The sequence below is a fragment of the Humulus lupulus genome, chromosome 8 (assembly GCF_963169125.1).
Source record: "Humulus lupulus chromosome 8, drHumLupu1.1, whole genome shotgun sequence".
Taxonomy (NCBI): domain Eukaryota; kingdom Viridiplantae; phylum Streptophyta; class Magnoliopsida; order Rosales; family Cannabaceae; genus Humulus; species Humulus lupulus.
Window position 1 is genome coordinate 71,887,416 of NC_084800.1, and position 70,647 is coordinate 71,958,062.

The window sequence follows — 70,647 nt, forward strand, 5'->3', positions numbered from 1 at the left end:
TGACAACCAAATCTCATTTTTGCATTTTCATCAGTTTGAACGTTTAGAACACTTCAGGTAACTCCCAAATCTTCTATTGAATTCCTTAAACACTCAATTTAACATTGGTAACAACCAAGGGGTTGGTGTAATTTGAAATTCAAAGGGTGTCTCAAAACTCTATAAATAGAGACAATTTGATCACTTGTGAATAAGATTTTCCCATCAATTTTAGCACTTGGCTGGAAAAAAATAAGGTTTGATAATTCCAGAAAGCTATTTCCTAAACTTTGAGAGTCCCTTAGGGCTAAGAGAATATGGGGAAATAAGCTTTGGGACAAATGTTTCAAGCATTATTAAAGTCTAGTGATCCCCACTACTCTTCACTTTGGTAGTGTGAGTGAGAGTTTGTTTTCTTCTCTCATCTTTATCTCTATTGTGTTCATTCGTATAATATTTTCTTGTGTTGTATTCATTCTTCTTCTATATACCTTGTCATCTATTGCCATATTTATGGGCATGTTTGACATGACTTTGGAAGAGTTTTTGAAGGCTTAAAGTTACTTTTAAGCGTGTTTGGATGAAATATAGAAAGAGATTTTTGAATTTAGAAGGGCTTTTAAGAGAAGCAGTGACTCACCAGCTTCTTCATGAATGACTTTTAAAAAACACAGGAAGATATTTTCTTGTTTTAATGAATCTTTCATAATACCTATTTTACCCCTATTTTTTAAAAAAGAAAATAAATAAATTACATCTATATCCTAAATTGTGCAGATAACAGTTATAGAATACGATTCTTTTTTTCTTAAAAAGTATTTGTTGACGCGGTTCTTCGCCAACAGGTAATTAAGAGAATAAGAGAAAGGGATTAGTGCTAAAGGTGAACCGAAACAGATATATGATCTTAGAGGATAAAGGAGGTGACTCAAGACACGTTTTTTAAGTGGTTCAAAGGCTAAAATCCTTCTACTCCACTAGTCAATATTATTGATGTATACTGAGTATTTGATTACAGAGTATTTCTTACAAGAGATTATTTTTCCAACCCCTATCAACTCCCAGGGTCTCCATATTTATAGGAGAAGGCACCTGGAAGTTGGTAAGAAGGTCATCCCGTGACCTTCTTACTTGCCGTATCAATACTGTGACATTCATGATTAATTCCTAAACCTGACACATAAGTGTGGTCAAATCGATAGGTAAGGAGGTAATGGGTCGCACGGCCCAACCCATTCGTGGGTGTCTGAACACGCACGTTCCTGCTGCATGTCCGAGAAGTCAGGGGGATATCAGACACGTGATGCCTGATATATGCACGTTTACCTTGCGTGTGTTGGCTCCACAAAGGGTCATAGCCTCCATATCAAGCTCATACCACGAGCTTCATACTTACCTCAGTCTTCGGCCTTCGGAATCCCTACCCCAGCCTTGGGCGGTGAAGGCGAGCTCTTGGGGCTTCCTCGAGCTAAGAAGGCACGACATTACGACAGAAGCTCCGGCCCCTGGGGATGATCATGAGGTAATCATGGTTAGGCCGCAGCTCGGCTTGCTAATCAGCCCGTGAGAAAATCAGGGCATACATCTGCCCCCCAAGCTCCTGCTCGCGGTATATGACGTCGTATATAAGACCACAGTAAGGGCTTTTAGACTTCCCCATGAACTCATCGTATTCCACTTTTTACGCAGGCGCCTGATACGTGGAACATCGTGGGTGGTGACGGTACGTCTTACGAGAACCGCATTTAATGGCCTAGCCTATGCCCAGCCGTCGTTTCATATTTCGAGTGGAAGGCCTCGAATCCCTCATCAGGGCTATCCAACGGCCCTCTACACGTGATCCTTTACGCATATAAAAAGGGGTGGCCACCCTACGCATGGGCCACCCTTTCATTCGAAATTTTCTCAAACTTCTCTTCTTCTTCTCTCTTCATTTCAGAAGAACAAACCCTCTACTCTGTTACTGCCACTTTCAGCGTTCAAGAAGCTTAGGCGCACGGATTTCTTCAAAGTTTTGGAAGCCAATACGCCGATGAAGCTTTTACCAAGGCGACACCTCCATCCACCTCCCAGCCATACACTGTAAGTTTCCTGATCATGTGCGTTTTGAAAATACATGCCACTGTAGCATAGATAAAAATTTTACTGTAGCCGCATGCGAGGGTTTACTGGGTTTTGTGGATATGGAGGGGGAAAACCCTTTTAGGTTAGGGTATATTTGCTATAGGAAATCATTTAAGAGTATGGGTTTCAGGATGCTTTCTCTGGGGAAAATTTTCTGGGTAGGAGTTTTGGGAACTTTGGGTGCAAAACCGGGTAGCTTAGGGAACACGCCTCACATGCAGTTTTGCAATTTTCTGCCTACTGAAACTTTCCCCCCAAGGCAAATTCTATCATGGCCCTCCTGACACACGAATCCCGAGTAATCGGGGATCTGTTGGGAGCATAGGCACATGTTCATCGAACCGCGTGGTCCCACTCTCCACGGGCTGGGCTTACCTCAGCTCGTGCAAATAATAATTGCTTTTTCCTCATGCTTGGGTCGCCTTTTCTGAAATATTTTCTTTTGTTCGTTAGGCGACCAGATGGCTCCAAAGAGGAATCTCCCACAGAAGAACGTCAGCAGCTCGGCCTCCCAGCAGGACAGGGGAAAGGCGGCGATGCCTAGCTCCCCGATCCCCCGCTTCGGGCCGGCAGTGGAGATGGAGGTCGAGGTGGTTCCTGATGCATTCTTTCAGGCGAAGAGGATCGTCTCAAAGATCACCGATCAGGCAAAGATTAACAAAATCTTCCTTTCCCACAACATCGCCCTGGGAAAAGCATCCGTGGTGGCTCGACCTGCCTCAGAGGGCGAGCAGAGCTGTGCGCCGCTCGACGAGTCGTTCGCGGCCTGGAGCGGTGAACATTTTAAGGCAGGGGCTTTCCTCCCACTGGATCAGTATTTTGTTGATTTCCTTAACTACGTGGGGTTGGCCCCATTTCAGCTCCCCCCCCCCCCCCAACTCCTACCGTCTGCTGGCAGGGTTGAGGTATTTGTTCCAAAAGCACGAGTGGGAGGTCCCCACTCCTGCAGACATTTTATATTTCTTCTGCCTCAAAGCCAGCCCGGACCAGCAGGGGTGAGGCGATGGGTTTTACTACCTAACCCGGTTTCCCAATACGGCGGCGGTCATCGAGCTGCCCAACCACCCTAATGACTTTAAGGACCAGTTCTTCATGTCAATTGGGTTCCAGAATTGCGAGCACCACTACTTCAATCGTCCTCGTAAGTCTTCTCCAACCTTAGCTCGTACTTTAAGTGTCATTTTAGCTCCTCCCGTACCCCGTTCTGACTCAGACTAATCTTGCAGCCATCTTCGCGAGGACAGAGAAATCTGTGACCCTCGGGGCCCAATATGAAACGCTGGCGGGCTTGCCCCTCAGTGAGAAGGATTATCACGTGCTCGTGACGGACGAGAGGATGGTGGCCTGCAAGCTGATTTTCCCAAATCAGACCCTGAACCTAAAGAGGCCCCGGGGGCTGCCCCCAGCTCGTGACACCAGACCTATCAACGTGGAGGAGGTCGCGGTAGATGAAGGTGAGGAGGACGAGGGCGAAGAAGTTCTGATCGTGAGGAACAGGAAGAGGACCTTGGAAGTCGCCTAGAGGATGGGCGAGGAGAGGATCCAATCCGGAGCAGCCGCGGGTCCTTCTGGCCAAGGTAACCCTTACATGTTTAGGAATTTAGATAGGGCCACTGTAGACCCCCGGTTGGATAGGTTCAATCCTAGGCAGCTTGTCCATCGTCACTGAAGCGATTCGGACCTGAACACAATCCTGCTTCATTGTGTCGACCGGCTCGTGCTGGATCACCAAGAAAGCCGGCCTAGGGGTACCGTAGTAGTAGATAACACCCTAGCCTTTAGGTCGATCCTATTCGAGGAGTATGGGACCAACCTCCGCACATGGCCATCACTCCGGAGGGGTATCTTAGCTCCGGGGCTTAGGCAGTATGTAGGAGAATCTAGCCCTGAGTCAGACCCGGACCCAGAACTTGCGCCAGTTCGGGAAGTAATCGTCTTAGGTTCTTCTTTCAGCTCGGGGGGTAGGGCTCCCATAGTATTCGCGTACTTTTTACCTTTAACCCTTTGTCTTTGTCTCTGTATGGTTGCTAACTTGTACTAACCATGTTTTTGTTTTGACAGAAGAGATGTCTCAGCCCGAGGAGAGCCTGCGAGGCGCAGTCTTCAGGGGGAACCCCTCAGCCGAGCCAAGACTGAAAAGGCTCCGGGCGTCCAAGAGCACCGCTGGGGTCTCCACCAAGTCTCCGGCAAAGGAGAAGGAGAAAACCCCGGCAGCCCAGGTCGCAGGAGCGATTCTTCCTGCTGCAAGAGCAAGCCAAATGCCTCCACCACCTCCGCGAGCTCCAGCCGCCACCCAGGACACAGGAACGGAGCTCGAGACTTCGGCGTGGTGGCCTCCGATGTACGCATCCCAGTCAATCCCCAGGATCTGGAGAAGATCCCAGAGGCCTTCCGAGGAACGGTGTATGAGTCGGCGAACTACGCCGTCAGCCATATATACAAGTTCATAGAGAAGGAACTCCGGGCCATTGAGACAATGAGCCCGGTTGGCGTAATGGAGTCTTCAATGGGCATGACCCTAACGGTAAGCTGCCCTGTTCTTTTAAAGCTTTTACCATTATACTTTGCCCTATTTTTCCTCTGAGGCAATTTATCTTTCATTTCTCGCAGGGCGTCATCGCTCTTCACCGGAGCATCGTCAGGGCCAAAACTCAGCTCTAGGATATGAGGACCGAGCACCAGGCCTCTCTTCAAGCGGCTAAGGCGACTAAAGATGCCTTGGCGACCTCGAAGGCCGAGTTGGAGAAGACCCGCTCGAAGGTCCAAGAGTTCGAGACCTCCCTTGCCACCTCGCGGACAGACCTCGATGCCGCGAAGACTGAGATCCAGGCCGCCCTGGAGGCCGAACGGACCACTTTGGATCAGTCCATGGAAGATCTATTCTATCACTGTTGGGTCTACAATCCGGAGGCTGGCTTTTCCTTCATGTCACCGAGTCTCTGGGCGCGCTTGCTGGTGAAGTTCCAAGCTCGCCTTGACAAAGAGGCGCCTTCGGAGACTGGGGAAGGCTCTGGCGTGGCGGAGCAGGGTGAGACAGCGACCTCCCAGGGACCACCTGATGGAGCTTAGGGCGTTTTTTCTCTTTTGCCCTTGAATATTTTTAAGTATTTTTTATGTAACCTTTGCATGAGGTGTTTTCACCTCGAGACAATTTGCTTTGACGTTTTTAATTTACGCTTTTTCTTGCCTTTTCGCACTTCGGTTACAATTTTTTGAAAAACTTAGTTTATGATGATCTTTTTTTTTTCTCATGTCTTGAACTCTTTGGGAAGAATTACGATCCATTGGTTTAAATCAGCCTCTAAGTTTTATGACCCGGTTAAAACCAAGAACTTAATTTGAAAACTTAGTTCGTGTTAACTTTTATCCATATCTCGAGCTCTTTAAGAAGAACAACGATCAATAGATTTAAATCAACTTCTAAGTTTTATGACCCGGTTAAAACTAGGAACTTAATTTGAAAACTTAGTTCGTGTTAACTTTTATCCATATCTCGAGCTCTTTAAGAAGAACAACAATCAATTGATTTAAATCAACTTCTAAGTTTTATGACCCGGTTAAAACCAAGAACTTAATTTGAAAACTTAGTTCGTGTTAACTTTTATCCATAACTCGAGCTCTTTAAGAAGAACAACGATCAATAGATTTAAATCAACTTCTAAGTTTTATGACTTAATTGATAAGAATTAACATCTAAGTCGTTAAGGAGACCTGGTTATATCCAGGTACCATATGCCCCCCAAGTAACTGGGAAAGGGTCTTTCGTGGTTACTTTAAGATTACACTTGAAAATATGCGTAAAAAGCTGATTTTCATTAATACATAAAAAGTGGCCTTCCAGGCCTTACAAGTGGATCATTGATAATATCTCTTTAAGTGGATGGCGTTCCACGTCCGCGGGACCGCCCCTCCATCAAGTCGAGCTAATTTATAAGTTCCCTCCTTGATAACTTCGATGACCTGGTGTGGTCTTTCCCAGTTTGGTCCCAAAACTCCATCTTTGGGATCTTTACCGGCGAGGAAAACTCTCCTCAGGACCAAGCCTCCCATGCTAAAGGCGCATTTTTTGACCTTGGTGTTGAAGTAGCGGGTGATTTTCTGCTGATAATGGGCGAGCTGGAGTTGCGAATCCTCTCGCCTTTCCTCAACCAGATCGAGGGAATGGCACAGGAGCTCATGGTTTTGATCTTGGTCGTAAGACTGGACTCTATGCGAAAGAACCTTTATCTCCACGGGGAGGACTGCCTCACTCCCAAAGGTTAGGGAAAAGGGAGTATGACCCGTAGGAGTCCGATGCGAGGTCCGGTATGCCCATAGGACCTGGGGGAGCTGTTATGGCCAGACCCCCTTCGCTTCATCTAATTTTTTCTTGAGGCTCGCCTTTAGGGTCTTGTTGACAGCTTCGACCTGGCCATTAGCCTGAGGATAGGCCACGGAGGAGAAACTTTTGATGATTCCGTATCTTTCACAGAATTCGGTGAACAGGTCGCTGTCGAACTGAGTACCGTTATCGGAGACAATCTTCTTGGGCAGGCCGAAGCGACAGATGATGCTTTTAACCACGAAGTCAAGCACCTTTTTGGACGTTATCGTTGCCAACGGCTCTGCCTCCGCCCATTTAGTAAAGTAGTCGATGGCTACCACGGCGTAACGGACCCCGCCTTTTCCAGTGGGGAGGGCGCCAACCAAGTCTATCCCCCAAACGACAAACGGCCATGGGGACGAGATCATCTTCAGCTCGACTGGAGGAGCTCGAGCAATGGCAGCGAATCGCTGGCACTTGTCGCACTTTTTCACGTACAAGATCGAGTCTTTTGATAGAGTTGGCCAGTAATACCCTTGCCTGAGAACCTTTAGGGCCAAGCTCTGCCCCCCGGTGTGGTCTCTGCAGAATCCTTTGTGAACTTCCTGCAGGATGGCCTTCGCTTCACTTGGAAGAACGCACCGGAGGAGAGGTAGGGAGTGCCCACGTCAGTACAACACCCCATCGACTATCGTATATCTAGAAGCTTGATACAGGATCCGCCGTGCATCGTTATGTCCTTCAGGCAGCTTGCCCTCGACGAGATATTCAAGAATGGGGGTCATCCAGGTCGGCCTGACGTCGACCATCTCGACCTCAGCCCGGTCTCCTTCTATACTTGGTTTTTCCAAGAATTCTATTGGCACCAACCCCAAGGTCTTCGTCTTTCCCGAGGTGGCGAGCTTGGCAAGAGCATCTGCATTAGCGTTCTGTTCCCGGGGTATCTGTTCGATCGATCCTCGCTCAAATGCGGACAGCTCAGCTTTTACCTTTGCCAGATAGGCGACCATCTTGGTTCCCCGCGCCTGATACTCGCCCAGAACCTGGTTTACCACGAGCTGGGAGTCACTGAAGCACTGGACGGAGCTCGCCTTTAACTCCTTGGCTATCCTCAGCCCGGCCAACAAAGCTTCGTACTCTGCCTCGTTGTTGGAGGCCTTGAACCCGAACCTTAGCGCCGAGTGGAATCTATGTCCCTCGGGGGATATCAGAATGATTCCGGCCCTGGAGCCGTTCTCGTTGGATGAACCATCCACAAAGATCCTCCACAACGATTGGGGCGAGGTGACCTGGGGTGAGCCCTCTGCTGGATTCTCCTGGAATCCCGTGCATTTTGCCACAAAATCGGTGAGGGCCTGACTTTTTATAGTAGTTCGTGGAGTGTAGAAAATCTCGAACTGACTAAGTTCGACCGCCCATTTTAACAAACGTCCCGATGCTTCAGTTTTTTGCAAAACCTGCCTTAGAGGCTGATCGGTCATGACGTGTACTGAGTGAGATTGGAAGTACGACCTGAGCTTTTGCGAGGCTGTGATTAGGCAGAATGCCAATTTTTCCATCAGTGGGTATCGTGATTCTGCCCCGAGAAGTCTCTTGCTGATGTAGTAGACTGGCTTCTGAACTTGGTCCTCTTCTCGTACCAGTACGGCACTAGCTGCATCCTCAGTGACAGCCAAGTAGAGAAAAAGAGGCTCTCCTGCCTTGGGTTTGGATAGCACGGGCGGTTCAGCCAGATGTGCCTTCAGGTCGAGGAATGCGCTTTCGCATTCTACTGTCCATTCAAACTTTTTGTTTCCTCGGAGCAGGTTGTAGAAGGGCAAACACTTATCGGTTGACTTGGAAATAAACCGGTTGAGTGCTGCCACTCTTCCTGTTAAGCCTTGGACATCTTTCCGCGACCTGGGCGAAGGAAGCTCGAGCAGTGACCGGATCTTACCGGGGTTTGCCTCGATTCCTCGGGTATTGACTATGAACCCCAGGAATTTCCCTGACGCGACTCCAAAGGTGCATTTCTGGGGATTGAGCCTCATTCCATATTCGCGTAGTATTTTAAAACATTCTTCCAGGTCGGAAACATGGTTATCGGCAGTCTTTGACTTGACTAGCATGTCATCAACGTACACTTCCATGTTCTTTCCGATCTGGTCCGCGAACATTCTATTTACTAGTCTTTGGTAGGTAGCTCCGGCGTTCTTCAGACCGAACGGCATGACCTTATAGCAATAGACATTAGTTGGGGTCATGAAGCTGGTGTGTTCCTGGTCCGCCGGATTCATCACGATCTGATTGTAGCCTGAGTACACGTCCATAAAGGACATGAGCTCGTGCCCCGCCGTGGCATCCACCAGCTGGTCAATCCTTGGCAATGGAAAACAATCCTTGGGGCAGGCTTTATTCAGGTCGGAGAAGTCGATGCAGGTCCGCCACTTCCCATTGGGCTTTGGAACTAGCACGGGGTTGGCGACCCAGATTGGAAACTTGGCTTCACGGATAAAGCCACATTTTTTTAGCCGGGCTACTTCTTCTTCTAAGGCTTCAGCCCGGGTTGTTCCTAAACATCTTTGCTTCTGAGATTTGGCAGGAATGCTTTTATCCAGATGAAGTGTGTGCATGATGACACTCGGGCTAATCCCCACCATGTCCTCGTGCGACCATGCGAATATGTCCAAGTTATCCCGCAGAAACGTAGTCAGCTCCGCCTTCCTCTTGCTACAGAGATTTTTCCCGAGCTTGACCATCCGTGATGGATTTTGTGGATCAAGGTTCACCTCTTCGAGCTCCTCAATAGCTTGGAGCTCGGATCTATCTTCACCTACTCGGGGGTCAATATCCTCATTTAAAGCGACATTTCCCCCTTTGGTGCTTTGAGGTTTTTCAATCTCAGGATCCGCCAAGGGTTCCTGAGATTCCTCTTCACTCTGAATGGCCATAGCCAGCTGTCCGGGTTTAGATTTTCCCTTCATGGAAATGTTGTAGCATTCCCTGGCAGCGAGCTGATCACCATGGATAGTGCAGGTTCCTGTCGAAGTAGGGAACTTCATGACGAGGTGTCGAACGGAAGTGATAGCCTCGAAAGTTATGAGCGTAGGTCGGCCCAAAATGGCGTTGTAGGCAGCGGGGCAGTCTATGACCACGAACTCGAGTAGTTTGGAGACTGTCCGAGATTCTTCCCCTAGGGTGATCACCAGCTCGATCGTCCCTATCGCCGCTGATCCTTCTCCCGAAAAACCATATAGCATCATGGAGGTTGCCTTTAGCTCGGCGACGGTCAAACCCATCTTCTCTAAGGTGGATCGGAATAGGAGGTTCACCGAGCTCCCGTTGTCTATTAGTACCCTTCTCACTCTTCGGTTGGCAAGCTGGACTGCTATAACCAAGGGATCATTATGAGGGAAATGGACACGGCCTGCATCTTCCTCCGTAAAAATGATTGGTTGCCTCTCCAATCGCTGCTGCTTTGACTGGCGCTGCTCCGGGACGAACTCCACTCCGTTGTGAGCCTTTAGTTCATTCACGTATCTCTTCTGGGCGCCTCTGCTCGTGCCAACCATGTGCGGTCCTCCAGAGATGGTGAATATCTCTCCTCCGATCATGGGAGGAGGGACATCCTGATATACCCGAGACCCGGGCTGACTGGTTGGGGCTTCTGGAGCAGGTCGGCTCGTCGGAACCCGATTCCGTGAGTATTGAGCCAAGGGGCCGGCTCGGATGAGAGTCTCGATCTCATCTTTTAGATGCCTACAATCGTCGGTATTGTGGCCGACGTCGTTATGAAAACGGAAAAATTTGGAAGTGTCTCTCTTTCCCTTGTGGTGCTTCAATGGCTCCGGCCTCTTCCAGGGGACCCGAGTAGAGTTGGCCAAGAAGATACTCTCCCTGGACTGGGTGAGCTCGGTATACGTCGCGAAAACGGGCTTAAACTTGTCTACGGACTTATTCTTCTTTTGGCCGTGCTGACTGTTTTCGCCATTTCCCTTTCTTTTGCCTCCACCGGGCTGGTTGTTCTGTGTGACATCTGGGGTCGCTGCCACGACCTCCGTCCCCACTCCAGCGGGCAGATCGGGAACTTGGCTGGTTCCCGCAGCTGAGGCTTCGACTTCTTCCAAGTTTATCCATTCTTGGGCCCTATTAAGGAATTCGTTGACCAAGCTGACTCCCTTCTTTTGTATATCCTTCCAGAGATCTCCTCCGACAAGGATTCCGGTTCTCATGGCCATGAGCTTGGAGCTATCATCCGTGTCCCTAGCTCGAGCAGCGACGTTCGCGAACCTGCTCAGGTAGGCCTTCAGCGTCTCACCGGGCTGCTGTCTCACGTTAGCTAGGGAGTCGGCCTGGACACGGGCGGCCTGGGAGGCGCGGAATGCCCTTTTGAAGTCAGCTGAGAAGGTCTTCCAAGAGCTTATTGACTGTCTTTTACTTTGCTTGAACCACTGCCTGGCAGGTCCAGTCAGGGTGGAAGGGAAGATTAAGCATCGCAGCTCCGGGCCAATGTTATGGGCCATCATTAGGGTGTTGAACATCCCTAAATGGTCTGATGGGTCTCCGTCCCCATTGAATTTTGATAAGTGGGGCATACGGAAACCAGATGGGTATGCCGTTGATGCTATATTGGGGGCAAAGAGTTCCATCTCGTCCCCTGAATCATATTTGTCTTTTTCTTTTTCAGACAGGAGCTTCCTCATCAGCTCCTCCATCTGAGTCAAGCACTCGAGGGTTTGGTCCTGATGTCCTTGGTTATTTCGGGGCTATTGAACAGCCCCGGATCCACTGTACATACTAGGTGGGTTATTGCCCCTCCTGTCTTGAGATAGGTTATTTGGGACATTCCCTCCGTTACGTACTTCGGACAGAACCTCCCCTGAATGAGCCTGGCCACCATCTCCAGCTCGGTCCTCTCTATGAGAGTTGAGGCGATCTCGAAGATCGCCTCCCTGGGTGGTTTGGTGACTTTGTACCGAACTTAACCGCTGACACAGGTCTCCCCCAGAGAGATCACTCCGGCGACTGCCGGTCCAGTGGCTCCTGCTGGATAGGCTTGGGGCCCACCTTCGGTGGTGATGATTTGAGCTTTCTCCTGGCGCCCTGCTACGCCGGGAAGGCCCAGCTGATGGCGGGTTTCTCCTACTACCCTCATAGGCCGGGACGTCTCGGACGGGCCGAGGAGGAGACGGATATCTGATTGGAGAAGGAGGATGCCTGACTGGGGAGGCGATCCTAGTTCCGTCTGGACGGATCAAGTTTGGTGGGGGCCTTTCGGCCCTGCCAACCTGCTGGTTCTGCGCCGAGCGATTTGGATGAGGCGCAGGATGGTCGTCGGGGACAGGCTGGCGTCGCGGACCCTCCCCGGATCTCCTTCGGGAATTTCCTCGAGCTCCCCTGGGCGTCCTCGAGGATGGCTGAGAGCTAGGAGTTGACGTCCTGACCGAACGGTTGTATTGCTGTTGTCCGGTCCTAGGCATTTCCTCGAAGTTTGCCTCTCGATGGTGTGATGAAAGGGTGGAGTTGGCTGCCGGAAGTCTATCCGAACGGCTATGCCTGAACCGGTTACCCCGGCGAGACTTAGGAGCCTCGCCTTGCCTCTCTCCGACGTTAACGTCGGTTGTGAGAAGGGGTAGTCGAGCCAGGATATCCTGGATTTGCTGGCTAGCTGTTGCTAACTGGCTCCTCAGTTGAGCGTTCTCCATTTCCACCGCAGTATAATAACATGGGTTCGGATTAGGTGGCCGAGGTGCCGAACTACCGGTATCATCTTGGCCCGCCGGCTGCTTTCCTGGCCGTTGCTGAACTTGAGGAACTTGTTCATCAAGGATGGTAGTATGATGAGCCTTCTACCCATCATGCTGTTCTGTTTCGTTGCCGTGCCTGGACCGTGTAGTCACCATAGTTGGATGTTTGCAGCAGCACTAATCGAACTTGCTCTCAATGAAAGCACCAAACTGTTGACGCGGTTCTTCGCCAACAGGTAATTAAGAGAAGAAGAGAAAGGGATTAGTGCTAAAGGTGAACCGAAACAGATATATGATCTTAGAGGATAAAGGAGGTGACTCAAGACACGTTTTTTAAGTGGTTCAAAGGCTAAAATCCTTCTACTCCACTAGTCAATATTATTGATGTATACTGAGTATTTGATTACAGAGTATTTCTTACAAGAGATTATTTTTCCAACCTCTATCAACTCCTAGGGTCTCCATATTTATAGGAGAAGGCACCTGGAAGTTGGTAAGAAGGTCATCCCGTGACCTTCTTACTTGCCGTATCAATACTGTGACATTCATGATTAATTCATAAACCTGACACATAAGTGTGGTCAAATCGATAGGTAAGGAGGTAATGGGCCGCACGGCCCAACCCAGTCATGGGTGTCTGAACACGCACGCACCTGCTGCGTATCCGAGAAGTCAGGGGGATATCAGACACGTGATGCCTGATATATGCACGTTTACCTTGCGTGTGTTGGCTCCACAAAGGGTCATAGCCTCCATATCAAGCTCGTACCATGAGCTTCATACTTAGCTCGGTCTTCGGCCTTCGGAATCCCTGCCCCGGCCTTGGGCGGTGAAGGCAAGCTCTTGGGGCTTCCTCGAGCTAAGAAGGCACGACATTACGACATAAGCTCCGGCCCCTGGGGATGATCATGAGGTAATCATGGTTAGGCTGCAGCTCGGCTTGCTAATCAGCCCGTGGGAAAATCAGGGCGTACAGTATTCTATCTAATTTTTCTAAAAATAACTATGTACGATTTTTCTTAGTTTTTATTTTTATTGTTATTGTTTTATATATAGAATCTCTTCTCTAACTACATTTAGATTTTTATATTTGAATACTCAATTTAAAATTTAGATTTTTATGATTTATTTATTTATTAAATAATATTAGTTCATATATGTATGCAATTAGATTTTTTTCTTCAAAAGAACGATTAATTTTCAAATGAGTTTGATTTTGCTTAGAATTATAATCTTCTCATTTTGTGCTTAGAGTTGTAATCTTGAGTTTTCATCCATTGTTATAATATTTTGTAACAAAGATGACCATAATGATACTCACATTGCCAAACATATACCATCTTTTATGTTTCTTACAAAAAAAATCTTATGTGACAAAAATACCCTTAGAAACATTAGGGTTTTCACACTTACCATATTCTTCCCTTACCATCTCATCTCTTCCAATGTCATATTTTCACTTTCCCATCTCTTATACCATCATGCAAAAATCTATATCTCAATTAGTTTCAAAGAAAGATTTGTATTAACATTCATAAACCCACACTCATGGTTCATTTTTTTTTCTTCAAAAATTCACAAACTTGAAGAAGCAAGGAAATCTTGAAGTAATTGATAATGAGTAAGTGTAATTGCTATTTATAGGTTATAGGTGTGTTTGTTATATTATTTAAAATTAATATAATGTTATATTAAATAATAAAGAGATAAGTGTGACAAAATGAGTTTGTCATATTTTGTAACATATTTTGGGAGTTACAAATAAATGTGACAAATGTGTTTGTCCAAATTTGTAATATGATTTTGGGAGTTACACATCTTACAAATCAGTAACCATTTGTAACTTCCAAAAGATCATCTATTAATGTGTAAAATAAGAGTTACACGTTTCTAAATTGAATTCCATGAGCTATTATATTGAATAGCTATTGGAGATGTGATTTTGATTGCCATTAAGTGCATGGACGTTATAAAATCAAAAGGAAATGAGTTGGGACATTCTTGTGGCAAAATACAAAATTGGGAGGTTACAAAGTGCCTTAGGCCGCGTCCTAGAATGTCCCAGGCTGCGGCCTAGGATGCTGACAACTAAATCTCATTTTGCACCTTCATCAATTTGACCATGTGGAACACTTCTAGTTGTTGTGATTGGTTAAATACATGGTGAAATTATTTAGGCACGAAGAGGTGTAAAAACAATAACGATTTTATAAAAGTCAACATGCAAAAGTTGACTTTTGGTATAGACATTTATAAATCATATTTTGGGTCCAAAATATTTATTTGGAGTATATGAGAGTACCCAAGAAGTTTGGGAGCATTTGTGGATATTTTGACTCAAGCTTGATTGGTCTCCCTTTCTCTTTTGTTATAATGGAAACTATTGCAAAGATGAAATCTTGCTCCCACTATTCAAAAGGAAGACCGAGAAGACGAATGAATCCAAACCAGACAAAGTTTGGAGTATTATTATAGAGGCATCGGCGATGTGTCGCCTCCCTGGCCCTTGACAAACGGACTAGGCGACACATTGTTTGGGTTGTTCGTACGTGTCCGTAAACATTTACGTGTTTTAGCTCAAAATCTTAAATTTAAATGCTCTAATCTCATTGGTTGAGTCTAACGATGGTCCTATTCTATTTAAAGAGTTGATATGAGTTAATTGGTGAATTGATCACCCATCTCTCTCTCTCTCTCTCTCTCTCTCTCTCTCTAAAAGAAGAACTCTTCCTCTCTCTCTAACTTTTAAGATTACTAGTTTTCTCCAAGGTTTTCATCAAGAAAGCTTAGTTTGTACGGAGACCCAATACTTGTGTGTCACAACATGTTTTATCCTATTTTTGTTTTATTAATCAAATTACTCACTATTTTAACTTTTATTTTATTTTAAAAAAACATATTTTTTTTATTAAGTTTAAATCATATTCTCTAATTTTAATTTTTTAAGATTGAAATTTTTAATGATTTTTAATATTAATTTAATTAAAAATCAATATATAATAAATGTTTATATTTTTAATAGTTTTTTGTAATATATTTTAAAATATTTAAATGAGTTTTTTTTAAAAATAAAATTAAAAATTCTTTACATGGACTAATCAAAAGCTAGCATGTAGACACCTACATGGCAATTAATGGATGGGTACCTATGACAGCCAAGAAATTGTAACGTAAAGTATTTTATCCGTCCAAAAATCGACTTAGGTATTAAAGTACAATTTTGTGTAAAACTAAGTTATTTCACCATAAATTACTCATATAATAATTTATATGTGTTTTTTTTAACTATTCTAGGCTAAAAAACTTGCAAAAAAAAATATTTTTTGTTGAAATGACAAACTTTCGGGTAAATTTTGCTATTTAGTATTAAGTATGATCATAAAATTGGGTTCTTATTTTAGTTCGTTAGTATGTGATTCACTTGTAACTAATCACCAGCTTTGTAACTAATTGTTGAATTACTGAACTAAGTGCCTATTTAAGGCCTGGTTTTCTTTTCTTTGCATATACTTCTTTATTCAATAAAATAGACAATTTTTCTCTGTCATGGGCTTATAATCGCTAATATTTAGGTTTTTTGTTCTAACCTTTTTCTAACTAAATTCTAATCATTGGCAAGAAGATCTCATGGTGGTAGTGGTAGTATTGACCTTGTTGAGATAGTAACATTGGTGAAAGGAACGAGAGAAGGGTGGAAGAATGAGCATGTGGATTTAGAATTCCACACCAAAAAATATAAAAAGGGAAATCCTAATTTTCTTTAACTAATTTTTCCTCAATTCTCCATACAAAAATTTTCTTTCAATTTCCACCAATTTTTTTTTCTCATTTTTCTTAAACGTTTTTTTCAGCTGCAGTCCTCATTCTTTATACTTTGTAACACTTAGGTATCGAAAGTTGATTTTGTATTAGTTAGGTCCCCAAATTTTTAAAATCGTATCATTTAGGTCCCTACAAGCTATTTTACTTCTTTTTCTCTCAAAATACATAAATAACATACATAAAAAGATGAATCATTCTTAAAAAAAATTGGCCTACTTAATTTTTGACAATATCAAACATAATATTGAAAAATATATATTTTCATGACATTTGAAAAAATATTTAATATTTTTACAAATTAAATAATTTTTCATTAAAAAAATTCTTACCTATATATTTTTTAATACTAATAACTGAACTATCACATAATTATCAATATTTATTATGTATATATTTATTTTTATTTTATAATTTTTTTTTCTATAATGTAACTTATAACAAATCATATATATATACATAAATAACTTTATATAAACTATTAAGTTTTAAAAAAGTATGAAATAAACAAGTATAAACATAATAAAAATTGATAATATCATGATAATCGAAATAATATAATTATTAGTATTGTTAACGCAGTTTTTCGTCAACAATGTATTAAGAAATAATAAGGCATATTAGTGTTGATAAACCGTAATGAACAATAAACAAAATTCACTCAATAACAGTTTTGGTATTACAGAATAATGGTCTCATTTCCTGTCCAATATTCTCAGTATTTATAAGAGAATTTCATTGACAGGTTTGGGTACAATACAAATACAAATGTCTACAATACAAATAATTCTCATTTATACTAGAATATGATTTGATAACAAGATAACAGGTTCCTGCTATCTCGGATAATAAATATGACAGTCTAGTCATAAATAAACGTATAAAGAGATCCTGAGTCTCTGGGGATCTCTGAGTATGCAATATACTAGAATCACCACGAGCTGAATATCTCCTCCAAGCCCGTGCTACGACAACTATTTGATTCCGAGCTCACGCTTCATAGCCATCACATCCTTAGATCGAGATAAACTCACATCGCCTAATCACCACGTATGATCACTATGAATCTCGAGTTGTCCACATGGATAATAAGCATATATTATTTCCCTTAGTCATTTCTCTGTGTATTTATCTGTCAGTTGTACCCAAACTAAGTAAATGAACTCGTGTTAAAATCAAGGTACAACAAGTATTAATTATAAAACAACATTGTAAGTAATCATATTTTTTAATGAAACATTAATTTAATTTAAAAAAATATTATGTATTTTTAAAAATGTCATGAAAATAATTTTTTTCTCTTGTTTGTTATTATCATAAATTAAATATTCAAATATTTTTAAAATGATTCACTATTTATTTTGTATTTTTATATATTTTAAAAGAAATAAAAATAATATTTAGGAACATAAATGATACGATTTGAAAATGTTGGAGACCTAATATAAAATTAATTTTTGAGAGTTAAGTATTACAAAATATAAAGAATAAGACTGCAACCGGAAAAAACCAATTTCTTAATAGAATCCGATGTCCAAACAGACCAAAAAAAATTTTATGACCGGTTAAAAATATAGCTATTACAAATACAACAAGAAATATTTTTCTTACAAACCTTTGTTTGTTAACAATTTGTGTTTTGTCCCGTGATCATACTTTATATTGCTAAATTTAGAGGAGTAATGATAGATGTAGTATTAGTTTGCACACTCAAATCTCAACCATACTCATTTAAAAAAAAATTTTTTTTTTTTTTTTGGGCAAAAATATTTATAGTTTTGATTACACATAATGGGTTGACGCTTGAATATATTGAACAAAACCAATCACGTCCCCCACCGAATAAAATATTACAGTATTCCAACAGCTGACGTGGCATCTGACGTGGTTTCCATCACAATCGGTTTGAGTGGGTCCCACTCCCTCACGAAATGACGTACGAGGAGCTCAAAACTCTCACCAGCCCCCAGCAATTGTCCAAACCACCCTATTTCCCAACTCTACAAGAAAAAAAAAACTGCTTCAGAAATCAGATTAAGCGGTACTCTACTTCTACTCTATTCTTCTTCGTTCTCAGCTCATGGCTCTAGCAAACACCGCCCTCTTCGCCTCCGCCTTCTCCGCCCTCGGCCGATCCAGGATCGCCCTCTCCCACATTCCTTCTCCTCTTCCTCCTCTCCACCTCACCACGCCTTCCGAGCTCCTCACTCGCTCCGAAATCCTCCGCTCCTTCTCCCGAATTCGGTAATCCAGCCTTTCCTTCTCCGATTTCTTTTGTCTCTTTTCTGTTTGGGTTCCTAGAAATGTTGGAAATAAGAAAGAGATATGTTTTTTTCTTGAAATGGAAACCTCGAAGTGAGCCAGTATTGTGTTTGTATTTTTTTTAATGATCGTGTGTTTAAACTACCAGTATGATCTGGTTGCAGTATATATTGCTTGAAATGGCTCCGTATTTCTGTTACTGCAGGGGTGTTGTTGTGCATGCTTCTCCCAATGGTCCGAATGCTGTTGGTCCAACCTTTTTGGTTAGTAGCTTGATCGACCTCATGGTTGTGGTTGGTTATATTGTCTTCAAAATTTTCTTATCATTCTTTTTTAAGAAATTAGGTAAATAATAAGTTTGGTGTAATAATTTTCATGTTCTGTGTTTCTTGTGACTCAATTAGTTTATTTTTGGTATGTTATTACTGTTTTTCACCACCCTTCTAAAGGCTCTTGGTTAGTGTTGCAAATGAATTATGTTGTGAAGTGGATTATACTTTTAGCTAACTTTTGCAATTTGGCATATAGCTTTTCCAATTGGGTCGCCTGTTATCTCGTTCTTAGAAGCTCAGTAAGCACTATAAGCCTTTTCATACTGGCGCTCATTCATTTTTATTATAGCTATGTGTAGTTATTTAAGGGTAAAGCAAGTACACATTTTAATGAGTAACTACTGAAAAAAGTTGGAAAAGTGTGCTTTTGGGTGTTTCTTATTTCACTTGTCTTTAGATCTCCATCAGACATCGGTGGAATGATAGTTCGTGGGCCTGTGGTGCATGATTTCTCTCTCTCTCTTCACTTTCTCTAGTGGGATGAAAGAGTATTCGAGTTGAATTGGATCTCTGTTCTTAGTTCACTGTGCTTTCTTTCTAGCAACTTAGATCTCCTCTTTATATGTCAAACCAAAGCTTATTTTTCATGTATTTTCCTTCTAGTATATACTCTGTATCATTCATGTTTAGTTGCTTTTCGTATCTATGTCATTTTTAAGTCCTAATGGATAACTGGTGTTTTTTCGTTAGCCATTTTAGATTCACTTCCTCTTGTTTTTATTATAGTGATGTTGCTTTACTGCTATTCTATGAATAATTGTTGTTGGATACACTTTACTGAAGTTTATTTGAAATCTATTCTGTTCAATTTTGAAATCTTAAGTACATCTATTTCTCATATGTTATTTATAGCTGAAAACTTCCATATTTCACGTCTTATAAATTAATAAATAAATATAATCTATAGGATATTTGCTGAAACATACACTCTGAAGTATTTTTAATCTTTGTGAAATGAAAAGTCTTATTATTTAAACTCATTAGTGTAATCTGTAAGTTTTATTCAATTTTGCTATAGATTGAACTCTAAATGTTGAATGTTAATCCGTTAATGTTTGTCAGGATGTTAAGTGATATTATTTCAAGAGTATATGACTGTATGAACTTTACTTGAATTATATCTGTAATTATGATGTCTTGGGATGCTTTGATTGCAGACATCTGAACAAGATGCTGATTACGATCCAATGCCAATTGTGATGATAGATCAAGATTCAGATTCCGATGCAACCATTGTACAGCTTAGCTTTGGGGATCGCCTTGGAGCTCTGATCGACACGGTGAAGTTTCCATACTTTTTTTTCATATTATAAACATGGAGAACTTTTCTTTCCTTTTATTGGGTAGATAAGTTTTGTGATAAAGGTTAGAGATTCTTTCTTTGTAAAACCGGTCTTTTTAATTCAAAGAGTATAAAGCTGTAAATTTTTACTATTCTCACCAGGTTATTGTTTATACTTTTAAAATTGGAATATCATCAGTTGGTATCTTAAGATGTTGCATTTAACGAATTTAGAATCTCAGTCATATGATTCATTGGGTTTTCATGGTTTTTCTTTTTGTTTTTCCTGGGGCAGATGAGAGCATTGAAGGATCTGGGACTGGATGTGTCAAAGGGGACTGTTGCAACTGAAGGTTCAGTTAAGCAAACAAAAATGTATATTAAACGATTGTAAGTAACATGTTAGATTTTTTTATTTATTTTTTTATAAAGTATATGGTATTGATCCTTGTGTGAACTATATTCTACAAATGTACTTTGAGGGAAGGTTTTCTTTGGATACGAAACAAGAGGTCACACTTCCATGTGCTTGATTCTTGCCAAATTTTCTATCATTTTGAACATGTTTCTCTCGTTTCATATAGTAGTGTGCGGTTGTATCAATGTTTGTTTTTGTGCTTCTCCTTGGTGATTAACGATGATGGTGATCACTTGATGAACAAAACAAGATAGAAAGAGAAGAAAGTTACAATTACAGATGCTTCAGTTTAATCACAAAATAAAAATTAAATGTTTAGTGAATGCTCGACTTTTGAAAAGTAAATCTATATTTTAAAATGATTGCCTCATGCAACATGAATGATTACTATTATTATAAAATGGTGCTTTAAGGCAAACAAATCTTTCTATTTTTTTTTTCAATTAAATAATGAAGGATTCCCCAGTTCAAGACTACATGGTGTTATCTAATGAAGAATTCATAGCTACTAACTCAAGAGGGGTAGCTCAAATGATCACAGTTTGTTTTGCGCCCACTTAGTTTGAGATTCGAGTAATTCATGGGCACCTGCATAGTAATTGCTATTAGTTTATGCTATTTAAATATGTTGTAGGTTAGGTAAGGAGTCTCCGGTTTTTAAGAAAAAGCTATCCAACACTATATGGAAGTAGTTTTCTTCTTCATTGCACTGTGGCAAAAAATGAACACTGTTTTTTTTCCCTATCTATTTTTTTTCCTTTCTACATGGTTCTCCATTTTGATTTGTTTTTTTTTTTCAATTATTATTATTATGTATGTGTTTGTGCTCATCACATTGTTTTAAGGGCTTTGTAGATTTGTCTCAGTATGTGATCCTCTCCTATCTAAACATAAATCTTAATCAATGTAATAATACCAGAGACAGTGGGCGCAAAGTTGAGGATCCTGATATGTTAGAGAGAATTCGACTTACTGTCATCAATAATCTGTTGAAGTATCATCCTGTAAGTATATTAAATATGGTTCATTTTCCTCCTTGAACTTTGAAATCTTTTATGATCCAAATGGAGATAACATTTTGTTGAACTTTCTTATTTCTTTATGAGGTTGTGGTGTAGAATTAGAGAGAGAAAATAGGAGTGAGAAGAGGAAGAATAGATATAGACAAAAAGATAGGAGAATATAGAAAGAAGAGAAGATAGCAGGAAACAAGAAAATGATCCTATTGAAAGAAAGAAAAATTAGAGAGACAATACATTCGGTCATCTTAGTCTTGGAAACAATTGATATAATCAGGCCTATTTATAGATAGGCACTAAACACAAAAATGGGGTACATAATGGGTATTACTCAAAATAAAATATAATAATGGATTAAAATTTTTAATTATAGCTTTCTTATTTCTCATCAAGTTGGTTGGTTTAAGTATCACAATTTCTGCCTTAATTATTTATTTTTTGTTTATGCTAGGAATCTAGTCGGCAACTTGCAATGGGTGAGGCCTTTGGAATTCAAGCTCCTGAAAAGAAGGTCATGTTCAAATTTATTAGTCTTGGAATTTTTACATCTTGCATTGGTCCATGCTACACTTTAGGGATTGACCCACTCCTTAGCGATTATGAATGGACCAAGTAAAGCTGATGTTGATGATCACAATATGTCTGACTAAGATATAATGATGTTTTGTTTATTTATTGTGCTGGAAATTAACATCTGTTTGCTTTGCCGACAAATTAGTAGCTATATCTTGTTTTGAATGATTTGGGTCACTGTCCACCTTTTGTAGTCTATCTGCATTAATAACTCACCCAATTTGTCCGTTATCATCTATTGATACACAAATAGCCAATTTATTGTCTTTGTCTGTTGATATATTACGTAGGTTCCACCATTTTGTGATAGTCCTATATATGAAGCTTATAGCTGGCCAGAAATGTACTACTTTGTTTTATTACGAGGCTCCACCTTTCGACAATTGCCATAAACTGAATACTTCAAACCAACAATGCTTATAAGGCACATCATGAGATTTGTGGTTACTGATTTAGAGATTTTGACTATAATAGTTGCTTTCCTAATCTGCTTACCTTGATTCATGACTAATATTTGCGCTATAATTTAACTTAAGGAATTACATGGTATTTGTGTTGATTACAGCTTGATGTTGATGTTGCAACTCATATACATGTGAAGGAAGACGGACCTAAGAAAAGGTTATTGCAACTTAAAATTAGAATCTAATCATGCAAACCTCAAGCTTGGCAAATTATCTTAACTGTGCATTATGTGTATTTCCAGCTTGCTCTACATAGAGACTGCAGACAGACCAGGACTGCTTGTTGAAATCATCAAAATCATTGCTGACGTCAACATTGACGTGGAATCCGCAGAGATTGATACTGAAGTATTGGCCTTCCTCCATTCCCCTCACTCTTAATCTCTCATAGACATCTTGATTCAACTTTTTTACTGAACTTTGTCACTTTGAACTAACAGGGGTTGGTGGCCAAAGATAAATTTCATGTCAGCTATAGAGGGGCGGCACTCACAAGTTCATTGTCTCAGGTATTCTGGTTTCCTTATTGGCATAAGGTGTCTCAGTTTCCCTTCAATTTGCTAATGAAGTTTTTGAATGTGCAGATATTAGTGAACTGTTTGCGTTACTACCTCAGGAGGCCAGAAACTGATGTAGATAGTTACTAATACCAGAAAAGGAAAAATAAAAAATCCATTTGGCGAAAAACCAATATATTAGTTGTTGTTGCTGCTGTTGTTGTTGTATTAACTGATTCGAGCTGAGAATGAGGTGTTGTTTGTGTGTTTTCAGGATTCTGAGTCGATATGCCTTATGCATGGGAGGGGGTGGGGGTGGTGCCATGATTTATTCTGAAAATCCAATATGCAACTACGAATATGTAGTAGAATAGGAATGGATTTAAAAATGTGCTTTGCCATAACTGTTTAACTCCACTCAACTATCACCATACACTCCAAAAATGTGGGAGTATGATAATTCTTAAAAGCACAGGCAGTTCAGTTTAAACAATGATAGTACAATCAAAGAAATAATATATTTAGCAATTTTCAAAATACAAAACACTTCATTGTGTTTGGGTTCATCATGTTAATTGCATTATAATATTCTTGTCGTAAGAGTTTAAGGGAGCCAATTTCGAATGAGAGAGAAGAATTGAGAGACTTTCCTTTATCAATAGTATTTATGGTCACCTAGTAAAATCCTTATTTGTGGTAAAAGTTCCATCAATTTTAATGTTTCTAAGTTGTAACAACACTTTTTTTTGCAAGTTGTAGCAACTCCTAAGTTGCGATTTTAATTTTTGTTGCTCCAGAAACTAAATTAATAAATAATAATAATATTTATTTTATTAAAGTATTTTTCAACAAAAATAATAAGTGTCACACCAGCTTACTCGGACGGCTAGTGAGAGTAAGTGGAACTCTTTCACTTTTAACATACAAAAGTATCATTTTCTTATTCAAGAATAAGAAAAATAAAAAATTATCTAAAATTTTAGGATATAAGTAAGAGAAATAATAGTAAACTCTAAAATGTGTAAATTATGGAAAAGTGGAGGAAAATCGGCATCATATTTTTAAATATGGAGGTGAACCACATTACAAAATGTGAAACGTGGAACACATTGGTCAAATTTCAAATGTTCGGTATAAAAGACTACTCCAACAAAAGTTATACTTATAAGGTAATTTGTCATAATATATCTAAGAATTAGAATCGAAGCAACTTAATTGAATAATTTCCATTCTTATTATGCTTACTTTAGTCAAATAATAGAATTCAATTTTTTGGGGGGTCCCAATGAATAAAGTCATTGCAAAGTAGGATAATTTAAAATTTTGTTAAATACCATTATTAAGTTATAAAATTTATTTTTAAAAAAAAAGCAAAAAATGGGTACCCGTAGAAATTGAAACTTAATTCACAACTCCCTTATTCAGAATATGGAAAAGGAATTGTTGTAGTTGTTTCATTTTTAATTATATAGCATACTTGAGATTGAATCTCATCTCGAAAGGAAGAAGAGTATGACTATATGACTATTCCTCTCTCTCTATATATATATATATCTCTTCTATATAATAAGTGTGTAGATAACGAAATTTTTTTGTTTTAACAGTGTTTTATTTTTTTTAAGGTTAACTTTAACGGAATATTCTTATATTTAACAGAATATTTTTATATTTAACAGTAATTTCTAAATACTTAAACTTAAATAAAATAAAATAAATAATTAAAAAAATTAAAATATGATATTTTTGAGATATTTTACAATGATAATTATTTAAAAATAATTAATAATTAAATAAATTAAAAATAAGATATTTTACAATAATAATTATTTTTAAATAATAAATAATTAAACAAATTAAAATATGATATTTTTTAGATGTTTTACAATGATAATTATTTAAAAATAATAAAATCATATGTTTTATAACTTAAATAAATATTTAATTAAACTTAAACTCACTTATTAGAATAATATAATATTAAACATATAATATAATCTACTGTGAATTAGCAACAAATTATTTTTTTTTTTTAAAAACTAGAAAGAAACTTGTTGACCCTTGATTTGGCCAACGACACGGAGTCAAGAATACGACAAGAAATGTGATAATAATAAAAAATGTAATATAATAATAAAGAGTAGACACAAATGATTTATAGTGGTTCGGCCCCAATGAATGGTAATGACTTACGTCCACTTAGTGCTACCATAAGTATTGAATCCCAATGTCGTGATCAAAGAACTAGGATTCTTGAGTTTCACAAGCCTTAGAGGAATTACGACTATTTGGAGGATAATTGCATTGTATGCTCTTTCTCTCAGTATTCAAGAAAAAGATAAAAAAGTCAAAAGTCCATTCCTTGAGCTATTTCATGCATATTTATAGGCTCAATGGGGTTACATGGGCCAAAAAGCCTTAACTTTCCTTAATACCCGTATATCAAGGTAATAAAGAAGAAATAATCAACGTAATTATTATAAGATTACAATCTTTGAAGGAAATAAACCGAATCATACGACCAGAGTGGTCGTATCTAATCGTGAAGTATGGTGAAGCAATGTGTAGCTGGTCGATCATCGAGCAACACCTCCTTGTTTTGACTCTGTCATGTGTCAACCATGTGTGAGAAATCCTTGCCACGTACTATTGTAAAATATCTTATTTAAATTTTTTTAATTATTTATTTTATTTTATTTAAGTTTAAGAGTTTACAAATTACTGTTAAATATAAGAATATTCTGTTAAATATAAGAATATTCCGTTAAAGTTAACATTAAAAAATAAAAAAATTTTAAAAACAAAAATTTCCCTTATCTACACACTTATTATATAAAAGAGATATATATCTTTTGTTAGGTAACTTTCTTCTTAATCCACCAAATAATCCATCCCTATACAGCCCTATAAATGAAAATTTTATACCAATATATTAGGAATTTCATGTGCTTACTTGAGAAAATGGATACTCATTTCTTCTTTAGAAATACGCGTAGAGCAATAATTGGAACAATGAACATGGATTGTATTCTTTTTTAATATGCCTATGCCCACCTTCCCACCACAAGGAACCACAATAGAAATAAACAAATGACAAACCTTGCTGGGGTTAGTGGAATCTGTCGTTTTGGGGACCAAAAGTCCAAACTTATTTGTCAAGCAATAAAAAATATTGTGCTAACTTCTATAAACGTATCAATTAACTTGTATCCCAAATCAGAGTGGTTCGGTCTCGATAGGAAAGCACTGAGTTGTGATAGCATCTAATATACCAGAGTTATCATTTAGTTCATTTTTCAGTCATTGGAAACACCCCATCTCAGCTTGAAACAATGTTTCAAAGAATAGTAGTGCTTTTCTTTCTCATCTTTCTCAACAGCTATGTCATTTTGGCATCAGATCCTGACCCCGTCCAAGACTTCTGCATATCTAACATGGGGGCTGCAACCAAAACCGACCATTGCAAGAACTCGTCCACCGCAACGGTTGAAGATTTCGTCTTCTCCGGCATCAAGTCTTCTGGAAAATTTGGCCCAACAGGGCTTTCTGCTATTTCAGTCAACTCCAACACCTTTCCAGGGCTTAACACACTGGGGATGTCATTTGTAAGAGCTGACTTTGAGGTTGGAGGGGTTAATGTTCCTCATTTCCATCCAAGGGCTACTGAGATAGCATTTGTGCTTGAAGGGAAGGTCTATTCTGGATTTATTGACACAAACAATAAGATTTTTGCTAAAGTGATTGAGAAAGGAGAGGTCATGGTGTTTCCTAGGGGCATGGTGCACTTTCAGATGAATGTGGGAGACACTCCTGCCACTATACTTGGGAGTTTTAACAGTCAAAATCCTGGGTTGCAGAGGATTCCAACAGCAATATTTGGATCTGGGATTAAAGATCAGCTTTTGGAGAAGGCTTTTGGGTTGAATTCTAAAGAGCTTTCCAAGTTAAAGAAAAGGTTTGCTCCCAACTGATTGAGATGAAAGATTTCAGTTTTTTTTTTAAATCATATTTTAGCCAACAAATAGATTATGCACATATGGTAAACATGTGTTTTTTTGTCCAAATTGGATTTCCAAAGTTATGAATCTTAATAATGCAGCATATGCATGTATTCCTTTCCTAGGGAAGTTTTTCAGAAGTGACACTGGTGGAAATGAAAAAGAAATTATTATTATTATTGTTGTTATTATCATTATATTTGGGTTCAGTTATCTAAAGAAAAAGGAAGGCTTTATTGTGTAGGATCATGAGAACGTAGATCCATAGTTAATTCTTCAAGGAAACCTTTGAATATTTATATGAAAGTTAGATTAGCCAAAGTCAAAAAATCATTTTAATTTCAAAGACCTTATAAAACTTTAGACGGGTGATCACATAGGACTCTATAAGTTAATGATTTTGAATATTAAAAAAGGAAAATTTGCAGCGAAAAATGAGTAAAAAGTTTATTAAGTATTTTTTTTTCATGTAAAAAATAAGCAAGTAATGCAAAAAATGATCCCAAGTAGTTTTTTTTTTTTGGTAAAAATTAGTCTAATATGTTGCACTTAAGTTTTTTTATTGCAAAAACGACATCTTACACTAATTTTGTCTCGATTTTAATTAATTAATTAATAAAAACTTAAAAACATATATATCTAATATTAAAATTTATATGAAATCTATTTTAAAACTTGTTAGTGATTTATGTACAACTCTTTAGACTACTTATTTTTGCCACAAATTTCCCTAAATATAATGTTCCATAACTATGACTTGTTATCTTTAAATATATCTATTCTTGAAAACCAAAGTCAAAATTTATGTCTTTTTTCCCTTATGCAAAAGGAGCAGAGCTTCACAATTACCAAACATCATGATTTAAGATAAGATCCTCCTGTCCTGGCCATAAAGTTAAAGTGAAGAGCATTCTCTTCCTTTATGGAGAATACTCTGTTTGTGGGGGTTGAAACTTGTGACTAAGTTCCATCATGTCATATTTTGAATGGTCACACAAGAAAAAGATTAACTTTGCATCTACTGGAGCTTCACCACTGAAATATCTCTCTACTCATTCCAAAATATGACATGAGGAATCCTATGAGAAATACATATTGCTGGTCTCAGCCATACTGTCCTCAAAACTGGACAATATCTTTTAGGATGTTCTTTTAGTTATTTTACTTTTCTTCAGCTTGAGTGAATCTTTATCTTTCATTCTCTCAAATGTGATACAGAAGAAATAGTTTTGATACACTTCAAGTTTGTGACTGCAGTAAGCTATTCTATACTATGTTCTCAAACCAAAAAGCTCTACAACATTCAGCACGAGGTCACATGAAGGAATATAGAAAAATAGCACCTTGGCCTATGTGTTCAGTATTGAGAATTAGAATCACAAACCGAACATACATGCAACATTGTTATAAAACTCTCAGAACAAACGACAACATAAAAGACTTGTTTTTTTACATACACTAAAGAAAAAGAAACAAACTCTAATATGGCAACTTACCTACATCTTCGAACACGATATGGTACTTATAGCAGGGCGCCCAGCATCTCGTTCCAGATGTCAGGCACCCCGGGAAGGCACCAGTGGCTGCAGTCGGAGGAAAAGTCTTTCAGGTGCTGTTTCTCTTCCTGCCCCATAGCCCTTCTGTAGACAGAAGGGTGACCATCTCTTCTAAAAGCAGACAGCGTAGTTACATCTTGTAGATATACTGGAAATCTCATCCTTTTTAACACCCCTTGTAGTACTACTAATTGTTGAGGAACATGTGGATGACTAAAAGCAGCTAGAGGCTGCTTCTGATTGTAGCATTTCCACCCATTTTGCCTGCCAGATAATATAGTAACATAAGAACTCAACCGCCTTGACGTGTAAATATAATATTGTTTCCAACCATGGTTAAGCCCATTGCAATATTCATAATTTAGAAGCATACTTATGTTCATAGTTGCATAGAAGAGGTCTGCATAATACCTGTTATGCCTAGGTGACATGCTTCGGAAAAAGACTCGAGTTTGGCGAGGGTCTAGATTCAAATCTACCCATTTAGCCCATGTAGTGAGTCCTTTTTGGTATGCAATCATGGGATTCATAGTTTTGTAGAGAGACTGGCCTTCCATGTAATAGTCCCACCTAAATAAGTTAAAATAACTCAATTTAGGAGAATCATGAGTGTACTTGGGCATTATATTATATTATTATATGGACACAAATAGAATCTAACAGAAAACAGTTAAGACTTGAGAGAGATATAATAAAAACTTGCATGACAATTTCAATGATATTCTCACCTTGAATCCTTTTAAGTTATATAGAAAAAGAACTAAAAGAATCACCATCAATATGAATGAAAAGGGTGTTCACTTAACCGAGCTTTATACTTTCTTGTTTTAATTTTCTTTCTCACTGAGTTACATGTATCAAACACAAAAGGCAGAAAGAAATGTTACAGTAAGAAAGATTTATGTAAAATTTCACTTACGAACTCCATTTGTCTGTGTGAGTCCACCAATGAGCAGAGTCAAAAACGAGAAAATTAACTCCTCTCCAGTACCTAGCATTATCTTCAATGGAATCCAAATGTAAAATTCTCTCCTTCCCAGGTCCTTTCTTCAACTCTACTAGGAGTGGAGCCCATGCAAACTCAATTGATGTCTCAAAATCCTGTGTAAAATATAATTATCATCTTAGACTTTGCCAAAATAATGCTGAAAATGTTGTATATCATTCTATTTGGGTACATAAATTGGGGTAAGAAAAAGAAATGCATTACCATGGCATGGAATGCCATAGTTGGACCATTGTAGGTGACCCTCTTTCGGCCAGTTGGAATAACTCCTTGTACTAGGCAGACAAGAGACTCCCATTGATTTCTCATAATGGAATCACCCACCAACATTATTCGTTTATTTCTCATTTTAGCAAGAAATTTCAGTGCATTGAACCTGTTTGAGATGAATCCCAAAAACAAAACAACAAATGAATTAACCAATATGGACAAGTTGAGAATATTTCTAGTCCTAGCTACTGTGTCCTCTAAATTACTTAGAACAATACATAAACCATGAAAATTAGGCACACTGCATAAATCACCATTTTTTTTTGTTTACCTAATACACCATATGCTATATCCATGTAACAAAGAGAACTTTTTTATTATACCCAGCATAACCACCAAAAAGAAAACTTAAAGCTTTATGAGTAAATTAAACTAGATGTATATGGCTTCATGCAGCAATGTTAGAACAATAGAGCTCTAAACCATTACCTAGGAATGGAGCAACCATTGGGCTTCCACCTCCATTTCTGGTAATCAGAATCAGGCCTCCCATTCTTCTGACAAGTCACTGCTGTACTAAGATAAGGGCAAGTGGAATCATAGAGAGGATAAGATTGGTCAAAAACCCATTTCCCAGAAGAAAAATCACATGTTTTGGGTAAGTTTTTCCCACTCTGAACCATAACAACTCCATCTTCCTCACTTAGCCAAGACCCATCTCCAACCTCAAACTCTGAAGACAACCCATGAAAGAAGTAGAGAAAAAGGTTGAAGAAGAACCAAAGATGAAGCTTCAGTCTAGCCATGGAAGCTCTTTCTGGAGTGAAACTGAAGAAGAAGAAGTAACATTCTTATGAGGTGGGAACTTAAGAGGGGGTCACTACAAGTGCTACTAGACTAGGAGAAGGTCAGGTGTTGGATTAAGGCATGGATTGCGGTAAAGGGTGGGACCATAATACTATATGCCATGCAGCACAGTGTTTTTACTTTTCCTTTTTCTAACTCATTATTGTGAATTTGGTATTGCTTCTTGTAATCGATGCGTGCTTTTGGTGTTGCTTTTCATTATAGTAGCACATTCCGCTAGTGATTGTGTAAAAGAAGAAGAGAGAGAGAGCGTGTGTGAAGTTTTTTTCTTCCGGTGGTTGAAAGTTGAAACGACTTTAGTTTTGGTCACCGTGACCAGCGGTGAGTTTGTCTTTCAAACGTAAATAAAGGTTAAAGTGAGCATTATTATCATTCGAGGAACACTGGAATGGAACAGGATGTTGGTCTTCCCTTCGATCTTTTACTTTGGTTTCATAGAAGCATTCCGAGAAAATTTATATTAAAAGAAATGATTATACACGTGACACGTCTTTTTATTTTCTTTTTTTAAGAAGGGAAATTTGCCGTGATATTAAGTAAGTAGTTTGTAAAATTGCACATGGATTAAATAGATTAAAGAAATGTGTTCCCTTGTTATATTTAACACATTTTAATAAAATTATAACTTTATATGTGCTAAATTTATAACATGTTAAAAGTTGTACCAAGTTTGACATAAGATATAGCATGTGCCAAATTTATCGCAACAATAAATGTTACTTTTTTATTTACTACTAGATATAAATAATGTACAATGCATGTTTGCTTTTTTATTTTTTATATAATTTATTAAGCTTTTTATGATTTTTGTCTTCCGAATTATGACATATACATTAACGTACCTTCTGATTTTTACAGACTATTAAAAATTCCTCTCGAACTATTCACAATATTGTAAAGTGAGACTTCTGTCCAATTTATCTAATGTGGCTAACGACATGCTGACATAGCTCTTTACTTGCTGATGTGTCTTAACCACGTCAGAGCCACATGTGTAATTTAAAATGTTAAAAAACTATTTTTTATTAAAAATAAATAAATTTAAAATAAATCATTACACTAAAAAAAAATTTAAATTAAATCAAATCTTACCAAACTAACTTTTTTTATAAATTATGATTTATTTTAAATTTATTAATTTTTCATTTTTTTTAATATTTTCAAATTACTTTTTTTTAAATACACATTATATTTATTAAATTTATATCATTGTCATATAAATTTCAAATAAATAAACAATATTATATATAAAAGAATGACATAAACATATTAAATAAAATATCAAACCAAAATAGTGTTTATGATTTTTTTAAATTTATATGTATAATATAATAACCTTTTTAAATATAAATGATAACTTTTTTAATAAAAATTAAGATTATGTATTATTATAATAATATTTATAATATTTAAATTTATATTGATATAAGTATTAAATATTTAGTTTTGTATTAAATATTATTATAATAATAATATTTTATAATATTTGTATTCATATTAATATAATTAGTAAAAAAATAGGATTATATATTATTATCATCATAATAATATTTTATAATATTTAAATTTATATTAATATAGTTATTAAATATCTAGTATTGTATTATATATTGTTATAATAATGATATTTTATAGTATTTGAATTTAAAGTTATATTAATATAATTATTATATATGTAGTTTTATATTAAATATTATTATAATAATGATATTTTATAATATTTAAATTTATATTAATATAATTAATAAATATATATTTTAAGTTAGTTTTAAAAGTATATTCTGTTAAATATTTAGAATATTCTGTTAAAGTTAACAAAATAAACCGTTAAAACAAAAAAAATTCGTTATCTCCACATTTTTTATATAGAAGAGATATTGTTACTAACATATTAATTAACAATTAATGACTACTTTTTTATAATAAAAAATTACTTTTTGTATATTATCAATACATATTAAACGAATTGTTATTTTTTGTAGTTAATTTGCATTTTTAAATATATGTAAAATTATTATATTTTAACTCGTATTATTTTGTTAAACAAATAAATAATCGTGTTACCAAAATATTACTGTTATATTTTGGTTACATGAGTAATTTTTTTATTTATAACAAAATAACATTAGTTAAAATATAATAATTTTATATATATTTTACCAAAATATTTCACGATATCAAAGTAATATTATAAATTAACTTATGTTATTTTTTAAATATATATTTAAAGTATTGTGCCTTTTGTAATGGATTAATAATTGTATACAAATAGGCCCATAATAAAATTTGTATATATAGTTACTTTGAAAAAAAAATAGCTATATAATAAATTTTGTAAAAAATTATTATATCCCTTAGTAATTAATGACTTACAGATAGTTTTAAACTTACACTATCTCCAATGGACTCCCTACATTTTGGCTAAATTTTAGCAAGAGAATTATTTTAGGGAGCCACTTTTTCTAAATTCACTCCGACCACACTCTCTATTTTAGTTAACATTTATTATTTTAATATTTTATTTATAAATTTAAATTTTAATATAGATTAGTTTAATAATTAACTACACTATTTCAAATGGGACAAGTTCGGTGGACATCACTTTTTACATTATTTTCTACACTAGTTTTAGACCGTTAGATCAAGTTCAATCCAAGGGTCCCAACAAAGCCATAATTAGAAAGAAAGAAAAAACAAACAAAACACTCTTCTCTCCCGACTCATCGGTGCTGCTATTGCCTCCATCAACACACATAAAGTCACTGCCTTCTTCGAGCTCCCATTGCTATTGCCAACGCCCCGGCGTCTCCGCCTGTAGTCGTTGTCGTCATCCTTTGCAACAACAATCTTTGGGGTTTGCTTTTTGCCCTGTAAAGAAACAAAGCCAAATTGTTTTCTTCTGTAAATGATTGATGTTGCAATAATTGAATTAGTAAATATATATATAGGATTTTTGTAGATTGTGATATCATTTTTGTATTTTTTATTTTTGTCCCTTGGATAAATTATAATTTTTTTATTTTATTTTGGATGATAGTGTACATTATATTTAAGCAAGCATCTTACTAACTTTTTAAAAAATTTGAATAATTTACAGTGTTGAAATCAAACTTCAAACTGTTAATTGAATGCGTGTTTGATTTATTTATACGAGTTAAAAACATATTATTTAAATCATAATTTTGTCATTATAAATTATTTTGAATTTTTCAAAAATTAACTGAATGTCTATTATAACTATCAAATATACAATTATTCAAAAAAAAATTAAATTATAATTCTTCAAAGTACCGAAATTAATAAACGCGTGCATGGAATGGGCAAAAGTAATACCCTTAACAAAGGACCTCCTTGTATATATGTATATAATTAACCGTGGACCACACATGTAGAGTTTCAATGAAATGATTGTTTTGGCAAATTAAAATAAGTTGTTATACTCAAACCATTCCATGGATGAGAACAAAGAGTATCACTTTAATATGCAAGTTAGAACTTCAAAATCACCAAAACAGAGAGTCAAGTGAGGAAGATGAATGTCAGCACCTTAAACATTCTTTTAGTTTTTATTTCTTTCCTATTTGATTTTGTTTTCGGTCTTTTTTTTTTTCCTTTTCCTTTTCGTAGATAAATAACATAGGAATGAGCTATAGGAAATGAATAATGGAGTACGCAGCCTACAACATTTCCCAACTTGCTCATCCCCTTCTCAAACCTTCAGGGGCTTGCATTGTGTTTGTTTCTTCTGCGGCTGGACTTTTAGCAGTAAATGTTGATTCACTTAAGAAAATGTGCTTGTGACTGAATTGTGCTTTATTTCTCTCGAATATTCTTTCTAATTCTTCTTTTTCACAAGTGTTCTTATCTATGTTTTACACTAACACTTATTTTCATTTGCTTGATTTTATTCTTATCAAGATGACTCTCTTTGATCAAAGCACATTTTTTTTGGGTTGAGTTTTTATTTTTTTTTCATATATATAAAATAAAAAAAATGATAATAAAAAAAAATAATAATTTGACAAGGAAATTCTTGGTGGACCGAATCATTGTGGTGATTATGAGAAATTATGCATTTAATTGTGTGATTTAATATATTATTTGTCTCCAAGGAATTTATTTTTGACTTCTTTCTCATTTTGGAATATCATGATTTGTCTCTTTATTGTCTTGTATTTTGTTTAGAATTTTTTTAAAAAGAGGGAAAAAGTCATTGAGGAGATCGTGTGGGGTATTTGTTTCTGGTTACTTTTTTTTTTTTTGGTTGGGTGTTTATTCATATTACATTTTTATAAACAGATTTTTTAATAATAAAAAAAAAGGAAAGTTGTATGTGAATCGTGTAGATTGTTTCATTTTCTTGGTTAATTAAAACAATTTTTTAATAAAAAAGGGAAACTTCTTTTTGCCATGGGTATTCATTTTGGGTAAGTAAGTTATTTAAAAAGGCATGCCATTACCCTATTTCTTCTCACCCACGACTCCACTCAGTTATTTCTTCTCCTTCTCATTTTTTTTCTCTCATTCTCTTGTAAGTACTTTCTGTTTTTCAGAGAAAAAACGGTGAGAACTCGTGGTGCCTCCTCCAAGAAGATCCCTGTTTCTCAATCCCGAAAGGTGCCATCTCCTTTGCCTCCTCCGTCTGTGTCAACGGCGCCTCTTTCTGTTCCAACAGCTCCCACATCTGTTGGAAAGTTCTGCAAATCCAAGGCTCGCAAAAAGGTGTTTTCGCTCTCTCATGAACATCCTATGGTGTTTCCAGATATCTCTGCTGACATTGTTGCACCACCATCTGAAGTGGTGGTGCCCTCTCGAGCCAAGGACCATTCTCCTCTTCCGTTTGATTCGTCTTTGGAGGCTAGGGCAAAATCGAAATCTGTTTCCTCCTCTTCCAAAGCTGCTGCTGCTGGGTTGCTCAAATTGCCCTTGAAGCCGAGTCAGTCCAAGAAAAATTCTGTGTCTCCCAAAAGGAAATTGGGGTTGGACGCGTCTCCTTCTCCCTTGTCCGCTGCCAAGAAAAAATTGAAGGCTCATCCCCCTTCACTTCCTCCTCCGAATCTGATCCTGAGGGAGATAAGTCAGAATCTGAAGCAACTCATGATACCACATTGTCTGATGAAACGGTTCCTGACATTGCAGAATCAGAGGCTGAGTCTGATGAGCCAGAAAAAGAAGACACTATCCCCTCTGAACAAGAAGCCGAATCTGACTCAGACCACATTGCATCTCCTTTGCCATCCAAAGCTAAAGGGAAGAAACCTATTTCTGGTTCTACACCTTCACCAAAACATTCAGGTGTAAATTTCAAACCTTATTCTTCCATTTTTTTCTATAATGATAATGCACGTGATATGGTTCTATATGCTCAACGAAAATTTATCATTGAAACAAATTATGTCTTGAGTGATCATCGTCCTTTTGGTGTGCTAACAATGCTTCAAGATCGACAATGGACAGGTTCTTTGGTTAAATTTTCTGGTTTTGTGGATAGAATAGTCAAGGAATTCTATGCCAATCTTACTAATGAAATTATTGAACCTTCATCTCCTCTGTATAATAAAGTGTTTGTTAGGGGCCATTGGTTCTCTTTTTCTCCTCAAGACATTGCTCTTGCTTTGCATCTTCCCCTTGATGTCGAGGATGATGTTGATGGTGCTTCTCTTGACAAGGACATGGTTATCACTGAGTTGGTTGGTCAAAAAATGGTATGGCCATCTAATACAGTCATCTCAGTTTCAAACCTCACCTACACTTATGCTGTTCTTCATAAGTTTGCCACAACAAATTGGAAGCCCACTTCTCACACCGCCACTATTTCTTTTGATATGGCTTCATTTTTGTACAAAGTGGGGACCGGTCTTGGTATAAATTTGGCTTTGGTTATTCATGATCAAATCATTGGGTTTTGCAAAGGTAACAGGAAAAACTTGAATATTCCTTTCCCTCATGTTATTTATAAAGTGTTGAGTATGCAGAAAAAAGATCTCCAACGAGATCAAGAAGACTTGGTGGCACCCACTACTGCCGCTTCCTACAAGGCCTCTGCCCCTCCTACTGAAGCCACTGCTGCTCCGTCCTCCAAGAAAGTCAAGCCCCGATCTCTGAAGATCGCCTCGGATGACATCCCTCATGCCTCCTCCTCTGTTGCCACAGATTCAGGACTTGTTGCAACCGAAATAGCTGCTGTTCGAGCCTCTGTTGATTCTTTGACTGCTCGAGTGATGTCAATTGAAGGACTGCAACGTTCTGTGTTGGAGGCTGTTCAATCTCTGTCCAAAGCTCCAATTGTTTAGTTTTTTTCTCATTTTTGTCCATTAAACATTGCTACTCTTGTTTTAGTTTTATGGTTCTTTGGCTACTTTGAAAGACACAAAGGGGGATAGTAGATTTCCAAAACCTGTTTGATTGTTTGTTTGTTTAACTCTGGACCTTCTTATTTTGAGGGGGAGTTAAGTCTAGTTTATTTACATGTTTGTTATAAGTTCATGCATGTTTGCAGGGGGAGTTTTTTCTCTTTACTTATCACTAACATTTGTGTTGCAGGTTTTTGAATTAATTTTGTCTATCAAATTGCCAAAGGGGGAGATTGCAAAATCCTTTATTGGCATATTTGACAATAATGTCAAAATTAATTAAAAGGGTATTTTCGAAATTAGTGGTTTCCTTTTTTGTAATATTTTGTGGTGAATTTCGAAAATGGGTAGTTTCTTGTTTTGGTGAAATATGCCTTTCTATATTCAGTTTTTTATTTATGTGTTAATAAAATAAATATATATATTTTCCTATAAAAGAATATCTTTTTCTTGAAATGGAAATTATTAGTATTTATTTTGTTTATCTGTTTTGGTTGCCCAGAAATCGTGTACAGCTTGCACAATTAATAAAGGATATATTGTTTCCTTATTTATTTAAGGAAACTGGGTTGAAAAACTGTCCAGGTTCAATGAATCTGTTTGAACGGATTGCCAGTCTGTTTGAACAGATTCTGACTTTCCTGTTTTGGAAGATTTTCCATTTATGGGCTGTTTGATTTCTGATTTGTTTTTCACGACCTAAAGGGATTCTAAACAGTATATAATCATCCTTAAGTCGTTGGTTTTTTATTATCTCTCTTGGGTATTACTTTCCAAATATTTTTCAAGTTTTAGAGAGACTTTTATTATGTGAAGAACTTGAGTCCAGCAAGTTCTTAGTGGTTTATTACAGTGTACTTCTGTATTGTTTTCTTTTGTGTTAATTGTGCAGGTTGAACACACTTGGACATCGGTCATCAAGCTTCGGGAGAAGTCTTGTTCGTGAGTCACTTTTCGGGAGGAAAAGTGCAAGTGTTATGATTTGAAGGGAGTTCAAGATCTTAGCACTTCAAAAATTTGATTAGAAGTTTAGATTACAACAGTTGCGACAAATTCAAGAGGGAGTCTTTATTTGTATAAGTCAATTTGGTTTTGTAATCATTTAGATATTCTTCTAATAAATTTCATTCTCTGGGCGTGGCCTCGTGGACTAGTAGCAATCTGCAAAGATTGCTGATACCACGTAAAAATTCGTGTGTTCTTTACTTTATGTTCGTTTTTATCTTCTGGTCACAAACTGTTTAAACATATCTGGTATATGTTTAAACGTTTCTGTAACAATTTAACAATTAATTATTTAATTTAAATAATTAAGTTGGTAATCTTAAAAAACGGAATTTCAGTGGAGAAGCTGGATTGGTGGAAGGAGTTCCGGTGGGAGTGGCAAATGAATTGGAAGAAGTGTCACTGGAAGTTTCGTGATGATTCATCCACTCTCGGAAATCAGAATTAGATTTATTTTATGTCTCTTTTTCTTTTCTTTTTTTATTTATTTTTTTGATTGATTTTTTTTTTTTGTTAAACTTATTCCCAGGTAGATTTTGAGGTTTTCAGGTGATCTCCAACGCCTTACTATAACTCCCCGAGGTTACTGAGTAAGTATGGTGGATCACAAGTCAACCTTTTCGACCAAACAACCTTTAAGCAGAGTGAAATTGCTTATTTTGATAGAACAAGCTTGGTTTTCTTATAGTAATAAGTTCAACAATGTAATAGTGCAAATGTAGATGCTCGAAATGTTCCTAGGCCGATTGGGAAGGTTGCCAAGGTACCGCTTTAAACCCACACTTGCCTAGACAGAACTCCCCGAGGTTCCCAGGTAAGTGTGGAGGGTAACGTTATGACAAACCTTATTTAACAACCAATCTTTCTAGACAGAACAATATCGGTTTCTACCATTTGTAATACTACACAATTGTTCCCAATACTAAGAGTTTTATGATCGAAATTTTATGTTTTTTTTTTTTTGAAAAACTTAAATTCTAAGGAAAACTAAGGCAAAGAAAAAAAAAATCCTAAACTAAGCAACAAAATAAACAACACAAGAATAAAATTAAGAAAAGAAAATTATAGTGAAGATAGAATAGCAAGCTTAGTCTTTTTTTTTTTTTTCAAATATGTATTAAACTAAAAAAATAGAATAGAAATTAAGAAAGGAAAGAAGAAAATGGAGTAAGAATTAGCTAAGAAGAAAAAAAAAATTAATAACAATTATTATAAATATATAATAACAATTATTATATAAACCAAAAGAAAGATAAAAAATGGAAAAAAAAAGAAGAAAGAAATAAAGATGGAAATAAAGGAAAAGTATATATATATATATATATATTTTTTTTGGTTTTTTTTTTTCTTTTACAGATATGTATATATATATATATATGAATATTAATATATATATATATATATATATTAACCGAGAAAAAAGGAGTAAAAGAAGAGAAGAGAAATAATAATAAATGTATATATATAAATAATTTTTTTTTTGTGATCTTTTTGGTTTTTTATTTTTATTTTTTTGTTTTAATTAAAAATTAGTAAAAAAATTATATTAACACAATATTTATTCAACACAAACACAAATAAAGTTACTAATATTTTTGTAAAAATTTCACTAAACCTTTGAAAATTACCTCCCCGGCAACGGCGCCAAAATTTGTTTAACGCCCAAAATGTGACAACCACTAAGCGGTGGTTGTAGTATAATCGGGCGGTCGATCCACAAGGAGGTAACCTAAAATCGAAAGGTTAGTAGAAAATAACATAAAAAGTTAGTAACAAGAAGTAAATAAAATTGTAAATGGAAAGAGGTTTGAGATTTTGGTATTGTATTTTTTTGATGAAATGATAAAGTGAGATATGTGAGATAAATGTAAGATGTAATCAAGAGTTTGAGAAATGGAAAGGTTTCAAGAATCATCCATATGCTTGCTTAGTTACTTGGTTACTTTATTTACAAAAGTACACAAGTAAATAGTTCACATCCCAACAATTACTTGGAAAATCTAACATTAAAGTCCATAGTTTTTATAACAAAAGTTCATTTGAGTTATAAAGTTCTTTACTTTAAAAGTACAATGTTAATCTTATCAAAAATCTAAAAATGACAAAATACCCAAGGGCAATAATGCAATAGAAGATTAGACATAAAATTATGTATCAATATTACTTTTACTAATTAGAAGCACATAGAAAGAGCATGACTAATCATATATACTATTAGTATAAGTAAATAAAGATAACAAAATAAAGATAGAGATGAAAGAACATAAATAACTCAAATATATTATATTAATAACATAGTAAATCAAAGTAGCAAAACAACATCACTTGCATATGGAATCATCCCTAACCTTCCTAGAAAGATTAGGCCATTATGCTCATGATTTTCACAAAATTCTAAGAAGAAAATATGAGAAGAAAGTGAGTGGAAATTTTGCTATAGTTTCTCTACTCTAAAAATTACATACCAAATGTGAAGAAAGTGTCCCTATTTATAGATGGGGAAAAAGACTAACAAGAAATTAAACAACAAAATGGGGTTTACAAAATAAATCTGAAATATTAATAATAAAATATGATTTTGAAAAATCAAATCTTATTATTAATATTACCCTAGCTATTTTTGTGTATAGTCAAAATGCTCTTTTTCTAAAATACCACAAAAACATAATCTATAAAGCTCAAAATAGCAATTTACAAAGCCCAATACCCACAAAACATGACTGGTGACACAAGAGGGTTTTGACCCATTCTCAACCAACGAGAAAGTGCCACGTAGGCAGCCTTGGCTGAAGAATTAGGCTGCTTCAAATGGGCCTGGGAGCATGCTGAAGGAGCTTCATGTGTTGGGCTTTGATATGCATTTGGGCATTTGGGCTTTCATATGCATTTGGACATTTGGGCTTTCATATGCATTTGGACCAATGCATGGGACGTTGGAAGTAGGGCTGAGCATTGGACGGGTTGGTCGGGTTACAAGGCATTTTTACCCGTTCAATGTCATAATCGGGTTAGCAACAGTGACTCGTAACTTGCCCAATTAAGAATTTTTTTTTTAACCCGTCCAATAATTTGGGCAGGTTGGTCGGGTTAACCCACCCAAACCGAAATTGTATTTTTGTTTTTTGGCAGGTTGGGCGGGTCAACCCGCCCAAACAAAAGTGGTATTTTTTAAAAACATTTTTGTAATTTTTTTTTTCTTTTAAATACTAGTACTAATAGTGTGAAGTTTATATTTTTAAGCTTAAAACAATATTTTAAATTTATAGTAAAAAAATTAAAACAATACTTAATTAATTTATATATTTATTTGAATTTATTAAAAATAATAAATTCTTAATTGGGCGGGTTGGGTTATATTGGGCGGGTTGATAATTATTTTCAACCCGCCCAATGTACCAATTGGGCGGTTTAAATTTTGGTTGGTTTATTCGGGTTGCGTTTTTTGGCGGTTTTTTCGGGTTGGTTTGGGCGGTTTATTCGGGTTGGGCAGGTTGTAAATTTTTTTGCACAGCCCTAGTTGGAAGCTTTGCTGAAGGAGTGAAATGTGACGTTGGAAGCTTTGCTGAAGGAGTGAAATGTGGGTCAAATGAATTTGGGTCAATGCATGGGAGGTCACGTTGGACCAGTCAACGCAGGTGGAGAAATATGTGTATGTTGGGACACGTGGCGCAATGCAGACGGCGACACATGGCTGTGCAGCTTGGGTTGTTGGGCTTGGGCCAACGGACCTGAGCTTCATTTCTTCAAAAATACCACTTTCTTCATTTTTCAGTTTTAACTATTTCTCTATTCTCCATTTTTATTAGTGTCCAAATGCAATTTATTTCATGAAATTAAACATAAATAAAATTAAAATTAATATTTTCAATTATAAAATATATTACAATAAATTCATGAAAATATTAATTAAAACTTAATTTATTTTATACTTTAAAACTAATAAATTTGTATTTTTGAGCACTAATCATGGAGCGAGCTAGATAATATAAAACTAGTATGAAAATGCATTACTTGATTGTAGTACATGATTTCAAAAAATACTTGGAATAAAGTAGATAATATTGTACTTTAAACACACACTTGTTAGTAGTATTATTTAGATCTATCAAATCTTTTCTTAATGATCTCCATTGGGAGGGTTTCATAATATTGTACTTTAAATGTAGGCAAGTTAGTAGTATCAAGTGTCATTATTTTGTTTTTCCAGCCGAAAATTTTGTTGATAAAAAATAAGTCTTTTTTTTTCTCGCTCAATGTTTTCTTGATCTTGAGCAAATATTCTTTCATAAAGCTCCATTCTTTGGCGGACCCTTTATGATTTTTTTCTTCAAACATTTCTCTACATAGTAAAGCGGTAGGTATCACTTGATTTTTTTCCTTGTCTTTTTTCATCTAAGCCTTTGATGTTCTACCTATTGGTTGATCAAAGTTTACATTTGTTGCATTTACCAAATCATCTTCTTCTAAATTTATAGAAGATGGGGTGGAAGGAGAAGAAGTGGTTGGAGTAGAACTATTTCTAGATTTTGATATCTTCTTCAAGCCTTCAATGTAATGCTCCGGATTCCCTATTATGGTTAATGGCTGGATTAGTAGGCCGGGAGGGCCATAACTGTTTAATTATGCCATTAAATGTGTTTATGCATGTTTATGAGAATTATATTATCATATGATGTTAAATGCATGCTTGTGAGTCCACATTTGTTTACAGGGGTATTATGGTAATTTGGCCCGTGGAGGGTATAATTGAATACTTGTTGTATGTTAATGACATATTGTGAGACCACATTATAATGTGGATTGGTTCGAGTATTCCGACATGAGACGATCGTTAAACGTGATTATCGGTTTGGTCATAACAGGTTTGCGCTCGGGGCTCGGGGTGAGTCTCGGGGTGATATTAAAGGTTATAGCGTTACCGGGGATTTTAGGGTAACGGGTTATGAAATGTTGGTGTTTGAGGATATTGAGATTAGCGGGAATTGGGAAGCGTAAATTATAATTAACGGGTTTAGCGGAATGTACCAATTTTGCCCTTGGGGTGGCTTTAGAGACTTAAGATGACATGAGGGGCATTTTGGTCTTTTTAAGGAGGATATATATAAGGTTTAGTGGCTGAAGGCTGTGGAATAAAACAGAGAAAAACAGGGGTTAGATTCTTCTCTTCCCGTACCTTCCCATAGCTTCATCTTCTTCATTGCTTCTTTGAGAGTTTTGCGTTCTTGGTGATAATTCAAGCTAGAGGAACTCAAGGCTGGGTTGGAGCACTTGTGTTAGCATGTGTGGGAGGTTTAAGCTAGTCTCAAGGTGAGTTTTGGCCATTAATTTCAGTTAGTACTCTGTTTTCGTTCTGGTTTTTAACTCATGGATTTTGATGTGGGGAGTGAGGATTAAAGGGATTTTTTGGTGTTAGATGATTGGGTTTTGGTGAGGAGGTGTTATAGGTAAGGTTTGGGGGTTCAATTACATGTTTGGAGAAGGTTTTAAGATGGTTTGAGGGACTGGTTTGAGAGGAAAAACGCACAGGGAGAAAACTGGTTCGTGTGGCCGACTTAGCCATTCTGGGTTGAGCGCCGCGGCCCTTGGCGCCTGGCAGATGGGGAGCTTCTCTGTCAGGGGGGCGCGCCGCGGCGCAGCAGAGGGGGCCGCGGCCTTTAGAGCCAATTTTGCTAAAATAAGGTTTTTAGCTTGGGGATTCAAACCATAGGCCTCGGGGTTGGACCTAGTACCCGGTTGGGTAGTATTTGATGTCTCGGGGGCTGGGTTTTGGTTTGGGAACCCTTGGTTATCATTTTTATTGATGAATCCTATATTTTGGTTATGACCAGGTGACCGTCGAGGAATTTAAAGGTTGATCGTTCTCAGGGGTCGTTCATATATTTATTCTCACTCGAACCAGAGGTAAGAAAACAGTGTATGAATTCAGTTGCACCCTGTATAGGTATATGACATGCATGGTTTGATATTAAGGCATGTTGGTTGATATATGTGGACATGGATTGCATGTTAAATGCTATTGAACGTTGTTTACCTGTTTGAGACACTGACTAGTCAGGGACCGACTCTAAAGTCGAGAATTATGCATTGAATGGCTCTATAGCATTAATGCCAGACCGACCCTAGGGTCGAGGAACTTATAAGCGCTTGCCTGGTCTACGACCAGATGATTATAGCCAAGGTATATGACCCCGGTGACTGTTTGTCACAAGGCTAAGGGACGTTGTCCATAGTTTCGACTCTAGAGTCGTGAGGAAGGTTATGTTGGTGACCAATCACCATGCACCTGTCCTGAACAAGCTTATGAAAGATTCACCTATCAGTTAAGCCCTGGTGACCCTATCGTCACATGGCTAGATGGAGCGATGCTCATTATTGTGACTTTTGGCTATTGTCACCTATTTGTTGGACTGATAGTCCTGAATGGTTATTATGATCGTTGTTGATAATATATCATGTTTTATTATGTTTTCTTGCTGGGCCTCGGCTCATGGGTGCTACATGGTGCAGGTAAAGGGAAGGAAAAGCTTTGCCAGCCTTGAGTGGAGAGCTTGGGCGATGTAATGTACATACAGGGCCGCTTGACCGCCACGGTCAAGGAGTTCTCAGAGGGACTAGGGGTTTACCCTATTTTTGCCGCTTAGGCCGGCGGGGATTGTATATATGAACTGTAGCAACTCTTTTGTAACATGAACTACTTGTAAACGTTTTAAAAAGGCTCATGAGCAGTGTATTTACTTAATGAAAAGTGCCCTTTCCTTTTTACTGGTTTTATACCTTAACCTGTTAATGACACTTAGATCACATTTGTAACCAAAGGACTTGGGTAGCGGGTCAAATTTTCGGTTCACCGTTCACCGTAACTGTTCTGGGGTAACCAGGGCGTTACATTCAAACATCAATTTTATTGGATGGATCTTCAATTCATCCCAACAATGTAATAATTGAAATGTTTGACCTTGACACTGTTGGTATAATATTTTTGCTTCACTAATCTGAATAACATAAACAAATTAACAAAAGATAAAGTCACACAAAATAATATTAATACAAAAATATAAAGATAAAGATTTTTCAATGATATTATTACTTGCTCGTTGACACCACTTTGTTGTCTTCCATCAATTTCAGCATAGTACCCATAAAACTTAAGTTGAATTCCCAATCATCAGTGCATCAATGAGTTGTCATTGCGTTCTAGATTAAAAAAATTTGTATTCATGAAAGTAATCACAAATTCTTTGCCAATATTTCACCGATTTTTTATTGTTACTTTGTATAACATCAATACTTATGTTGAGTCATGCAAAAACGATAAGACTATCATCTTCAATAAAAATATTGCGAGCCCTTTGGGTAGAAATTTGAGATGGTGTGAGTTTGGCTAGAAAAATCATTGTTATCTTCATTAAGAAGATAGTATGAATTTTTTTTAGAATCCATGATTGTAATAAAAAAAAAGAGCAAAAAAATTATAAGTATGTTGGAAAGAGTGGCATAAAATATGTTCAAAATACTATACTATATATAGAATAAAACAAAAGAGTTGTTGGCCTTTAAAAAAATATAGTCGTTGGAGAGGGTTGGCCTTTCAAAAAATTAGAGTTGTTGTAAACCTGGTATAAATGTTGTTGATAGGAAAAAATCAATTGCAAATATTTTAAATTATTATGTAAAAATTATTAAAATATTAATATGATAAAGTAACTTTTATTAAAATAATGTAAAAAAAAAATTGGAAAAAAAGTAGGAGCTCCATATCCTGTCGCCAGTTTAGAGAGCCAAAATATATGTGATTGGAGCCACATTTTGTGACCTTTGTTCGCTATAATAGCTAAGGAGCGTATATACATAGGAACGTTGGATCTGCCATTAGAGGTAAACAAATGTTTATATTGCCATTTAGGGGCCAAAAAAATACTATGCCAAAAGTAAGTGGGTAAAAAATACTTTACTATTTAGGTAGTAAAAAAACAATATGTCAAAAGACAGAGGTTAAAAGCATTCTAATAAGAAAAGTTGGAGGGCAAATCCATTATTTGTTATGATATAAAATAAAAATAAAATTCTCAATGTGTTGCAAAAAAAAAGGACAAATAGTCTTTTTTCCCGAACTATAGCGCTTGCAGATTCTTGTCTCTTGATCTCTTGATTTTTTTTTGCTTGGTAAAAATGTCCCTAAACAATGAAAACATGCCATTATGTTCAATTATCTCTAAAAGTAAACGGTTTGATGATGGGACAAATATTTTTTTTTATTTGAAAAATAATTAAAATTGTTTTTAATTGGAAAATTAAATTAAATTAATACAAAATAAAACTGATTTTTAATAAAATAAAATTAAAAAAAATCAAATTGAAGACTAAGAAGAACAAGTGAAGAAGAATATCCTCAACCCCAAGCTCTTAGTTCTCTACCTCATTATCTAAGTAATCAAAAAGGAGAAAAAGGTATACAAAACAGTGTTGTTTCACTACCACCACTACTAGGAGTAGGTTGAGGATAACCATGACGGAGGCCACCCAGCTCAGCCCATGAATTGACATGGGTTAAGGACAACCGTGATGAAGGGTCTACTTGAAGGTCAAGGACCCTACTAGATCAAATGTTTGATTGAAGCCCATTAATTGTGTTTTGAGATTTTTTTTGTTGATTTTGACTGTGATGTTAGACATAGTTTTAGTTTTATGAATATTCTGCAAGATACAACGGATTCAATAAATGTGGTGTGATCTGTGATTTTTGTTTGGATTTAGATTTGGATTTTGGTGCTAATCTGTTCAACTTTTTCAAGAAATTCAAGAACAGTGATTTTGGGTAACGAGAAGTTTGATTTTTTTTTTTTATGTAGATTGTTGTTTAATTTAATTTTTTAATTGATTAAGATTAAGGTTTTTAATGATTTTATTTTTGCAAAATTTTAATTGACGAAGTTGACAATCACTCTTCTTCAATGACCATTGTGCTGATTAGGGGTGGACAACATCCAAACCAATCCAATTACACCGAATTAATCGAATCCAGTTAAAAAAAATTGGATATCTAATAACAATTCAGATGAATTGAATTTTAATTGGATTTGATTGGATGACGGATGATATTGTCAAGATCAAATTAAAAACCGATCCAATCCAATTACATATAATATATATTAAAAATATTTAATTATTTATATTTGTTTAAATATATTAAAAAATATTTATATTTATTTTAATACACTATTATTGACTAACTATTAGTCTTCCTCTATACACTTCCACATCTAATTTGAGGAGAAAATACTAAAAATACGCATATATTCTCATTATTCTCTCATTTTTAATACTACTTCAAACTTTTAGTTGAAATTAACTTGTAAGATTGATAATTTTATATAGTTTAAACCTAAATGAATTGTGTTGTTTAATTTTTAAGTGATTTTTTTGTATATTTTTAAGTTAATATTAAAAATTAAGTTCTAACTTAGTTTCAAAAAAATAATCAAGTTCCAACTCAAGATCCAATTAAAAAACTGAACAAATTCATCCTATTATTAATTTGATTGGATTGGATTTAAATGCTTAATTGGATTGGATGATGAATTTTAAAATCCAACATTGAATTTGATTAATACAAAAAAAATTAAATTGAATTGGATGGTACTTTATGTTACGTTGTGGTTTCCACATTCTTTTTGTCTTTATCTTCATACTCAAGAATTGCACAAGTCTTTCCCAAGTAGCAAGTTTCCCTTGGTGAATTCAGACTTGAGTTACTCAAGTTTCCCTTGGTGAATTCTCTTGATTGTAGCCCTAGTAAGTTTAAGGGGTCAGTGGGTTATGCAATCGAAGTTCATCACTAGCGGATTGTGAATGGTGCATGTACTTATTCGAGACAAAATAGCTACTTGGAGTACAACTCGAGGATGATCTAATCAGTTGTTTCAAGCTTATGACAAATAGTTTCCAAATGACACGTGTCATAAGATTGATCACATGCCTCGAGAACACTTCACGTGAGAGGCTTTGAAAAAACACTTGTAACACTTTTTTTTATAACACATGATTTTATCATTTTGACAATGAGACATTGGTTTTTCTCGCAATAATTAGACAACAAATGAAATATAAGGATTTAATTATTAGAATAATGATAAGGAAATTTGAGTTTTTATGCTTAATGAGGGGTTCAAAGTCAAAAAAATGTTAGGTATTTAAATTATTTGAAAAAAAATGTCAATTATTTTGACAATACCAAAAATACCACTCCCATAATTTTTTCCATCTACTTCCTCTTCTCTCTTCCCCGCTCTCTCAATCCATTCCTCTCAACTCTTTCTTTAGAAAAAAAATCCATGAGTAAGGTAAAGTATAATAGAAATCAATGTAACGACAAGTATTTATCACTTAGGGCACTAAAATACTACATTTCGAACAGATCTGTGCATGATTTTTGGGATTTTTTTTTCAAATCTGAAACTTTGAAATCTGTAGAAAATTGATGTGGTTCGATGGTACTCGATGCCAGCTTGATGGAGTATTCAAAATCAATATTTTTATGAAAAAATTGATGTTGCTCGATGGTGGTTCGATGCGATTCTTGCAAGATACATAATTTTTTACTCAGGTGTTCGTTTAAGGTGATTTTTTTTATTTTGGGTATTTTTCAAGATCTACACGTTTGAGATATGGATATACAAATTTGAGAAATGTAAATATTGAAATAAATGCAAAATGCAAAACATACCTCATGTTTAAGATATGTTTTGGTATGTTTTCAAGTTATAAATTTTGAAAATATGTATGTGGACATCTAAAATGTGTGGAACTAAAAAAAATACCCTAAATTAAAAAAAAATCATCTCAAACGAACACTTGAGTGAAAAATTATGTCTCTTACAAGAATTGCATCACACCACCATTGAACCACCATCAAGCAACCATCGAACCACCATTGAGCAACGTCAATTTTTTCATGAAAATCTTAATTTTGAAGGCCCCATCGAGCTGGTATCGAGCACCATCGAGCAACAATCGAACAAAGTCAAATTTCTACATATTTCATAGTTCAAATCTGAAAAATAACTAAAAAATCATGCCCAACTCGATGGTGTTCGATGCTACCTCGATGAGGCCTTCAAAATCAAGATTTTCATGAAAAAATTGACGTTGCTCAATGGTAGTTCGATGGTTGTTCGATAGTGGGTCGATGCAATTCTTGTAAGAGACATAATTTTTCACTTGGGTGTCTATTTGAGATAATTTTTTTTAATTTTGAGTATTTTTTTGAGATTTACACGTTTTAAATGTTCACTACACATTTTCAAAGTTTATAACTTGAAAACATACCAAAACATATCTTGAACATGAGATATGTTTTGTATTTTGCATTTATTTCAAGATTTACATTTTCCAAATCTGTATATACACATCTCAAATGTGTAGATCTTGAAAAATACCTTAAATAAAAAAAATCACATCAAACAGACACTCGAGTAAAAAATTACGTATCTTGCAATAATCGCATCGAACACCATCGAACCTCTATCGAACCACCATCGAGCAATATCGATTTTTTCATGAAAATCTTGATTTTGAAAGCCCCATCGAGCTGGCATCGAGCACCATCGAACCACACATATTTCAAAGTTTCAGATCTGAAAAAAAAATCGCAAAAAAATCTAAAAAATTATGCCCAGATCTGTTCAAAATACAGTATTTTAGTGTCCTAAGTAATGAATATTTGCTATTACATTGAGTTCTCTTATATTTTACCTTACCCATAGATTTTTTTTTTCTACAAAGAGAGTTGAGAATGGGTTGAGGGAGAGAGAGGGAAGAGAAAAGAGGAATCAAATAAGAAAAATTATAGAATATATATTTTGGGTATTGCCAAAAGATTTGACATTTTTTTGAAATAATTAAAAAGTTAGTATTTTTTATTTTTTTAGGGCAACTTATTAAGCATAAAAACTCAAATTTCCCTACTAATATATGTGCACGAAAATTATGCACCAAAATATTATACTAACTAATGTGACAATACTTTTTAAAATAGTGAATCTGCCTTAAATAAATTTAATTTATTTAATAAAATTTTCATGTGACTAATGTTTTGGATAATAATTTTGTTGCACATCATTAATCTAAATTTTATACTGCCATCATGTTAAAATCCTTAAAATACATATTTCATATTCTCCTAATGTTTCATGGTGGACTGGGACCAGTGGCTTCACAAATCACAACCATATGACAGAAACGGCTACTGTCGACTCAATTAGGGTTTAACTCATCTAAACCCTTAAACCCTAAAAACAACTCTCACCCTCACTCTGACTCTCCCTTCACCACTTTCAGAGCTCCGTTTTCGACTCCAATGGCGGCCTTCGACCTTGTAAACAACATGAATGACGTTGCTCTGAGACCTCGGTTACTCCGTACGCTTATCAGAGACCATATCCCTGATGACAAACACCCTTTCGGGAGTCCGTCGCAGCTATCGAAGGTCACCTCCATGGTCAAAACCCACAATCTTCTTTCTGAATCTTTCGGAGAACTGGAGGACCAGAAGCTCATGGGAAATTGGAAATCCGCCGTTGATTCATGGGTCGACCGCTTGTTACTCCTCGTTTCCAATGATATGGTGTGTGTTTAAGTCGATTGTTTGTACATTGTCCTTGTTTCATTTTCTCAGTTAAATTTCAACTGGAGATTGAGCCTTTTTAAATGCTTTTATTATTTCCTTTTGCTGAACAAATGTGCTAGTCCAAAGATATCATTTAAGTTAAATTCATGGGGTTGTACTATTACAATAGTGATGCAGAGTAGGGCATGGAAGAAGAACAAATTGTGCTGCAGAGTAGATAACAAGTGAAGTTTGTAGGACATGGAAGATATGAATTCAATAAAAGATGGGTTTTATTTGGCACTGCATATTTTTTGTTGTATGCCAGTGTCGTTTATTTTTCGGTGATGTGGATAAATATATTTAAGCTGACAAAGGAAAAGCTCATCTGAGTTATTCTAGTTATAAATGTTTAATTTTTTCATTTTTCTTTGTTCGTTGTCTCGTGCTTCTGTGTGAGATAGTTCCTTCCGGTACCATGCCGTGTCACTTATGTTCGTGTTAACTGAAATTTTGTGTGCTTGCCTGGTTCTTTTTGAGTAGTTTATATATGGTGAATCCAATAGATTTTGTAGCTTGTCATATCCATATAGCATTAGTTGAAGTCTGAGTACGTGATACGTACAATTCAAGTAAAATAACATGTTGAAACTTGGAACAACACTTTAAATACCATTCTTATCCTAGTCATTTGTATTTAACTTGATGCAACAAGAGGGACACTGGGACCTACTATAAAGTTGGACTTTTGAAGTGATTTAAGGAAACATTACTACATTTAAGGGAAGCCCAAATGCATAAATTTTCTTTTCGTACTAACTTCATTTGATCACTGGCCATATTTAGTTCCTCCTGTTGGGGGAATATTAGCTGTATGTTGTTCCAGTATTTGTATCTGTCAATCTTCCTTAATACTTAATTTAGTCTTCCTTCTATGTTTCTGTTCTAGCCAGATAAATGTTGGGCAGGAATTTGTCTACTTGGGGTAACTAGTCAAGAATGCAGTTCTGATCGTTTCTTGGCATCATACTCCAATTGGTTTCAGAAGCTTCTATCACACATTCAGGTAATTTGATCTACAACCCTCCTCGTAGATATGAATACTTCCCAAAATTCATGAAATTCTAGAGTTTTAATATCTTTCCTAAAATTTTAAAATTCAAACTCAGCATAAATAGACCAATTTTCTATTTTCTGCTATTACTACGGTTACCACATTAGCATCTCATTTGAATATGAATATGTCTCAATGCTTTTGTTTAAGGTTATTATTTTTTAAATGTTGCCCTTAAAGGATACTTTATGGTACCTTGCAAAAGGTTTTAGAAGTTCATTTCTGAAGCTTATGCTGTGCCTCATTTTAGAAGTTCATTTTAGAAGTTCTTACTTAGATTTTCTTGTACATGTATTTTAGTTGAACATAACCTGCTTTGTTTTGTGTATTAAACAGTTTCCAGCAGCGTCTCATTTTGTGAAGGTGGCATCCTGTGCCTCATTATCAGATTTACTCATAAGGTACTGTATACTTATATCATGTCTCTCTAATTGTGATGATATTTATACGAGTAAAAAAGGAATGGCATGTGTGCAAAGGATTGATCATACCTTTCATTAATTCATTTTAAGTATATCTTATTCTGGCTTACACACGCACAAGTGACCATGGTAAATAGAGGGTGCAGAAACACACCCACTCTATCTCATCATAAACCTCCACTGTATAATATTATAAAATTGACACTAATCTTCACATAAATGTTTCCATTTCTATGCCATCAATACTTTAAGCACCAACTGAAAATTATGGCAAACTTAATGGTACATCAAATACTCGTTTAACCTTGAGGAATATATTTGCACCAAAAATCGGTTAGAATCTTCTTATACACGACTCTGTTAGTCAATCTGGTCACCATTAATTGTAAGGCCTTGTTTGTCTTGCTGTCTCCTGTCTACTTCTAAATGTTAAGTGACTGCCATTTCACTAGTCCATGGCATCTGCATGAAGTATGCTTTGTGCAAGTTGGCACAACTTGGTTGAAACTTGAAATACATATGATTGTTTTGTAACACTCAACCTGTGCATACATTAGTAGCATTTCTACTTTCAAGACCCTTAAAGTCTTTTCTGATTTAGGTTAGGAGGATTTTCAAATATAAAGAAAGATGGGACAGCCCATGCTGGGAAACTCATCCAACCAGTTTTGAAGCTGTTAAATGATGATAATTCAGAGGCAATTTGGGTAAGTTGCTGAAGTTCACAATCATTTGCTATAGCTATTAAGCTATAATGTATCAAATTATTGAAAATTGATTATTGTCAGCATTCTTTTTATATCGGATCCTCCTGCTGAATCCTACATCTATGAGAGGCAGGAAAGTTAAGCACACTTGTAGGTAGATACGTAGGTGGAATCAAACCCCAGATCTCATGGGAACCAGACTTTGACCCCTCAACCTACACCTCATGACTGCAATATTTGTCCATATTCAACTTGGAGTGTATATTACAGCTTGCCAATGATCGCAGTCTACTATCTGTATCATTAACAATTTGCATGCATCCCAATACAGATATTCTAGCAACAGTTGCTGTATAGTTTACAAATTCACTGTCATGGATTAATGCTAAATCTCTCAACTAGTCCAATAAATATTTCCTGTGAGCAGAGTTTCATTATGGAAATTTATATCTTTTGTTTGTTAGGTGGTTATTTGAAGCATTGATCCTTCCCCGTAGGAAAATAGTCTTAATTTATTTGTGTTAGTTAATCTAAAGTTCGTATTATGCTTTACTGCATACTAACAACTGATAACAAAATGTAGCAGGTTTAGTTGCAGATTTCGACTATATTTTGTGCTTTTTTCTCTTCAATTTTTCTTTCCCCCCTGTCTTATCAGATCGTGCATTGTTCATATGATCAGAGATTACACATTTATTTACTTATTTTCTTTCACAATCAAATCTACAAGTTTTAGCATTCAGTCCTCAATTACTGAATTTGAGCTAACCCAAACTATGACCTATCATTGCCTTATAGTTGTAACAGATCCGATGTAAAGTAGTACCTTATTTGGCTTTACCAACTTTAGAAGTCCTAACAGTTCCATGCACAAGGCCATTACTTAAATGTACAAAGCCAGGCCACTTTATGTGTTCTATGTCATTTGGATACACATAGAGGGAGGGATGAGTTTGTTTATCTTTTATTTATCTACCTCTCATGTGCAGGATGGAGCAGTTCATTTGTTATGCACTATTATTACTTTCTTTCCATTTTCCATTGGACGTCATTATGAAAGCGTAAGTACTAATACTGACATTACAAATTTTTGGCATCATTGTAACCTTCGTTTCTGGTGTACGGAAAAAGCAACATGTATTATAGAATTTTAAGTGTGTTCTTCATGAAGCCAATGCATTAATGTCATCTGTATGTGATATATCATACATTCGAACTTTGAAGGTTCCCGATTTGAAGTATTTAAGATAGAAATTGGTGGTACTGGTATTCTAATGAAGTCATCCATTGAGTTATTGTTTGTTTCTATATAATCAAATGCCTAATTGAACAATCCAAGCTTATTTATAAAGCTTTTCTTAACACTTGTCCTGCGCAGTGCATTGTAGTCATGTGTGCTACCCTAAGCTTCTTAGACCCAATTCATGCTATGGCCAGGTTAAGCTTCAGTTGTTACGCCCACTGTTGATAGAAACACATAAGCAAACTTGTAGGACACTTCTTTCAAAAGGCTTCAATGTAGTATCAAAGAGGGAAAGAGAACTACCATACTTGCATTAAATTCTTGTTGGGATACAGAAAATTATTACACTTACCAAAATGAGATTCAACAGTACTCAACATTATGTATTTTATTTTGTTTTTGAAAAAGAGACAGAGGACTTTGTCTTAGACTGACCTCCTCTCAAATATATTAAGAGCCCTCACTTATGGTGGAGGAAAACCGTGGTAACATCACACAATAAAACAAAACAAGGCCAAACAAAAAGCACAAAAAGCACCCCACACTCCCCAATAGCCGTTAAAGCCACAAACTACCCCCACTCCCTACAGAGATCCAAAAAAGAAACCCCCTCAAAACCTCTTGATTTATACACCCAAGTAGCAACCCAAAACTTGATCTTATCCCAGATAATCTCCACTGAACAATAAACGCCTTCAAAAATCCTACTATTCCTTTCAAGCCAAATTGTTCAAAAGGTCACCAACATTATGTATTTTATGAAGATTTAGTATCTTTCTGTTGTGATTAATGTTTTGATACATCTAAAAATCATTTGCAAAACACCTAGAAATATTCTATTTCAAGTTTGAGTTTCATTTCAAAAGCACTAGATCTGGATTGCAAATACAAGTTTGAGTCTCATTACTTATAACACAATGTGCTTGCAGGCTGAAGCTGCTATTGCTTCAAAAATTTTGTCAGGTACCTGCAGTTTTGATATGCTCAAGGTAAGGATTTTCTGTTTACTATCATTCTGTGTCCTTAACAAAACCACAACACGCACATAAACTTATTTTGGGTTCAACCGTCAGAAATTTGCCCATTGTCTAGCCTTGCTTCCAAAGTCAAGAGGAGACGAGGACAGCTGGTCTTTAATGATGCAGAAAGTTCTTATATGGATTAATAATCACCTAAATGATACCTTTCAGGGTTTTGAAGAAGGTGTGTCTTCATAGTGCTCTTTTATTCTTGTGCTGATCTAAGGACTATAAATGACCCTTTCTTATTTTCTATTTTTCAGAAACTAGGCATAATAATGAAGCCATAAGATTATTGTTACCACCAGGAAAAGATGTTCCTCCTCCATTTGGAGGGCTTACAGTGTCTGGAGAAGAATCACACAACATGCAGAAGCGGTCTGAGCATGTACTAACATCCAGTGTCTCTGCGTTGATGCTTTTCTGCTCTTCTATGCTCACAAGTTCATACCCTGTTCAGGTGCTTTTCAGTTTTGTAGAGTTCATAGTGTCTCTGTACTTCTGCTGTATGGTATAGAGTGCAGGTGCTCTTCAATTTTGTAGCGCTTTCTTGGAGAGCCATTCTTTAAAATTGAGCTGATTGACTCTGTACTTCTATTATTGTATATTTGGCCTGTTCTATCATTGAAGTAACTTTCTAATTAATGGCAGTACTGTAGTATAAAAGTTTAATAAGTATGAATTATTCAATTATATGATATTTTGAATTAATAATAGGTCACTGTACCTGTTCGCTCTTTACTGATTCTTGTTGAAAGAGTGCTCATGGTGGATGCGTCACTGCCACATAGCCAGCGGCCTTTTGTGACTGCTTTGCAACAAGAATTCCTCTCTTCAGAACTTCCTGTTTTACACCTCTATAGTCTGGAACTTCTCACTGCTATCATAAAGGGTGTGCGGAGGTAAGTTAGAATACTATTTCTCTTATTTTCTTATCCTAAGTATGACTGGAGTCTGGAGGGTTTCATTTCATTATAATATGGGGAGGTACCCAATAGGGTTTGGTCTAGAAGTCATTCCCATGGTTTGCTCCCCCATGAGGTTTGGGGATCAATTCATCATGGGAACCTAACAATTTCCTAGAGTTTCCCACATTCTAAGATTGTTGGAATCGTTGGGAGATTGTAGGGTTTAGCCTAAGGACAAGTGTAAAATATATTTATATGTATTTGTATATCTGGGGAGGTAACTATTTGTTGGACTCAGATTTGAATTTGCTGTCCAAAAAGTGTCATAATTAATGTCACTTATTAGACTTAACTATATTTAGTTAGGATTGGCATTTTGTTAAAATGTCAATCATCTTAATAAATATGGTTAAATAGGTGGCCATAGGCACAGCCTAGTGGCATTTTGTTAAAAAGTGAATCGTCTTAATAAATATGGTTAAATAGGTGGATAGGTGTAGCCTAGTGGCGGTAATACACTTATCATAAAAAGAGGTCACAAGTTCAAGTCCTCATTTCCTTAGTACAAAAGAAAAAGGTTAAGGTGTCTTATTCTAATTGGTTAGACACAAATTAAGACACTTTTTAGACAACAAATTTAAATCTCTATTTATTATAATATGCATCTTTTTGTCAAAGGATGTAGCTCAAATGGTCAGGCATGTGAGTGGTTGTTTTTACAATGTCTGAGTTTGATTCCCTCCTGGGTACGTACATAGCAATTACTATAGTTTCATAGTTTACAAATATGGTTGGGTCAGGAGGGGAATGGGACATGAAGAAGAGGCGAAGGATTTTAATCCTTGTAGACAACCATTTGTCCCAAACACATGTAAAACAGGGGCACCAAAGTAAAAATGTGCAAAATGACAGGTGCCTTGTTTGATTTTTAAGAAAAATCAGCAACAAAAAGGAAAAAAAAATCATAACAAGGAGAGCATTTTTGTTATTCGCTAATACTCATTGGTGATATTACTCACTTTGTATATGAGTCAGTTACCTGGCTACCACCTGAATCATATTATAATGTGCTTATTTTTAATCAGATCTGTGAATGTTAATGCTCTGCTCTTATACTATCTAATTTGTCATCATGTATGTTTTCTAGGGAATTTCCTTTTATTATTTTGTTCTTTGTTGTCTTTTTAAAATGGGTACACAACTTCTGTTTATACATATGTATTCAATGTTTGATACAGCCAACTATTACCTCATGCTGCATCAATTGTACGCCTCATCTCAGTCTACTTTACGAAGTGTGCCTTTCCAGAATTGAGGACAAAAATCTACTCAATTACGAAGATATTGTTGCTATCCATGGGTGTTGGTATGCAGTCGTTTCTTCATATATTTTCCGTCTAGTTTTATTCTTATTTTCTGTCAAGTTCTAGTGTTCAACTATTAGACAACAACTTGGTCGGGTTGCTGAAAGAAGTGTTATAATTTGATACTCATTAAATCTCTTAATTGTGTCAAAGATTCTCTCTCTCTCTCTATATATATATATATGTGTGTATATGCTTGGGTTATATTGTTTTCTTTCTAGTCTGATATATGATATATTATCTTATGGAAGTCTTATATGTATATAGTTACCTCGATAATTTAGGTGTAGTATCTAGGTAACCAAAAATATCACTGGAATTGCAATGCCTAATGGCTTGAACAAATATTTGCGCTTCTATATTGAAGGCATACCAATCTTCCGGTATGTATTGCCTGAATAACTTTTGATATTTTGGGAAGTTATCAACACTTCCAAGGTTCCAATGAGAGAGAGAGAGAGAGAGAGAGGAGGGAGGAGATGATAATTTATTCTAAGATTGATTGAGGGAAGGAGGGAGTGAGGAGATGATAATTCCTTCTGGGATTGATTAAAGGGAATAGTAAGATGGAGAAGAAATATATGGTAAAAAGAGGAATTTAGTGTTAATAGAGACAGAATTGAGCCAAGAGAAACTTGATTAAAGAGAGAATTCATTCATTTCTTTTATCTGAGTCATCAAAACAATGAACATAGCCAGGCCTCCCATTCCGCATTGGTTGCTTTAAGCAAGATAAACTTTTGTAATTTAAGAAGCATATATTTTTTTTTCTCATATTCTTAATTGTTTGTTGTAAAGTAGTGCGATAGTGTTAATTATTAGAAGTTGGAAAACTTAGCAGTCTTCAATAAGTTTTTCTTTTTATTAGTTTCTATATTATTTTGATGCTTCATCCTAAGATAATACTCAGAACAATAGTGAGTAGGTTGTGTCATTTGCAAAATGCCTAATCCAATAATAATGACATTTAAAACAAAGTTGACAGTGAAAATTATACTTTCCTTAAATGTATGAAGAAAAAAAGAAACAAGCCTTATTTTTGCGAGGTGACCTTTTAGTAGTTTCTTGAATTGGCACAAATGTAAGTTTTCTTTACCTGCAGGTGTTATCAGCAACTTGTCCCATATTATGAGATTCAATTTATGGTATTTTGCAATTGCTTAGACATGTCATTTGGTTGTGCATAGTGTCTTCTCATGTTACCATTTTTGTCTTGAACTCTCGGTATCTTACTGCTGGAAATCACATTTGAAGGTTTTATTAATTCTGTCAATTATGTATCAGGAATGGGACTTTGTCTTGAACAGGACGTCCTCAAGAATGCATTTCTTGATTTGAGTCCCATATATGAGAGCGGTGGAACGTCTTCAAGTGCAAATTTAAAGCCCTCTACTGAATCATTACCACGGCCAAGCCGGAAAAAAAGAAAGCATGGTTCCATAACTGGATCTCTTGAAGAGGGGCATGACAGTATTTTAGAAGTGGAATCTCAGAAGAACCATTCCACAGCTCTGATTTCTTTGAGGATAGCTGCACTCGAGGCATTAGAAGCTCTTCTTACTGTGGTATATGTAGTACTCATAGGTCATATCTTTCAAATGTTGGGTCAATGCATCTAAAGTTTCCTTAGAATTAAATTTACTCTTACGCAAGAGTCATCTATTTGAAATTTATACACGTGTGTGCATGAATTTTCTCATGGAGCATTGTTCCTTTACTTAATAATCACTAACAAATGCAAGAATGTTTGTATTTTTGCAGGGTGGTACTCCAAAATCTTTGAAAGAGCACCCAGATATTAATCTTCTTTTAATAAATATAGTAAAGCATTCTTTGAAAGGGGGATGGGCCAGCGAGGAAAGAAGCATTATACAGCTTAATGAACCGACTGAAACCTCGGCAAATGTGCAGCTTGCAGCATTGCGAACTCTTTTGGCCTCTTTTCTGTCATCTCATCTCTATTCACAACATTTAGCACAGGGTCTTGAACTTTTTCGCAGAGGTAATAATCTGTGTAATATTGTAGTCTTCTTGTAACCATCATGTGAATATGTCCAAGTGCAATGCTTTGTATGATTATCTAATCAGCATACTAATAGAATACTTCAGATACTTAAAAATGTGTGGGTCATCAACTGGCAATCTACATGTTAAAAAATTAATCATGTATGGTGTCTCTTCATTTAGTATATTGGCAATACATATGATGATGTGCCTGCATGAAAGAACAAAGATGACATGTTTGCAAATGAAAATAAAAGGGGGATCTAAAGCATAAAGTTCGTTCTTTCTGCCTGTTTGGCAGTGTAGCGCTAAACCTGACAGCACCAAGGAAATTGCTCTCAGAAAATAAGTTGCAGTTTAATTTCATAGTTATATGCACACATGGGTAATATATATTAAAAGGCATATAAGAATTTTGTTTAATATAGAAAGGAGATGCGTAGAATTGTGTTTCACCACAGAAAGAAGCAAGTGTATTAGTGTAATATCTGGCACACTTTGATATACGATGAACCCAGTCTGTCCTACAAGACTGCAGCCCCCTCCAGGTTATCTTGTGAACTTGTCAATAGATCTTATAATATGATTAGCAGATATTTAAGCAATCATTGATACTAAGTTGTTTAATTCATGCATTCGTTGAGCCCTACAATCTCGGGAGTGTAAACTCTTGCAAATTGTTACTAGGTTTCATGCATTTTTTCTTATAACTATATTATATTCCTCTTTTCAGGCAAACAAGAAATTGGAACAAAAATTGCGGAGTTCTGTGCACATGCTCTGTTAGCCATGGAAGTTCTTTTACATCCCAGGGCCCTTTCAGTGGACGATTTTTCTACAATGAAATCTAAATCTGATGAAGTTCATGATGAAATTGCTGAGAATATATACACCGACAATATCAGGTACGGAATCCCGTTTTTAAGTGGCACACAAGGAATGGAACACTATGTTACTGACTCAGAAAATCATATTTTCTGTGACAGTTGGCTGGAAAGTGGAAAAGAAACAGAAGCTGGAGTGTGTGACCCTGCAGAGATTATAAGGTACAATGAGATTCCGTCTGAAACTTCACCAGTTTTCCAGGATATAAATCTTTCTAATGGTTCCGATAAAGAGATTCCAGTAGGAAGTAAGTGGGAGCCGGCAGCAGTCAATGCGGATGCTGTGATTCAAGGCAGTGGGGATGAACTTATGGTTGAGTCTCACCAACTTCCTGAATCCAGACCACTAAATCAAGTTTCTGTTCCTGCAAATACCGATGGTCCAACAGGATTTCAAAATGTGATTGAGAGTACTTCAGGTAGTGGCTCATTAAAACAAGCAGATAACGATACAAACTCAGGCCAGGATATGGATATTTCGGTGGCTAAAATCGACAGGTTTTCGACAGTTGATTCCTCTTCACCGTTAAATCCTGAGAAAGGCAAGGCAGTTGCTTCTAAAATGCACCATGAGTCAGATAGTGATGAATATCCTGATCTTCTGGACGTAGGGCCAGATTCTGATTCAAATCAGGAAGAATAATTATGAATGGTGAGAATTTTGGTGGTTATGATGGATATGAAATTTTGCGAGCAAGTTGTGTACATGAATTTTTGGCCAAAAATGCATTATAAAGAAAGCATTTATATTTTGAGGATTAGTCTATTTGCAAATGATTACGATTTTCAGAGAAGGGTAAAATAACAATGAATTTGTCAAAATTATAATATAAGAAATAAAATGAGCAAAATAAATTGTATTTCATGTATGAGCGATCATGATTTATATGTTAAGATAATTTTTTGCAAATTTCGAGGATGAATTAATGAGCTTCGAAATGTATGCTTGTAAAGCGTAAGTTCGAAAATAACAAGCATTGACTGAACACTTATATGAATAAGCATGATTCCAAGCCTGTTGTTGATATCCGTCAAGCACAAGTTTAAAATGTTCGAGCTTAAGTGTTAAGCTTGAAAGAAAGAATATTCTCTGATGCATATGGATGGTATTCGAGTTTTAGTTGCAAGTTTGAAGATATTGGTCTCTGAAGATTGAGTTCGATGAAACCACTAGCTGAGGAGGGGCTTATTGGAATAATGAGTTCGAAGTATTGATCGATCTCGAAAGTGCGTTAACCTTGTATTTGAGATCGGCAATGCGTTTTGCATGAAACAGCTGTTAGGAGATCTTTACTCTTTAGGGATTTGTTGTTATTTGATAATTAAATCCCAGTTATTATGGGATATTATGTATTTAATATATTTAATTACATTTATTTCAGATTTGAATAATTGATTGTAACTTCCCTGAATTAGTGGAAGATATTATTTTAACCAGGCCTATAAATAGGTTGGCATATTTCATTCGTAGGGATAGAATCCTGTACTGAGAATATTCTGTTGAATTGCTCTGCAAAAGCTTTGAGAGAGTATTAAAAATAAATAATATTGACTCGTAGACTGGGCAGATTTTAATTGCTGAACCACGTAAAAATCCTACTGTTCTTTTCTTATTTTCTGAATCTTTGTTTAGTGCTCTTCAGATTTAAGTTGACGAAAAACGGCGTCAACAGTTTGATGCTTTCATTGAGAGCATTAAGCAAATCTTTGGATTGTTTAATCAGAAACCTCCTGCATTACCAATGGGCCCCGCGAACAACCCAGGAGCTGGTGGGTGACCATTGCCCCAAATATCTGAGGAGCAAACTCCTCACACTGAAAATTACCCATGGAGGTCTGGGAAGCAACCAATGACAGACCATGGCCCAGACAAGGGGAGTGCATTATCTGACTCCCGGGGGCCGCTTGCTCCTAGGCCCGACGAGGACCTCTATTGTAATCCTGAGAGGTACATTCTCATCGTGGAACTGGAGAATCGCCAACTGCGTCAGCAACTGGCAAAGGCCACAAGGCGCAATGAATAATTGGCCAGGTAGGTCGCTAAGGTCCAGGCACCACCCCAAAGGCCCAGAGGACGTCCCCGCGGGAGCACGATCGCCAGGAGGGCCGAACAAGGGGCTTAGCAGGCCCAACCAAGGCCCAGGACAAACTCTAGTAATGAACGCCCTCGTAGGCTCAAGCCAATATTGTTGGCAACTCGACCGTGGAGGTTATTGTAGTAACAGGGAATAACTGAGCTCCCCCAACAGCTCGGAGTTCTAATCCTGAATCTGTCAGGAATAACCCGAAACTAGTCTGGGCCAATTTTGGGCCTTCCAGGCCCAACAATGGGAGGCCACCACCATCGCCTATAAGACATCCACCATCTTATATAAGGTACCCCTCACCACTTTGAGAGGCAACCCAACTAGCTCATCATAGGAATTGGGTAGGGAAACATGCACCACAAAGGCCATCTTGAAGTGACAGCTGAGAAGGGAACTGTCGAACTCGACCCAGACACGGGGGTGAGCAGGAGGCGACCCGAGGACATAGGGCTGCCCAACCAGCAGAAAGCCTGTAACGCCCTGGATAACCAAGACCGTTACACTGTGTGTTTAAAATAATGCAAGACTTGCTAATCAAGTCATTTAAACAAACTGTGAATCTAAAGTCATCAACTGACCAGGAATAAAAGATTTTGGTCATAAATAAGTTATTTTCGTTAAAAATGAAAGTTTAATACATAGACTCTCAAAACAGGGTTTGGATGACATATTTACAAAATTCCAGAAGTTATAAACAACTCAGGCCACTCTAATGGAAAAATATGCATTTTAGGTTTCTGTCCCTGTACAATCCCTCGACCGTGGTGGTCAAGCAGCTGACAATGTACACCTTGTTGGAGTTTTATGCCCTAATTAAAACCCAAATCTTTGTAATCTCATTTTATTATCAATAAAAGAATATAAATCATTTTTTGACTTGGTCAATCACTTTGCTCGCATGTGTTTATTTTCATGATTATTTGTTTAATATAAACTTCTATTAAATCCCAAGCATATAGCTAATCTTATTTATAGTGACGTAATCACAGTGGAATATAAATATGATTATATGTTCAAAATAAGTTAGTCCTAAGATTAGTCAGTGCACCGGATTTACACTGACTTGCCAATCTACGATATGATCTACTTATACATTACAGTGTTATGTTCTTTCCAGAACATCAGCAAAGTAGATAAGATCAGATGTATTTGTTACATCGGACAGGACCGATATTGACAGTTGATAAGATAAGTAAACATACCGTTATTATCTATTCTAGTCATATCATATAGTTGACCATAGGTCAATTCAATCTCAATTTTGAGTGGTTAGTATTCTAACTGATTGTATTATTTGAGTTCTTTGACTTGTTCGTTACTAGCTTACCCTACGGACTAGCCCATACTTACATCTTGGGAACTCGGTAGTACAATTAAGTGGGAGTGTTAATCATAGATATGAACATCTATAGCTTCTGATGAAGAAGTGAAACGATGATTTCCTTTTAGTTTGGTTCAAGGTGTTAAATGATAGAGATCTCATTTCAGTAATTAAATTAATTTACTGAAATATCATTTACAAGGAACTAAGTGTTTTAAGGATAAAATACAATGAGGGGTAAAACGGTATTTTAGTCCTATCTCATTGTAGACCGTCTATAGAGGATTGAGTGACAATTATGGTTGTAACAATTGTAGAGGTGATTTCCTACAATTGATTAGATGGGCACCAGCAACCTGTCAATAACAAAAAGAAGAGAGACGAGAGTTCAATTGGGAGCACCGGTGGGGTGTCAGCCAAAGGGACTCCGACGCTCAAGTCAGTCGGGTTGTAACGAGAGCTAATAGAAAGTAATAAAATTAAGATATAAATAGTCGAAATGATGATGGATGAAGGAGTCGTAAAATGGTCAGAGTGACGGTGGCGATGACGGAGGAGTCAAGCGACTATGTCAGGTCCAATCAGACTGACTAATTAGTCTTGCTTGACTGGATTGCTCAGAAATAGAGTAGCCTTCGTTTCAATTAGAGAGTAAAGAAAGTTCAGTGATTATTTTCTGCCTTTTCTCAACCTCTGATGGTCTTATTTATTTTCCTCCTTCTCGTTCCGTCCTCCTCCGTCTTTCTCCTTCGTTTGACTCGCTCCAAGTGGTTTTATTCCGAGATTCTTGGCGAACGTGATGGGAGCCTTGACTGTTTCAAGGTCCCTGGCTGACTGAGTGTATCCGAATTCGGGTCCGGGTATGGTTTTGGGTAATTGGATGGTACTTTGTATATGCGAGCCTATTTTACATGGGCTTTGGGCCTTCTTGGCTAGTTAGATAGCTTATTGGGCTGACTGACTGCTTGTTGGACTATTATTTTTCAAGTATACGAATTTTGTCCACTACAGTTTGTCCCTCACTCTTTGGTATAGAATTCATTCTTTTATCAAAGAGTAAAAAAGAAATTAATTCCATCAGAATTTATCCATTTTCCCAATAGTTACAGAATATGCATTGACTCAATTTACCTTTTTCAGAAATTATTCACGGGGGTCTCGCTGCCCGGTCAGCGAGTCGGGGTCTAGGGGTGAAACGCCCTAGTTTTGGGGGTTCGGGGGCGCAACGCGGCCCCCGAAAGGTATACTCGATTTTACTTGTGGCCGAGTGATGCGTTCCTATGCATCCGGCCGAGTGATGGGCACCTACGCATCCGGCTGTCCGAGTGACCTGCGGATGCGCGCGGCCTGGTTGGCCGATCGGCTGTTTGGGCCGACTGGCTGCTTACTTTGCGGCCGAGTGATGCGCACCTACGCATCCGTCCGAGTAATGAGCACATATGCATCCGGCTGTCCGAGTGGATTGCGGATGCGCGCGGACCTGGTTGGCCGACCGGCTGCTTGGGCCGACTGGATGCTTGGGCCGAACGGCCTTCTGGCCTAGTGGTCCACGGGGTGGCCCTGAGGCATGGCCGAGTGGGTCACATGTTGGCCGACTGAATGGGCTGCACGAGCCGAGTGTTCCTCCGGGAAGGCCGAGTGTTTCGTTGGCATGGCTGATTGCTCCTCCGAGTGCTTTACCGGGGTGGCCGAGTGCTTCGTCGGCATGGCCGAGTGCTCCTCCGGGTGGGCCGAGTGCTTCGCCGGGGTGGCCGAGTGACTCGTGTGTTTGGGCCGAGTGGTCTGCCGAGGAGGTAGTGTGTCCGGGGGAGATGGCCGAGTGGGCCTAGTGCGCTCAATGTGAATTTTCATTTGTCTCTGAGACTTTAAGTGTCCTTAGGAAGTTAAATCCTTTTTGGTAGGGCCACCTGATGGTTGACACTTGGCACTAATCGGGTGGATTTGTGTGCCTATATAAGGGTGGTTTGTTTTTACCATTGCATTCATTTGAGGAAGGCTTGGAGAGGAGGTGCAAGGTGTGGAGTAAAAGAGCTTCTCAAGAGGTAAGTTTTCTCTCATTTGTTTTCCTTTCAATGTCCTTATGCATGTTCTTTGTGTTCTTCGTGTTCTTCATGTTCTTCGTGCTAGGTTAGTTTATTCAACTGTTATTTTTGTTTGATCCTGTAGATTTTTTGTTTGCGTTTGATCTGATTGCAATGGTGGCATATGAATTTCTGTTGTTTAGGCGTATGTCTAATTCATGTGTTTCTGTTCCTTGAGCTGAGTGGTATGTCTGACTGATTAGTAGAGACTTATAGGCTGACTGCTGTTTAACTGAATACTTTGTAATCTAATTTGATATAGTAGTCTGTTTTGCCTCGTTTAATCATATGTTTTTTATGTTTGGTCCGTCTGACTGATTGATTGATGAGTCGTCCAGCGCTTCTTGATTGTGTATCGAGCTAAATATTCTTCATGTCTTTTTTGTGTTCCTTAAGGCTTAGCTGTTGTTTTGCTCTAGGTGATCAGCTCATTATGTCTACAAGTAGGTGTGATAGTCACGCTGATTCAGTCTGTCGACTGTCTTGTTCGTTTAGTGAAGAAGATTTTAGTTCTCTCTTTCAAAGTTCTGCTGAGATGGTTGATTGCAACCGAATTACAGTAGTAGAATTGGGGGGTCGTCCTTTAGGTGATGTTACTGGAAGGGGAATAGATTCTAACGAACCTATTGATGGTGGTATGCCGGGTTCTGGTAGTATGCTTAGTTCTAATCCTAGGTCTTCCATAAGTTTAGGTGAGTTGACCTATCTTCGTCGTCATTATGAGATCCCTGATACCATCAGTCTGCATGCTCCTGCTAAGGCGGAGCGGCCTGACTGGCACTTACCTGGTTGGGTGTGTCTGTATGAACTTCCCTTCAAAGAAGGGCTTCGGTTTCCTATCCCCCGATTAGTCGTTGAGTTGTGTGAGTACCACGAGATTTCGCCCGGACAACTAATGCCAAATTCATGGCGGATTTTGATGTCTCTCGAAGTCCTTTGTGAAAGGCACAAGATAACACTTGGGGTGGCTGACTTGTTGAGAGCTTACTACTTGAAGGCACACCTTAATGACAAAGGTAGGTACCAATTAACAACTAGGGGGAAGGACCCTCATTTAATTATTAGTTTGAAGAGTGGAGATAAGAGGTGGAAGGACCGTTACTTCTTCGTCCCTTTCGTCTCGTTGGGGTTACCTGCTGATAGTAGGATACCTTGTTCATGGTCTCCTGCATGTGAGTCTTTTATGCTTGCCTACTAATCCGTTTCCTTGCATATACATGTTGTTGTTGTTTTTATTTTATTTTGTGTGCTGATACTTCTATCATTTTGCAGGTAGGCTTCGAGTTGAGTACCTTTGGGATTCGAGGGAGTCTTCTGGTCGACTTAAGAGTATTCTTGCTATTCCTGAGGCGGAGCGTGAGTGGAGTGATTTGCTGTCTGAATCGAGTCTTCGTCAGAGTTCTTTGTGGCGCTCTGTTGAAAAACTCCCTGAAGGTATTCCTCTTCTACAGAGTCCTGATAATCCTCGTGTTGTGTTTATCAAGAGAAGTTTAGAAGTCTTGGGATATACTCCCAATTTTTTGACTGAATTGACGACAAGTGAGCGGTTGTTTGCAGACGTAGCTATGTCCCGACCCTTTACACTTCCTCTAACCGGTTCCAATGCCTTGGAACGTTTGCGTCAAGCAAAGAAATCGTCCGTTGGGAGCTCAGAAGCTGATAGAGAGGTTGTTGTGCCTCCGGCTGATCCCCCTGTTTTGACGCGGAGTCAGACGAAAAAAAAGAAGAAGGCTGTGCAGGATGATTCTTCCGACCCATTTAGCGACACCGTTGCCCTTTCGTTCCCTTCCAATGCTGCGGCCTATAGTGAGATTGGGCCTCACTTAGGAGAGATTGATAAGTTGTTGTGGCCCGAAGATGATCACAGAATGGAGCAGGTTGGTACGGATGGGTCAATTGATACCACTGTTTCTCATTTGTTCCAGGTACGAATATTTCATTTAGTTTTGTTTGTGCCGACTAGCTGATTTCTCTTGTTGTCTTACATTTTCTTTTTTATGTGTCAGGGTTTGCAAGGGGTCATTTGGCTGAAGAAGAAAATCAAGTCCTTAATGGCAACTCTAAAGGAAGTAAGGAGTCAGAGAAATGATCTTCGGGGTGAAGTTAGTCGGCTGAAAGATTCCAAGAAGGAGTCTGATCAACTCATAGCTGATTTGAAGGCTCAACTAGAATCCAAGGAAGCTGATGTCGAGAAGCTGAGAGTGACTCTTGGTCAAGTTGATGATTTGAAAGCCGAGGTTGCTTCGTTGGAGAATCGGATGTTGGTCATTGGGCTGGAGGCTGAGATCCAATGCCGTGGCGTAATGGCTAGTGAGTTTCGGGATGGTAAGGCTGATAGCTGGGATGTTCCCAAATACATTGCTGATCTTGAGGAATTGGAGAAGATGAGGGCTGAAGAGATAACCCGGGCCGAAGAGTTAGCCACTTCTTTTGGCATCATGACTACTAATGATCTGGTTGTGGATGACTGATTCCTCTTCTACTCGTGTTCATTGTCGTGGGATAACAGAGTTTGTCGGGCCTTTTCTAGTTGTTGTATGAACTTTTTCTTATGTAGTATTGTATCCTGATCTAACTGACCTAGTTTTGTTGTATTATGGCTTGTTGTAGCTTTTGTTAGTGTTGTTTAAGTTATTGTATCGGATGCTGATTGGCTGAATGACTTATGGAGTATTAGTGTCTTATTCCCCCAATCTAAGTATAAAGTGACTTAGTCAATTTATATTTAGATTTGTTATTGAACTGTTCGTAGTATATATATAAAGAAAAAATGGTTGTGATAGGGGGCTGCGCTCCGTGGAGCTGCCTACATACCCTTTGCAGGGATCAAGCCCAAATGTAGTTCTGACACTTCCTGCATTATAAGTGTCAGTATGTTGCTCGAATGAAGATCTTGTGAGAATACTGATGAAAGAAAATGAAAGTAGACTGGGTTAAGTTAAGAGTGATACAGTCTCAAGTGGATAGCATTCCAGCTGTTGTTGATATCGCGTCCCTCCTTTGTTTGTAGCTTGTATGCTCCATGTCCGACTACCTTCGTGATGAGGTAGGGACCTTCCCATGTCGGGGCGAGCTTACCTGCTCCAGCTTCCTTAGTGTTCTGGAAGACTCTTCGTAGAACCCAATCTCCTACTTTGAATGTCCGAGTGCGGATGTTCTTGTTGTAATGTCTGGCTATGCTCTGTTGATAGGCTGAGACTCTTAAGAGTGCTTTGTCCCTTCTTTCGTCGATGGTGTCGAGTTCATGGCACATGTTTTCCCAATTTTCTTCGTCTGTAGTTAGCTCATATCTGGCTGTCGGAACTTCGCTCTCAGTAGGGATGACTGCCTCCATCCCGTAAGCTAATGAGAATGTTGTCTCCCCTGTCGCAGTCCTGGTTGTGGTTCGATAGGACCACAGGACTCCTGGCAACTCGTCAGCCCATCTTCCCTTAGCTTTTTCGAGGCGCTTCTTGATGTTGTTCATGATGGTCTTGTTGGATGACTCTGCCTGTCCATTTGCTTGGGGATACCTTGGTGTCGAGAAGCTGAGCTTGATGTTCCAGAACTTGCAGAAGTCTTGGAAGTCGAAACTGATGAATTGAGAACCATTGTCTGTCACAATTTCTTTTGGTAATCCGTACCTACAGATCACATTCTTCCAAATGAAACCCTTTACTTCTTTGTCTCGGACTTGGTGGAATGAGTCTGCTTCGATCCACTTGCTGAAGTAGTCGGTCACTGCAAGCATGTAAATTTTCTGTCCTGGTGCGGTTGGAAGCTTGCCTACTATATCCATCCCCCATTTCATGAATGGCCAAGGGGACGTGATTGAGATGAGACGCTCCGGAGGTTGGTGGGATATCTGAGCGAACCGTTGGCATTTGTCGCATCGTCTGGCATAGTCAGAGGCATCAGCTCGCATGGTTGGCCAGTAGTAGCCTTGTGTTAGGGCACGGTGCGCCAAGCTTCGTCCTCCAGAGTGGTTGCCGCACTCTCCTTCATGCAACTCAGCCAGTACGTATTTGGCCTCTGCAGGGTTAATGCATTTCAAATATGGACCAGAAAATGAACGTTTATATAGTTTACCTTGTATAATAGTGAAGCGGGCTGACTGAGCCTTGACCCGACGTGCTTCGTTCTTATCTTCGGGAAGTATGTCATGTTCTAAGTACTCGACTATTGAAGTCATCCATGTTCGGTTGTTGGAGATGTCATTAACTTGCTCTTCTTCATCTTTCCAGACAGCTGGCCATTGGAGATATACTACAGGTATTGTCTTGGGGTCGGTTGTCTGGATGGAGGATCCAAGGTTTGCTAATGCATCTGCATGGCTGTTCTCCCCTCTTGGTACTTGGTTGATAGTGAACTCGTCGAAGACTGACTGCAACTCTTTAGTCTTGTTGAGGTAGGCAGTCATTTTGTTATCCCGGGCCTGGTAGCTACCTTGCATTTGGTTGACTACCAATTGAGAATCACTGAAGACCACGATCTTTTTTATTCCCATGTCTTTGGCTAGTCCGAGTCCTGCTATCATTGCTTCGTATTCAGCTTCATTGTTGGTAGCTTTGAACCCGCATCGGACTGCTTGTTCGATTATGTCACCTTGGGGTGAAGTCAGGACGAGTCCGAGTCCACTTCCTCTGGTGTTACTTGAGCCGTCAACTTGCAACTTCCAGATTCCGACTGATTGTCCCTCGGTCAGACAACAAAGTTCTTTTTCTGCCTGCACATGCATGTTAGGTGTAAAATCTGCAATGAAATCAGCTAATACCTGAGATTTGAGGGAAGTTCGTGGCTTGTATGTTACTTCGTACTCGCTGAGCTCTACCGCCCACTTGGTAAGTCTGCCTGACAATTCTGGTTTATGGAGGATTGTTTTGAGTGGGAAGGTGGTCAAGACCGTTATTGGATGGCACTGGAAGTATGGGCGTAGCTTCCTTGCTGCGTGGATGAGTGCTAGTGCAAGCTTCTCCAGCTGGCTATATCGGGTTTCTGCATTAAGCAAAGCTTTGCTTACATAGTAGACTGGAGACTGCTTGCCTTCCTCTTCCCGGACTAGGACTGCGTTAACTGCCGTCTCGGATACTGCTAGATAGATGAATAATGTCTCATTGTCT

General features: G+C 37.3%; 6 protein-coding genes across 11 annotated transcripts; 5 read left to right on the forward strand and 1 right to left on the reverse strand.

The window, feature by feature from the left end:
- The first annotated feature begins 17,922 nt into the window (after positions 1-17,922).
- On the forward strand, positions 17,923-23,267 carry LOC133797757 (ACT domain-containing protein ACR12). The gene is made up of 10 exons (XM_062235784.1): positions 17,923-18,195; positions 18,419-18,476; positions 19,703-19,825; positions 20,123-20,217; positions 21,165-21,249; positions 21,716-21,775; positions 22,403-22,458; positions 22,544-22,649; positions 22,742-22,810; positions 22,886-23,267. The coding sequence occupies exons 1-10, from the start codon at positions 18,032-18,034 to the stop codon at positions 22,946-22,948; spliced, it is 879 nt and encodes a 292-aa protein (XP_062091768.1). The 5' UTR covers positions 17,923-18,031; the 3' UTR covers positions 22,949-23,267.
- A 2,605-nt stretch (positions 23,268-25,872) lies between these two features.
- On the forward strand, positions 25,873-26,969 carry LOC133797758 (germin-like protein subfamily 3 member 2). Its single transcript, XM_062235785.1, has one exon. It carries the CDS (start codon positions 26,128-26,130, stop codon positions 26,764-26,766), a length of 639 nt encoding a protein of 212 aa, XP_062091769.1. The 5' UTR covers positions 25,873-26,127; the 3' UTR covers positions 26,767-26,969.
- A 1,151-nt stretch (positions 26,970-28,120) lies between these two features.
- LOC133797756 (protein trichome birefringence-like 36) lies at positions 28,121-30,688 on the reverse strand. Its single transcript, XM_062235783.1, has 5 exons — positions 30,055-30,688; positions 29,560-29,731; positions 29,269-29,450; positions 28,761-28,919; positions 28,121-28,613 (listed from the first exon to the last, which is right to left on the reverse strand). The coding sequence occupies exons 1-5, from the start codon at positions 30,369-30,371 to the stop codon at positions 28,316-28,318; spliced, it is 1,128 nt and encodes a 375-aa protein (XP_062091767.1). The 5' UTR covers positions 30,372-30,688; the 3' UTR covers positions 28,121-28,315.
- A 3,407-nt stretch (positions 30,689-34,095) lies between these two features.
- Positions 34,096-36,725, forward strand: LOC133795604 (uncharacterized). The gene is made up of 3 exons (XM_062233057.1): positions 34,096-34,223; positions 34,986-35,509; positions 35,572-36,725. Exons 1-3 carry the CDS (start codon positions 34,096-34,098, stop codon positions 36,723-36,725), a joined length of 1,806 nt encoding a protein of 601 aa, XP_062089041.1.
- A 13,259-nt stretch (positions 36,726-49,984) lies between these two features.
- On the forward strand, positions 49,985-60,820 carry LOC133797759 (uncharacterized). Of its 3 annotated transcripts, none has more exons than XM_062235788.1 (15): positions 49,985-50,412; positions 51,344-51,460; positions 51,845-51,909; positions 52,532-52,637; positions 53,627-53,698; positions 54,810-54,869; positions 54,954-55,083; positions 55,163-55,359; positions 55,617-55,801; positions 57,046-57,173; positions 58,456-58,736; positions 58,933-59,173; positions 59,909-60,080; positions 60,162-60,221; positions 60,305-60,489. In XM_062235788.1, the coding sequence occupies exons 1-15, from the start codon at positions 50,146-50,148 to the stop codon at positions 60,309-60,311; spliced, it is 2,088 nt and encodes a 695-aa protein (XP_062091772.1). In that variant the 5' UTR covers positions 49,985-50,145; the 3' UTR covers positions 60,312-60,489. The 3 variants fall into 3 exon arrangements, with proteins under 3 accessions (XP_062091772.1, XP_062091771.1, XP_062091770.1); XM_062235787.1 differs by having other exon boundaries at positions 60,302-60,432; XM_062235786.1 differs by having other exon boundaries at positions 49,986-50,412; positions 60,162-60,820.
- Positions 60,821-65,447: 4,627 nt separating this feature from the next.
- On the forward strand, positions 65,448-68,285 carry LOC133797760 (uncharacterized). 4 transcript variants are annotated; one of them, XM_062235791.1, is made up of 4 exons: positions 65,448-65,509; positions 65,968-66,720; positions 66,821-67,473; positions 67,555-68,285. In XM_062235791.1, the coding sequence occupies exons 2-4, from the start codon at positions 65,982-65,984 to the stop codon at positions 68,017-68,019; spliced, it is 1,857 nt and encodes a 618-aa protein (XP_062091775.1). In that variant the 5' UTR covers positions 65,448-65,509; positions 65,968-65,981; the 3' UTR covers positions 68,020-68,285. The 4 variants fall into 4 exon arrangements, with proteins under 4 accessions (XP_062091775.1, XP_062091774.1, XP_062091773.1 ...); XM_062235790.1 differs by lacking the exon at positions 65,448-65,509 and adding an exon at positions 65,541-65,594; XM_062235792.1 differs by lacking the exon at positions 65,448-65,509 and having other exon boundaries at positions 65,685-66,720; positions 66,821-66,982; positions 67,106-67,473.
- Positions 68,286-70,647: the final 2,362 nt, after the last annotated feature.

Coding starts and splice junctions, on each gene's coding strand:
- LOC133797757 (XM_062235784.1), top strand. CDS start 18,032: ATGGCTCTAGCAAACACCGCCCTCTTCGCCTCCGCCTTCTCCGCCCTC. Junction 18,477..19,702: donor CTGTTGGTCCAACCTTTTTG/GTTAGTAGCTTG, acceptor CTTTGATTGCAG/ACATCTGAACAAGATGCTGA. Junction 21,776..22,402: donor TTCAAGCTCCTGAAAAGAAG/GTCATGTTCAAA, acceptor TGTTGATTACAG/CTTGATGTTGATGTTGCAAC.
- LOC133797758 (XM_062235785.1), top strand. CDS start 26,128: ATGTTTCAAAGAATAGTAGTGCTTTTCTTTCTCATCTTTCTCAACAGC.
- LOC133797756 (XM_062235783.1), bottom strand. CDS start 30,371: ATGGCTAGACTGAAGCTTCATCTTTGGTTCTTCTTCAACCTTTTTCTC. Junction 29,732..30,054: donor AATGGTTGCTCCATTCCTAG/GTAATGGTTTAG, acceptor CATCTCAAACAG/GTTCAATGCACTGAAATTTC. Junction 29,451..29,559: donor CTATGGCATTCCATGCCATG/GTAATGCATTTC, acceptor TATTTTACACAG/GATTTTGAGACATCAATTGA.
- LOC133795604 (XM_062233057.1), top strand. CDS start 34,096: ATGGAGTACGCAGCCTACAACATTTCCCAACTTGCTCATCCCCTTCTC. Junction 34,224..34,985: donor GTTGATTCACTTAAGAAAAT/GTGCTTGTGACT, acceptor TCTGTTTTTCAG/AGAAAAAACGGTGAGAACTC. Junction 35,510..35,571: donor TCTGATCCTGAGGGAGATAA/GTCAGAATCTGA, acceptor CTGACATTGCAG/AATCAGAGGCTGAGTCTGAT.
- LOC133797759 (XM_062235786.1), top strand. CDS start 50,146: ATGGCGGCCTTCGACCTTGTAAACAACATGAATGACGTTGCTCTGAGA. Junction 54,870..54,953: donor GCAGTTTTGATATGCTCAAG/GTAAGGATTTTC, acceptor TTCAACCGTCAG/AAATTTGCCCATTGTCTAGC. Junction 55,360..55,616: donor CAAGTTCATACCCTGTTCAG/GTGCTTTTCAGT, acceptor AATTAATAATAG/GTCACTGTACCTGTTCGCTC.
- LOC133797760 (XM_062235789.1), top strand. CDS start 65,922: ATGTCTTTTTTGTGTTCCTTAAGGCTTAGCTGTTGTTTTGCTCTAGGT. Junction 66,721..66,820: donor TTGTTCATGGTCTCCTGCAT/GTGAGTCTTTTA, acceptor ATCATTTTGCAG/GTAGGCTTCGAGTTGAGTAC. Junction 67,474..67,554: donor CTGTTTCTCATTTGTTCCAG/GTACGAATATTT, acceptor TTTATGTGTCAG/GGTTTGCAAGGGGTCATTTG.